Consider the following 72,089-nt stretch of genomic DNA (forward strand, 5'->3'; position numbering starts at 1 on the left):
GCACATAACTCTCCATATAGTCAGAAAGTTTTTCCTACCTCAAATCTCCCTTGCTGCAGATTAAGCCCATTACCTCTTGTCCTACCTCCAGTGGACACAGAGAACAACTGGGCACCACTCACTTTATGTATTTGAAAACAGTTAGCTGGTTCACCTCCCGCCTCCCCCCACTCCCAACTCTGTTCTCAAGACTAAACATGCCTAGTTTCTTTATACCTTTCCTTATAGATCAGATTTTTTACAACGCTTTACCATTTTTGTTGCTGTCCTCAGGACTCTCTCCACAGTGCCCAGAACTGGACACAATGCACCAACTCAGACCTACCCTGAGGCAAACAGAGCGGGACAATTTTCTCCCATGTTTGACATAGGACAAGTCCCGGAAGTCATGGATTCCATGACTTTCCAGAACTTCCAGGACTTTTGCAGAAGACAGTGTGGCTGGCCCACAGGTCCCCTGAACAGCTTGGGCTATCGCTGGGCTAGCTGCTGCTGGGACAATCTTGGGCCACTGTGGCTTCCCTTCCCCAGCGCCAGCAGGAGTTTGGATGTAAGAAGGATTTGGGATATGGGAGGGGATAAGGACTCTGGGCAGCACTTACCTCAGGAGGCTTCCAGAAGCAGCAGCATTCCTCTCCCTCAGCTCTTAGGCAGAGGCATGGCCAAGCAGCTCTGTGTGCTGCCTCTGCTTGCAGGCACCATCCCCACAGCTCCCACTGGCCGTGGTTTCCAATGGGATTTGGAAGCTGGTGCACATGGCAGAGGTAGCATGCAGAGCTGTCTGGTTGCACGGCCACTTAAGAGACGAGGATGGGGGACGCTGCCACTTTCTGAGAGGGGTGGAGCCAGGTAGGGAGCTTGCCTGCCCCACTAACTCCCCCCACAGCCCTAGTGGGGGTCCCAGATCACACACTGCCACTCTCACTGTCTGTAGCAATAGCAAGAGTCCAAGGCCACCCGACCTCAGCATCTATGGTGCCCCAGGCCACCCACCTGCACTCCTGCTGAGCACGTGGAGTAGTCAGCGACTGACAGGTCACAGGCCATGAATTTTGGTTTATTACCCAGGTCCTGTCCATGTCCTTTACTAAAAATACCTGTGGCTAAAACACAGACTTACTGATAAGCCTCAGATCTTTTCCAGCTCTGTTATTGCCTGTCCATTTATCCCCTATTTCGTAGTTGTGCATTTGATTTTCCTTCTTTCACATCTTGCTTTGCATTTGCCTTTGTTGAATTTCATGTTGTCGATTTCAGACCAATGCTCCAACCTGACAAAGCTGTTTTGAATGAATAAGGATGGAGCTGCACCTCCCAGCTGCTGCCACGAGAAGGGGCTCCTTCTGCAGCTGCCCAGCCACGGAGAGCACCCTTCCCCAGGCAGTTCCCAGCCAGTTGTGGCAGCAGCAAAGAGACCGCAAAGTTGTTGAAGAGCAATCATCTGTACAGTGAGCCCATTGAGAGAAGCCAAGGGCTATGTCCATGCATCTGCAGAATCTGTAGAGACATGCCAATGGACAGGGCATTCCAAATCCTTTTCCATGCCCATGTGCTGGGCAAAAGATATACAAGTACATTCAAATGGCAGAGAATATAAAAAGTCAGCTGCATCACCTCCATTTTGTCTTCAGTCTTGCTTCTCACATCTGGGGTAACTTCTTTTATCCTGTCCTGCAACGTGTTTGCAACCCATCTGAGTGTGGTGCCACCAGCAAATTTTATAAACACACTCAGTGTGTCATTATCTAAATCATTAATCTGAATATTGAATGCTATCAATCTCAGGATACCTCATGGATCCCAGAGAGTACATCTCCCCACTGTTTGTGCTCATTGGTTAACTGTCAGTCTTGAAAGAAGATATGCATTCTCTTAGGTTAGGTGTACTCTATAGCCTTTTTTCAGAAAAAGCTACACAAATTACGGTGCACAATTTGCGTAGCTTTTTCCAATTGCTTTTCCAGAAGAGGCTTTTCTGCCATTTGGCCTCATCTAGACAGGGCCAAATGGTGGAAAATCCTCCTCTTTCAGAGGAACCCTTATTCCTTGTAGAACAAGGTATTCAGGGATCCCCAAAAGGGCACATTTGTTCTTCCACAAAAAAAAGCGGAAGAGCAAATGCATTCCCTGGACACAGCAGAGTTTTTCCGGGATACTGAATGTGTCTGCTTTTCCTACAAAAATTTCAAAAAAAATGGATGCACACTTTCGCCATCCCTGTAAACCTCATTTTACAAGCCATAAAGGATGTGTAGAAAGAGCAGGTTTTTCCGAAATTTGGAGGGCCAAATTTCGGAAAAGCCTCTTTCGAAAGAAAATTTGAAAAATGTACTTACTGCAAATTGTGTATCTTTTTCCAATTTAACTGTGCAGTATAGACGCAACCCTAATTTCATCTAGGCCACATCCCCCCAGTTTGCTTATGAACACCTTGTGTGGGACTGTATCAAAAGACTTATTAAAAATCAAGATATAGCACACCTCCAGCTTCTGCCCAGCCACTAAGCCAGTGTCAAAGAAGGTAGGAAGTTTTATTTGCATGATTTGCTCTTCACAGATCCAGACTAGCTATTCCTTATAATCTTCTTATCCTCTAGGTACTTTGATACCTGAAAGATAATGGGAAATTATTAATTTCTAAGTTAAGCCAATTGGTTTATAGTTCCTCGAGTCCTTTGTTCTCCTTTTTAAAGAGAGATACTATGTTTGCCCTCTGCAGTCATCTGGGACCTCACCAATCTTCCTTGAGTTCTCAAAGTTAATAATTAACAGTTTTGAGATTTGTTTCAGCCAGTTCCTTAAGTACTCTAGAATGAATTTCAAGTAATCAGAGCCAAGTGATTACATGTAATATTCAGTATAAGTGGCACTTGATGTCATATTTTATTTGTTCATGTCTATAAGGATCTTTTAATGTACAGTAATGTATCTTTGACTTGGGTAGCGTTTTAAGATGAATTCAATGTTACTTCCCAGTGATTTTCTGTAGCGAAAGTGAGAGAAAGCCTAAATGCATCAGTCACAAGCCAAAGATCTAGCTAAAAATTATAACACATGGACCAAATTCATAAGAAATAGGCAGCTTCTCTACATTTCCTATGTTAATGGCTTGAATATTGAAAATTAGAAGGAAATGCACTCACATAATAATGTTACATATCAAAGGGCATGTCTACACTAGGAAATTATGTCAAAATAACTAAATTCAAAATAATAACTCCCAAAATAACAAAATCACAATAGCGTGTCCTCACTATGAAGGCTTCTTGAAATTACTTTGAGACAAGCTCTGTTATTATGGACATGCAACATCAATTTAGAGCCTCAGGAAACACTGGGAAGTAATTACTTCGAATTACTCTGGGCGGTAGTTATTTCAAAATAGCAGCAGTAGAGCATCCACACTAACATTATTTTGAAATAAGTATTTTGAAATTAGTACAGATTTCAAAATAAGCATCCCCCATTATTTCCAAATAACAGGCTGGGTAGTGTGGACGCTCTGCTTATTATTTAATGTAAGGTGGGTATTTTAAAATAGCTCCCTAGTGTAGACCAGGGCTAAGAGAGCAAAATAAAGCTCAGAACAGGTACAGTTGAGGTACAAACAGGTAATACTTTATGCAACTGAAGTAATGGTACATGCATAATTGTTTGAACCCTAATTCAACAAAGCACATAAGCAGATCCTTACATTTTATTGAAGTACAGAGGACTTAGCATATGCTTAAAGTTCAAGCACTTGTATATGCGATATGCTGAATAGGGGCCCTTAAGTATCCATTTGTGACCCTGATAGAACAAGTGTATTCATGTATTCTGTTTTGTATATTTTCTGTATTAACTATTTTGCATTTGCCATTAGCTTCTTCCTGCACACAAATATGCAAGATTAGGCCTTGTGTTACTGGATGGGTCTCCAATCTACCACACAAAAGCATAACATTAAATAGGATTCAAAATTGTCAGATGAGATTAATTAGACATTAAAACAAATTAGTTTGGGATATGGCAAGTTCTCCATCACACAGTGAAGACTGGCTATGTTTCAGAAAGGCATCCAATTTTGATCTAAAGACTCTTGTCACACCCATGATCATTTGTTCCAAAGTTAAATGGTCCTCACAATTGAAAATCTGACTTCTATGATAAAGAGGCTTGGCAAGGTTCAAATGAGCATCAACACTGATGTGCTTGTCCAAACCAGAATAAAGTTCCCCAGCTTCTAAACACCAGCTGCTTCTCACAACTGTCTTTGTTCCACAGCTGCCCACATGCTTGTGTCACTATTCCTAAGATGATATGCAAGATCATTTCCCATATCCATTTTCAAGTCCATCCTTAACACCCTTTCCTTTGGTAAAGCTTGCAAGAAATTAGGGTATGTCTACACTACCCCGCTAGTTCGAACTAGCGGGGTAATGTATGCATACCGAACATGCAAATGAAGCTTCACAGGGCTCGAACTAGGTAGTTCGGACTAGGATTCCTATTCCGAACTACCGGTACACCGGTAGTTCGGAATAGGAATCTAGTCCACGAGGAATAGGAACCTAGTCCACGAGGTGTACCGGTAGTTCAGAATAGGAACCTAGTCTGAACTACCTAGTTCGAGCCCCGTGTAGCCGCGCTACACGGGGTTCGAACCAGCGGGGATTTAAAAATGGCAGCTCCCCGCTTATGCAAATGAAGCCCGGGAAATTCAAATCCCGGGCTTCATTTGCATGTTCGGTATGCATACATTACCCCGCTAGTTCGAACTAGCGGGGTAGTGTAGACATACCCTTAGTTACTTCCGTCGTGAGGGCTACGTCTACACTGGCATGATTTTCCAGAAATGCTTTTAACGGAAAAGTTTTCCATTAAAAGCATTTTCGGAAAAGCACGTCTAGATTGGCAGGACGCTTTTCCGGAAAAGCACTTTTTCCGGAAAAGTGTCCATGGCCAATCTAGACGCGCTTTTCCACAAAAAAGCCCTGATCGTCATTTTCGCGATCGGGGCTTTTTTGCGGAAAACACTACTGTGCTGTCTACGCTGGCCCTTTTCTGGAACAGTTTTCCGGAAGAAGACTTTTGCCCGAACGGGAGCAGCATAGTTTTTCCGGAAAAGCAATGATGATTTTACATTAGATCGTCAGTGCTTTTGCGGAAATTCAAGCGGCCAGTGTAGACAGCTGGCAAGTTTTTCCGGAAAAGCGGCTGATTTTCCAGAATAACTTACCAGTGTAGACACAGCCATATATATGTTTTATATCCATTTTGCTCCCCAGTGCTCTGCTCTTGTACTTGCTAAGTAGATGTGTAATTTCACTGAGATGAACCTTTTACATGAAGACCATGCTAATGCTGGAAATAAAGTAGTATAGCTGTAGAAACCTTTCATTACATTTCAGTTGCGGTATGAAAATAAGTTATGTAGCTCTTGGTGTTTAATAGTTTGCTGATTGCACATCTTGCAGTTTGCAGCATTAGTACATTAGGTCAACAGTAATAAGTTTCCTCTCTAAATACAGGCAATACTATTGAATGTATATATTATTCCATCAAAAAAGCTCCATTGGGAGAGAATGAAAGCTGAACAGTTAGCACTAAGAAAGTCAAGGAAGGACATTGACATGGCCCCCACAAAGTGAACTCTGTCCCCTTTTGAAGGGCTGTTATGATTCAGTCTTTAGTTGCATTCAGAGGAGAAAGTAACTCAAATTTCTTACACTTACTCTTGTATTGCATCTCCCTCAGGGAGGGCATCAGGGCAGAGGGTTTGGACATGGGAGGTGCAGGAGTCAGGGCTGGGCTGTGTGAGGAGAGGCTCAGAGCAGGAAGTGGGTTATATGTGTAGGAGAAAAGGGTGCTATTTAGGGAGGGTAAGAGGGTTGGAACTCCCTGACCCCCGAGATACATACTGTTGCTTTCTGTTGCCTTTGGTTACTGTCAGGGAGCGAGAGAGACTCTCAGTGTGGGTCACTCACTCCCTGGAGGGGAGTGGGTCTCAGAGCAGAAGGTTGGGGCATGGGGGGTGCAGGAGTCAGGGTAGGGTGTGTGCGCTTTCCTCTTGCACATTTCTTTTCCTCCTGGCTGGGGAGGGGAGGGAGCCGAGGAGTGAGTGATGCACATTGTGCACTTCCCTCTTGCTCCCTCACAGCGACAAAGGAGAACAGCAAGCAGCATCTCAGTATGAATCTCTGTCTTCCCTAAACAGAGCCTGGGGGTGCTCAGATCTGGGGCAGGCTCAGACCGGTGGGGGAGTGCAGCCACAGCCAGCCCCTTTAAATTATCTGGCTGCCTGCTGCTCAGTGCAGCAGCCTGAAGGAAAGCCCCAAGAAACAGGCTGGGAACATGCCCTGCCTCCTGCTTCAGCTGAGTGCCCCAGCCTGCCGGCACCCAAGCGCACCAGCTGACTTTCATCTCTGGCTGCGTTATCATATTAATCCCATACTACTGTATAATCATACAATCTTCTCCATTACTGCAGCATTTTGCAACCAAGTTCCACTCTGGCATAAATAATGTATGGTAATCATCAGGCATCTCTTCATTGTGTTTGACTTTTTATGACACGTTCCTCTCTCTCAAGGCCTGTATTATAATCAATGTATTTAGCAGCCAAGGGACAGTGGACTAAAAAGAGAAATGATCTGCTCTAGCAAGTCAACTTGTAGAGTCCTGTATTTTCTTTTTATTTTTAAAAGTTGATTTCTATTCATTTTACCCACACCCTTGCCCCTTATTGTCAATGGAGATATAGGTTCGTCTGTCCAAAGAAATACCTCATGTTTGATCTGTGCAACAGTGGAAAAAACAGTTCATTAATAGCCACTGATTCTGTAAATCTTTACTCTTCTGATTAGTCCTAACCAAAGTGGGACTAATAATACAGTATGAGCAAGAGCCATTTACATGACAGAGTATAGTTTTGGGCTCAGAACTGACATTTTTTTCCAAGTTAGCAGATGCAAATCTAACAGCACAATCCCCCTGACTCTCATATTCAGATTCAAAATACAGTGAGTTTAAAGCTTACGTTTGCACTCAGATGATCCTGAGACAGCTCTCAGCAAGGTTAGTCCCCCCGAGGCAGAGTCAATTTACACCAATCTGTAAACTTCCACAAGCCATAAATGTCACCAAACGTTAGCATGGGTCTGGGTACCATGCTGCTTGTCCCTCAGCTCTGCTTCCTTTTTCCTGCATTTCTGGTACATAGATAGGAGTAGTGGCTTACGTCCCTCTATGCTGTTTTAGGAACACTGAAAAATCATTGTTAATCCATGAAGGATCAATCCAGGGTGAGTGAAAAAATATTAAAATCAGAGTATGCCTGCAGGGCAGTGCAAAGCAGCTACACCCATATCAGAATGTCTGTCCTCTCTTGTCATGACAATTACTATTAGAAATATTATTCACTTGTATTGGGGTAGAACTTAAGGACTCCAATCGAAGTCCTCATTGTGATAGGCACTGTACAAACATACAAGATGGTCCTGCCCCAAAGATCCCATAAATAATTAATATCCCCATAAATAATGTAGCTGGAGTCAACGTATCTTAAGCTGAGCTTGGTGTTACAGATTCTACAAAGCGAGGTTAACAGGGGAAATGCTCCTACTAACTTCCCTTACTCCTTGAGACACTGAAGAGTACCGGTGCCGACGGGGGCATTCTCAGTGTTTGATTTACTAGGTCTTTACTAGATCCACTAAATCAAACCCTGGAAGATCAATTGCAAGAGCGTCAATCCTCGGGAAAGTGGAGATGTGGCCCAATCAGATATGGCATGTAAATAAGCTAAAATATTACTTGAAACATAGCTGCTGATTCTGAAGCACCCACAGAAAAAATAGTGGATGCTAAACACCAACCAGTCTCCGCTATTTTGTGAGTCCTGTCAATCAGCTGTTGGCAGCTAGCAGGAGGTGGGGAGAGAGATACGAATGGGATGGGGAGAGATGGAGTGAAGGCAGGGCCGTGGAGGAAGAGGTGGAGTAGGGGCAGGAGCCTCAGGCGGAGATGGGTGGCACAACCACACAGATAAATGAAAGTCAGTGCCTGTCACTTGAAACATACTTAAGTTTTCAAAGCACCAATATAAGTCTAATTTGCCCCCAAATAGGTAAATCCAACAGCAATAGACTGCCATTAGTAGACTGCCTGGTCCCTCTGTTTATATGGCTTTAAGACAAGAGATAAAATAGGTCTACATAAATATCTGTAGTGCAAGGGATTTGGCTTAGTGGGTCATGGGAAATATGACTATATATTTTGTAGTGAATATTTCTTGGCTGGAAAAAAAGAAGCCAGTAACAGAACTAGAGGAGATTTGGAGAAAAGTCTCTTGTCTCTACCTCTTTATTCATGCTCTGCCGATAAGAGGAAAGGAAAGTAACAGAGAGAGATCAAAGTCAAGTACCAGGGCCAGCACCGTGGGAAACCCCAAATCCCTTTGGCTTGGAGTGGTAGCTAGGAAGAGCTGAGCCCTGCATGTGCCAAAGCCACTCACAGCGCTAGCATGAGAATCCTCACCACCACTCAGCTAAGCTCTGGAGTGGGAGGAGAGAAGCAATTTTCAGCTTGCTCACACCCTGAACCTGCAGGCTCCCATCTGGCAGAGGTTTAGCACCCTCTTCATCCACATCTCCACCACTGAGCAAGGGGCTGCTCCAGCCCCTAGGTATCCTTCCCTGCTGATCCACCTCTCTGGCCTGGCTTGCTGAAGTCTGAGCAGTCAGGTTCCTTGCCCCTTAATGCACAACTCATCCTTAGGGCATAACTCCTTCCTGCCTAGGCTATAAGAGGGAGACAGGAGATGGCTGGGTTATGTCAATGGCCAACAGCAGCCTAGAGGCATTAGCTGCTTTTTGACACTGTGTGGGAAGGAAGGAAGGAACAAATTGCTTTCAGCTGCACAGGAGTCAGAGGGGAGAAGAGCTTTGCAGACATGGGCTAGGTCATCCCTTCTTTGCATCTGAAAGCAGCTCCCCTCCCTCTCCCACACACAGTGCTCAAAGGCTGATGCTGGCCCCATTCTGTAGTGAACCCTGGCAGAAATCTGTGGAGAGGTGTCCCTAGTTCTGCATGCCCCACCTATGTGTTGCTGTGGAGAGTAGGATCTTTCCCAAGGGCTCAGCCAAACATGGAGGATGGAAAGCACCGGGTAGGTGGCTTGGGTCAGTCAGTTACCACCACATGTGTGAGAGATGTGTGAGAGTATGTGTGTAACCACTCTCCATGTTAACCCCAAAGCCTTAAAGAGAAAGTAAATAAAAACAATTCATCTACACAGTATTACTTTTTAACAGGGGTTCAGTCTACTTGATGTCAATTTGAACATTTGTATGATTGATTGCTGTTGAAGTCACTTGAATATGAGTAATTTTACCAGATGTCCTGTATTCAGTATAGGGAAATATGGTCACCCTACCCCTAAGGAACTCAGATATGGGAAAGCCAGCTGTGCTGTAAGCAATGCATAAATATGTTGAGATTAGGAGGTAAAGTAAGAGTCTAAAAAAAGGCTATTTTAGAAATCCTTTATAGAGAGTGGGTTTTGAGAAGGAATTTGGAGGAAGGTTGTCTGGTGAATGGGAAAAGGCAGGCTGTTCTAAGCTCAAAAGGTGACATGAAAGACAGAGCAGAACTTTGAGTGGGAGAATTCTATGAAGGGAGCAGATAGTAGGGAGGGTTGTGCCAATCAAAAGGGAGTGAGCGTAGGAGTACAAGTTAGGAAATGAGTGCAGAGAGATACGTGGAGTGTATAGGGCCCTGGAAATGAGGAGAAATCGTTTTAGGTAGAATAGTTGGAACACTTCTAGCAACTACTTTTAGCTTGTGAGTAGTCAGTCTAGCAAGCAGTAGGAGTCACTCAGTAGTGGGCATTTAAAACAAGTGAGACCACTAGACATTTTACTTAAAGGACCAGGCAGAGAGATTTAATAGGTCTTTCCTCACACTAATTTCTGTGACCTAGTGGGGATGGGGAGTTGGTTATTGTTCACTGAAGAAATCATAAAGGAATTGGGTACCCTACCACTTACATCAAGTTATGGTATTTTATCTTAGGCACCCAGAAAATTGGCATCCAAAATCAGTTAACACAGTGGCATCCCAGAGAACAGGATTAGGAGAACTGGACTCAGTGTCCCAGGGGAAGGCAGGCCAGTCTGACTCAGATTCATGAAATCCATATATGCAGTGCAGTAGTTTCTGAAGTGCTAGGAGCTGTACATGCAAGTGGTAAAAGGGAGAATTTACAAATTTGAGTCCCAACCCTCCAAAGATTTAAATTCATGTTTAATATTTACATACTCAGTAATCTCAAGTGCAATGGAGCAGCTCAGTGTATAAAGATAAGCACCTGTATCAGACACCACAGGGCTGTGGCGTTGGTTGACGACAAAATACAGAAGGATAAAAGCAGCAAAAGGGTGGCTCTGGGGGAGGAATTCAATTGAAGTAACAATCTGAGCATGTTTTTCACATAGCTGAGCACTGTGTAGCTTGCCACCTGCCTAGCTATTATCCATTACCACTGTTTGATGGGTGGGGTGTAGCACTGGTTTGGTTTAGCAAGCTATCACTAAGCCCTGGGCTGTGTCCACACTGCACCCCTTTTCCAGAAAAGGGATGCAGATGAGACAAGTCGGAATTGCAAATGAAGCAGGGGATTTAAATATCCCCCACTTCATTTGTATAAACATGGCTGCCGCTTTTTTCCAGCTCGGGGCTTTGCCAGAGAAAAGCGCCAGTCTAGATGGGATCTTTTGGAAAATAAAGCCTTTTCCGAAAGGTCCCTTATTCCTGAATTTAAGAGGAATAAGGGACCTTTCGGAAAAGGCTTTATTTTCCGAAAGATCCCGTCTAGACTGGAGCTTTCCTCCGGCAAAGCCACGATCCGGAAAAAAGCGGCAGCCATGTTTATACAAATGAAGCGGGGGATATTTAAATCCCCCGCTTCATTTGCAATTCCGACTTGTCTCATCTGCATCCCTTTTCCAGAAAAGGGATGCAGAGTAGACACAGCCCTGGTGTACACTACCGAGTTATTTCAAAATAACCTCTCTTATTTTGAAATAATGAGCAGAGCGTCCACACTACCAAGCCCGTTATTTTGACACTGCATGTACTCCTGCTTTCCTTGGGGAATAAGCTTATTTTGAAATAGTTATTTTGGAAGTTTTATTTCAAATGTAGTTATTTTGAAATAATTTCCTAACACAGACATGCCCTAAGAATGCAGCAAATTTTCTTCTGCTACTTGCAAACTGGGGGCTCTATAGCCAAGCATGAGGGTCTGAAAAGAGCCAACTTAAAGCAAAGTGGGGTGAGTTCTATGTACTTAGCTGTCTTAGGAAGCAATTGGCTTTCTCTCCCAGTCTTTGGATTCTTGCATGTTGTCATTCTGAACTCCAGGAAACAAAACATTTGCAACTGTCGGTTGCATAAAAGCCTCCGCCCAAGCTATTACTTGATTTTACACATGGATTTTCTGGAAATACACTAAACTGTAAGGTCCTGCCAACACATGACTTAGAGACTGACAAAAACTTCCTGCTGACTGCATTGCTGCGTGTGTGGTGGTGGTGGTGGTGGGGGAGGAGCGTAGTTATGGTCTAAGTCACTTCATTTGTAAATGATTCTCTGAAGCTTTGTAATTGTTTCAGCTGCATTGCCTTTTAAACTCTGCAACTTGTAATCTTTGTAAAACCTTGCAACTTTGTAACTCTTAGCAACTTTGCTTTATAAATTCAGAAAATTACTGTAAACTTGGTGATTGTTGAGCCTTGAAATTCTGTAATCTTTGTAACTCTCAGCCACTTTGCTTGTAACTTGCTCTAAACTGCACTCTCCCCGGATATGAATGTGTGTGTGTGTGTATGAGTGGAGACTATTGAGGGTTTGTGATTAGAAACTGCAAGGCTGAGCAGGTGGAGCCAGGTAATGAGTCATCAGACCAATCAAGGAGACATTGCTGCTCTGCTGGATCAAAGGAAGTGCTCCCTGGTGGGCATGCTCCCTGGTGAGGAATGTGGGTAAGTCACAGGGGTTGTACAGAGGCTATAAAAGGAGAGCGTATGTGGCAGAAACCCTCTTTTCTGAGGAGCTCCTCTTTTTGCAGCCAGTTTCTTTTCTGGCCAGCTCCCTAGCCATGATCAGCAGAGAGACCCTCCAGGTGTAACATGCCTTGGCTCCTTCTGCAACCCATATGCCTGTGTAAGTGTGTGGGTGCCCGAAGGCAGGGATGAATGAATGTGTGCGTGTTTGTGAGAGATAGCTGGTTCCCCTTTAGTTTAAATCTGTAGTGGCAGCCCTAGCCTCTTCAATTTAACCATACAGTGCATATAGTGGAGTGTTAATTCCTCAATGAATAAATCCATACTAGTGTAACCCTGGGTAGGCTCCAGTGGGAAGTTTTTGAGTAACACTGTCCTGCAGGCATATATATGTTTTATAGAACTCCTCCATGTGGATGATGTTAACATAACAAAAGGCATCACAGCAGAAGTGATCAAAGCATTGTTTCACCCAAAATAATTGTGAAAAACAAGCTGCAGGGCAAGTAGTAACCAAACTCTTTGGTACATTCCTAGTAGTAGCAGCAGTGTGGAGAGAAAATCAGCTGAATTAAGAACAAAATTTGGAGTTAGATTTTATACAGAGAGAAAGAAAAGAAACTTGCCTGTTTTTCCAATTCTTTTCCCCTTCAATCAAATCCATTTGTCTCTGCTCTAATGCTGTGTCATAGTTTTGACTGTTTAGTTCACATTCTAATCACATGTTTCTCTTTGGATCCTCAGTCCTTTCCTCCTGCCTTCCCCACCTTTTTCCCCCTCCTCTTTCATTCTCTCATCTCACTTAGGTCTGAACTTCTTGCTCAGAAGCCCATATGGTATTGCCTTGCTGTATCTCATATTATAGTTTGTCCCATAATAGTCACTTTAAGCCCAAATCGGAAACTTTCCCTCATACTGAGTAGTACTTGTTCAAATGAATAGTGAGAAAGTGATGCTCAGTCCCAGGCCAATCTACCATGGCCTTTAAAATGTTCTTTCATGCCAGGAATACACTAAGAATGTATCTAAACCCTCCCTAAAAACACGGGAGCACATGGAGTGAAGAATCTCTTCTCCCTTTGTACCCCAAGCAGAGGCCATACAAAATTGGAGAATACTTTGAGCTAGGGATGCAAGCTCAGAGTAACAAACAGGAATTTCTGATAAGTGGCTTCCAATTATTCATTGTAGAGCTGTCTGAATTCGGAGGCAGCTCTGCACACAGCCTGTCATTATGATGATACAACAGTGGAGCTTCACACAAGCTTCTTATTTACACTGTGTGTACTTTAGGTACAGTACTGCCTGGAGCTCTGGCTGGGATGAAATATCTTCTTCTCATCTCAAAATGCAGTTTGTCATCACACAATCATAGAAAATTATAGAATACTAGAACTGGAAGGGACCTTGAGAGGTCATCAAATCCAGTCCCCTGCCCTCATGGCAGGACCAAGCACCATCTAGATCATTCCTGATAGACATCTATCCAACCTGTTCTTAAATATTTCCAATGGTGGAGATTCCACAACATCCCTAGGCAATTTATTCCAGTGTTTAATGAAGCAATGGGCTTGAATTGCAGCAAGGGAGGTTTAGGTTGGACATTAGGAAAAACTTCCCAGACAGTTGGGAAATTTTTCCTAACGTCCAACTTAAATCTCCCTCGTTATAATTTAAGCCTATAGCTTCTTGTCCTATAATCAGGGGCCAAGGAGAACAATTTTTCTCCCTCCTTGTAACTCCTTTTAAATATTTGAAAACTCCTATCATGTCCCCCGTCAGTCTTCTCTTTTCTAAACTAAAGAACCCCAATTCTTTCAGTGTTTCCTCATAGCTCATGTCTTCTAGACCTTTAATCATTTTTGTTGCTCTTCTCTGGACCTTCTCAAATTTCTCCACATCTTTCTTGAAATGTGGCACCCAGTACTGGACACAATACTCCAGTTGAGGCCTAATCAGTACAGAGTAGAGTGGAAGAATGACTTTTCGTGTCTTGCTCACAACACTCCTGTTAATGCATCCCAGATTCTAGGACCCAGAATCATGTTTGCTTTCTTTGCAAACAGTGGCTTGCTGTTGACTCTTATTTAGCTTGTGGTCCACTATGACCCACTATCATCAACATCACCACCACAAAGAGCTTTCTCAGAAATCCATAATGCCTACACTGTGTATCATCTTAAAAACAAACAAAATACTCAAGGTTATGGTATCAGGGAGCAAGACTTTTGAGACCAAAATTGGGATCTCTTTGGCATCTAAATGCATAACTTCCATATGGGGCACAGTGTGACAATCTCAACCAATGGCTAAGAATGAAATTGACTTGAGATTGAGTATGGTATAGACTTCACACATTTTCCTGTGTAGAGGAAGCAGTTGCTGTCTTAAGGAATCCATGCCAGTGAACTCAAAGGCAGCTGTCTACACTGGCCACTTGAATTTGCGAAAGAACGCTGATGATCTAATGTATGATCGTCAGTGTTCTTCCACAAATACAATGACTCTCCCGTTCAGGAAAAAGCCCTCTTGCGCAAATGCTTTTGTGCAAGAAGGCCAGTGTAGACAACTGAGAACCGTTTTGTGCAAAAAAGCACCGATGGCGAAAATGGCGATCAGGGCTTTCTTTTGCGCAAAAGCGTCCGTGCCAATCTAGACGCTCTATTCCGCAAATGCTTTTAACAGAAAAACTTTTCCATTAAAAGCATTTGCAGAAAATCATGCCAGTCTAGACGTAGCCAAAGATTTTATAGAATCAAGAATGAAATTAAGTTTTAAATTGACTAGTGCAAACAAACTTTTTCTCTAAAACTTTCTAATGCAAGTTTCGTAAGTATTAATTTTTGGTCTACATGGAGAAAAAACTTCATAAAAGAGTCAACAATTAAAATCTTCTCAAGATCTAGTGCTAGAAAAGGAGAAAACTGTGATAGGATTCTACTGCCAGTTAACTTTCAACCAGAATTGGACATTTATTTTAGTTTTTGTCACCTGATACTAGACAGTGGCAGTTACAGAATGTTGTTATAAACTTGAGGAAGGAATTTGTATGGCCTCTCCCGTTGTTTAGTGCATAGATTAAAGGCAAGGGTTATTACTTTTTTCCCCCCGCATATGGAGGCATTTCTTGGGTAGTGTATTGAAAACTGTTACAACAACACGTTATCACTTTAAGAATAAACCTGGGTCTGCTTGCAAGTTAGGGAGTTCTATAGGGAACCATTCAATCAGGATCTTCTACAGTCAGACTGCAAAGAACCAGCAGTCTGGCTGAGTAGGATGAGTTGGACCTCATGTCTGGGGAGCAGCCTTCTTTGTCTCTTTGTTTGCATTTGTGTTTTTGTTTCCGTTTATGGGTTTCATTTGTTCGCATGTGTTCATGTTCTGGATTTTAAGAAATAAAGTAGTGTGTAGCAACCTTCCCAAAAGAATACTTTATGTTGGTATCTATCTTCCCTTAAGTGTATGCCACGAACATAACATTTAGGGTCTGAGCCAATACCTTTTGAGGTTAGTGAAAAGACACTACAGTTGTCATTCATCAAGAAAATCACCTGTAAGCTTGGAAGGAATGATAAATAATCACTGCAATATTTGCTTTGTGGAATGGCCACAGAATGTGTCTATTAGATGAGTTGTTCACATCTCCCTGAGCATGCCCAAACCTGACCATAGTTGAACTTTAATGAGGTATTTGAGCAGAACAGACCAAGGTGATCTAATTATAGTCTTTTGTGGGAGCAGCTTTTGTTCCCAATGGGACCTGGCCTATTTTCAGAACAGAGTGGCTGGAAGGAAAGGATTGGTTTACCTGTTTTCATTACTGAAAGCTAACCTGACTGAAGGTAACAGACTGTGCCCCTGTGTGCTTATTGAGAAGATCCATTTCCATTAAAAAGCCTCTTTGCCAGCCAAAGCTCAGCGTAAAAATCCAAATAGCTGGCATTCAAAGAATGTTTGATTGAAGTTCAAAGACAAGGAGAGAGGCTGCTGTCAGAGGCATGTGGGAAAAAAATTCATCCCATATTAAATTTGAAAGTTTTTTGTCCATTAGCTCTTTTCAGAATTTGACAAAAAAAGGGCTTTAAATAATTTATATTAACATAGCGCCTTTCATTTTCACAGTCTATCATGTGGCACCATGGAAATGCACCTGGTGCTCATACAAGGGGTATTGGCTATCCATGGGGCTCAAACTTCATTGCACTGTAACCCCCTATTGACAATAAACATTTCTACATGGCCCCAGGAGGGGGGACTGAGCTCACCTGAGCCCCACTGCCCTGGGAAGGGGTGGGGGTGCAAAGTCAAAGCCTATGGACTGAAACCTCAGATAGAGAGCCTAACACCTGAGCCTTGCCAGCCAGGATTTTTATAGTGCCCCTTCCTGTCCCACCACTCTGCTTCCAGAGTTCAGGTCATGGCCAGGTGGCTTGCAACATTCCCTTTGTGTCTGAGGGGACGCCATCTTCCTTGCTGCATATATATTTGCTTTTTCTACCATCTGTAGACAAAAGTACAAGCCTACCTGCAACGTAAGCCATGTGAGTATGTCTGTGCTCCTTAAAATTTGAAGTGCGACTCCAAGTAATATAGTTTTATCAAGGCTGATACTTAGAGACCCCCTAAACTCTCTCTTCCCAGCAGGCTGGTCGACATCCAAAGCCGTGATGTGTCTCACAGTAATACAAGTGCAGTGGGTAAGATCTGAAATATAGATTTTTGGGGAGGAACAATGTCTCTGATGCTTAGGTAATGAGCCAAAGAATCCTTTTGTAACAGCCTCCACTGGAGTCAGCAGATACTGAACTCTCTTCACCATGTAACATGCTTGTAACAATTTGAAACTGTGCCCCATGGTACATGCCCAGTGCAGGAAACAACGAGCAGTCTCCTTCAAGCACTCCTAAATATCATACCTCTAATTACACCTTCACTTGTAGGACCCAGGTCAAATCTCATCCACTTCTCTGTAGCAAAAACAGTTACCCTCCAATCATTGTGAGGTGCTGTGTGTGAAATGACTTTAGCAGTGCTAGACACCAGTCTCTACTGAGGAGCTTCCATACAAAATGATCATGAGTATCACAACCCCCAATTATAAGTGGCAAAACTTTTTGTCACCATCAGCAGAGAGGAATTGACCTGGTTACAGGTTAGCCGCATTTCTGTCCCCTTTCTGGTCTAATTATGTAATACTGTCAGGCAGAACTGAACTTGGGACCACTGGAACTTAGTGCGTGAGCTAAAAGCCAACTGGCTCTCAGCTAAGGCTAAACAGCAAACTCATTCATTCTCTCTGTAAGTGGTCTAAGTGCAGTAGGTAGGACAGTACACCACACCCAGAAGGTGTTACAATTACACCCTTCACCGGCGGTGGGATTCTCCAATTCTCTCACTCATAGGTACGCCTACAAAACGGTGCTATTTCGGGATAATATCCATTATTTACATTCAAAATAATGGGCTTCTTATTCCAGCTTCCTGTAAACCTCGTTGCATGAGGATTAAGGAAGACGCCAGAACAGCGATTTATTTCAAAATTTAGTGCTGTATAGATAGCACCAAATTTCAAAATAAGCTACACAATTTGTATAGCTCAGATTGTGTAGCTTATTTTGACTTAAGGGTGCAATGTAGACACACTCTGAGGCTACATCTACACTGGCATGATTTTGCGCAAATACTTTTAATGCAAGAGTTTTTGCATTAAAAGTATTTGTGCAAGAGGGCATCTATTTTGTTCCAGGACTCATCGTAAGAACGATGCGCTTTTGTGCAAAAGTGTGTCTACATTGGCGGGACGCTTTTGCGCAAAATCTTGCTACTGTAGACACAGCCTAAATGTTTAAGGATGGTAAGCGAGCCAGAGGAACCTTCTTCAGATACTCCCAGTTAACAAAGTGCTTGATAACAAAGCTTTCACTGTACCATTTTTTAAAATTTCTTGACATTTCCTCAAACCCACTACAGTTGTAGGTAGAAAATTCATACCTAATCTAAAATAATTAACCATTGCCAGGAACCACTGGACATCCTTTCATTGACTGAGGATGTAGCATCACTTCAATGGTTCAATGCCTTTGTCAGGAATAATATCTACATCAAAAATCATTTCTGTAATACCTAAAACACATTTCTACCTATCTCATTTCAAATTTGCAGCTCTAATTGCATCCAAAATTTCCCAAAGGCTACACTCATGCTCCCCTTTAATTGAGGTGTTGACACTCCTAAGATGTTTATATGGTTTTGTGGTATGCTCTTGGTGTTGAAGCTATGTTGATGGGGAGGTGTAAGAATCTGTATTTTCCCCAATGGGCACTAAATGTGCATAGCAAAGCTTTAATTTTAGCTGTCAAGAAACTGAGGAGGCATCCAATGTACTGAAATATTGGCAGTTTACTTTTTAAAGCCTTGCTGAAATCTTTCAGATCAAAGCATATGCAGAGTGGAAATTATTTATCCCACCAATGAGCAAGGTGCTCACCCATTCCATTGGCTCCTCAGTTTTTTTATATGATTTGCATTGCTTCCATCCTTGCAAACTCAGTCTTGAGGTGATCACTGAGTGGAAATAAAACCTTTCTACATGGATGGATAACTGGAGAGGTCTGCCTGTTCCTCTGGATTGTATGTTCACCCTGCAAGCAACCCAATAGGATTGTGATATTTCTGAATGAGTGTCTCATATTCAGTATGATCCTGGGGGGGAGGGGGGAGAGAATTTGTTTTACCAGACTGAGTTTTTCACAGGCAGACAGGCCTAAAAATGGTGTTACCTCCTTTGGTACTTCAGTGAATTGTAAAAACATCCTGCAGAGCCTTACATTTGATGCTAACAGTACCCCTCCCCTTCATTGGTATATTTGTTCCAGAATAACCAGTTACCTTCTTTGTTGGTCCCACTTTTGATCTTATTTCCAGCCTCTGACAAAAACAAAAGTAGCTGGTGTGGCCTGGTAATGCGATGCACCAGTAAGAGAGTGTCCCACTGGGGGCAGGACTCTGGGTGCTGATGACCACTATGGACAGGTAAAGTTTCTGTTCAGGTGCTGAGCATGGGTGGTCCACCCATCACCTTCTGCCCCTATCCCTTTCCTTCTAACTTCCTCCCACACAGGAGCCCAAACCCTCACTAAAACACACACGCGCACTTCTGGTCAGACAGTTAAAGGTGGAGGAGTGAGGCCCCAGCCCTGGTGGGCCCCAGCCACTCTGAGCTCCTGTGGGGTTCAGACATAGTGCACCCTCCAGGAATCCAGTGGCTGGGCAGTGCCGTCACTGAACCTTTGCCAGCCCTGGGGATCCAGGAGCAGGGCAGTGTGGTGGCTGCACTCCCAGCCTCAAGCTCTCCCCAACCCTCAGCTACTCATGCCACAACTCCACTGCCCTGGGCCTCCCACAATTCCAACCACCTGTCCTGACACTCCCACACGCTGCTCTGACTCCTGCCCTGAGCATCCCCCCCATTCCATCCCACACTAAAATTGTCAAAATAATGTTGAGCTGGGGGACTTCTTACTGATTCCTGTAACCTTCATTTTATGAGGTGTAAGGAAAGTCAGAGGAAAAGTGTTCTCAGATTTCCTGCTGTGCAGAGAGGACCAGAAGCCAGAATAAGCTATTTTGACTTCAGCTACGCAATTGACATAGCACAAGTTGTGTGGTTTATTTTGCCTTTAGCTCTGCTGTGTAGAGGTGCCTTAGTCTCTAAGGCTAAGTCTACACTATAAAGAAAAGTCAGAAAGGTACACAAATTGCGAATTGCAATTAGTGTATCTTTTCCCGCTTCTCTTTCGAAAGGGCTTTTCTGAAATTTGGCGCGTCTACATGGCGTCAAATTTTGGAAAAACCTTCTCTTTCAACACATCCCTTCTTCCACGTGAAATGAGGTTTACATGGATGGCAAAAGGAGGAGTCCACTTTTTCAGAAATGTTTCCAAAAAAGAGGATGTGTTCCTTAAATATGGTATAGCTTTTCTGGGATACTGGAGCTGCAATCTAGACGTAGCCTAAGGTGTAATAGGACTCGTTGTCTAAGCTCCTATGTGCACTATGAATGGCATAATTGTTTAATTCACTTTCAATTGATAGTATCCACTCACACATCAGCTTTGCTTGATCCTACCTTATCTACATAAAACTCCTAAATTAGATTGTGTTCAACTGCATGCACTTGATTTTTTCTGTATTTGGGATCTGCAGCATTTTGCAAAATTATTTTCCCATGTGTATGTCAGTTTGCCAAAGGCAAATGTCTGTTTTGGGCCAAGCTGTGAGCCGATCCACATCTTCCACATAATAGACTGTACTCAGTCTCTCCAGAAGCAGTGTTTTTCATAGTGGTTGGTTCCACTTTTTGATCTGACCTTTTCAAATGTCCTTTAGTACATGGACAATCCCTTCTGGTGAATTCAGCTCTTTGGCTTGTACTTTCACTGTTTCTGCTGCCCTGGAGAGATTTTTCTAGTTAAATCTCCTTTACAGAGCAGCAGTCTTTAATGCCACAAAAGATGTTGGCTCTGACTGGAGATTGTCAACTCACCAAAGTCACAAGGACTGTAATTCTGTGACATGTTGCTCTAGGTGGCATCAAGTTTTTATATGCCTATGAAAATGTGTCTCAAAGAACTCATTCTTTTCACCATGCAAAGTTCCCCAAATGTCAGTAATCTGTATTTTCCTTAACTTCATCTCTTCACCTTTTTCAAACTTAAAGTTCTTATGAATATCCAATGCTTCTGCCTCAACAACATGCAAAAAACTAAGGATTTCACTTTATCATTTTCTCTTCTGCCCCCATGGCTGCTCAATACTATTCAAATCTGTTAGAAAATTTTCCAGGTCTCTGCAATGTCACCTGACAATTGCAGAGTGGATGGAGGTTGCAGCATATCCATCTTTGTCTTTCTTTCCTTCCTCATAACACTCTGTGCCGGTGGGAAATAGTTCTCCCATTGGCACAATAAACCGTATGTCAGTGGGAGAAGCTCTCCTGCTGACAGTGCTGTGCACGCTGGCATATATAGATCAGTGTACTTTGGTTCACTCAGGCTACGTCTAGACTGCAGGCTTCTTTCAGAAGAAGCTTTTCTGGAAGAGATCTTCCGAAAAAACTTCTTCTGAAAGAGCATCCACACTGCCAAAGCACATCGAAAAAGCAATCTGCTTTTTCGAAAGATAGTGTCCATTCAGTGTGAATGCTATCTCGCATTTAAGCTGTGGTTACTATGGATGGAATAGCCACCAGGGCACTTGTACTTTTTCCTCTTTTCTCTTCCTTCAAAATAACTCCCTCTTCCCTGTCCACAAATGCCTTTTTCCACAAAAGCTATGTTAGAAAAAGCCTTCTTCCTCCTAGAGAGAGGTTTACAAATGTTGGAAAACCCCTCTATTCCTTCCATTTTCTTTTGAAAGAACATGATTAGTGTGGATATAAGTGACTTTTTTTAGAACATTGGCTGTTTTTCTGAAAAAAACTCTGTAGTGAAGACATATCCCCGAGGAGCAGCTTATTCACACCATTGGGTAACACACATTATACCAAAGAAAGATGTAATGTAGCCCTCGCCTTCCTGTGCAGGTCTAAGTATCTATAATTTGGAAGCTCTTAAAGTACGTTTATCAACAAGTGAAACAAAGCATTAAAATAAGTTTTGAAGACAAAGCCGCAATGCATATTTAGTCTCATCTAATCTTATGTTTTCACTGCAAGCCAAATTAAATGGCATTCTCTCTTCAGCAACAGAAAGAGATCCGTGTTCTATACTATTTTTAGGAGTCGGGGAAGTCTTGGCTCCCAGGCTGGTGCCATTTTATCTTCACAACTTGTCTCAGATTGTTCTCCCATTTTTGGTGAAGCAGTGTTCTCTGGAGTCCAACTCTCTGTGTATGCCCAACTCTCTGTGTATGCCTGAGCCTAATTACCAGAACTCTTAGCTAGATCCGACCTAGCAGTCAGCTGAAATATTGCTCAATGAACTGGTTAAACAAAGCCTTGCTGTGAAATCTTCCTTTCCCCCCTCCCTAAGCCATCTAATAAGAGAATTCTCTCCTGGGAAGGTTGCTCCACTGTTTGTCAGATCTCCCCATCCAGAATTAGCATTTGCTGAAATGGTCTTCTTCCTCTTCCATTCCAACATCCTACCTCTGAAATTCAATGTATAATGTTTTGAGGTGCAGGTCAAATCAATATACATGACCCTACTCTCCCCTGCATTTCAGTAAGAGTCTTGCTTGAATAATGATGGAATAAAAATGAGTGGGGACTTTAGGGCCTGGATTAATGACTATAAGAACTTCCATCCTGCTTTATCTACAGTGTCTCAGAATAAATCAGCTCTCTCAAAACAGCAATTTGGACATCATGATGGCAAACTAGATTAACTCCCTTTTCACTGGTTCTGGATGAGTATAAATCCATTGACTTCAGTAGAGTTACCCATTTACATCCATGCAAGAGGGAAGAGAATCAGTTTAATTAAAAATCATATTAAATCAGTTGAATCTTGTTTATTCTGGTAAATGTCTTATCTAAGAATATTCAAATTGGCAGTCTTCCAGTAAAAGAGGAAGTATATTAAGTGCCTTTTTAGTGTCATAGATTGTACAGGTTGGACCTCCAAAAACCATTGGCACTTGGGCTGGGATGGGGCTGGAGCCAGAGACATGGCAGCCCAAGGAGTGGAGGTGAGGCGGGGGACACGGCAGCCACCGCAGCTCTGGCAGCCCTGGGTAGCAGGGCCCAGGATGAAAATGCTGACGCAGTGGGTCTTTGCCCATGAAAGCTTATGCTCCAAAACATCTGTTAGTCTATAAGGTGCCACAGGACTCCTTGTCGCTTTCACATTGAAGTTATAGACACATAGCCAATATTTGTAACTTGAAATACAGTAGTGACACATGGATTTAAACAGGCTCCTCATCTTTAGTAAATCATAGCTTTTCCATTGACACCTTTTATGATATACTTTGTACCAGTTTTGTTGCAATTGTCTAACAGTGGCAATATTATGCATATAAATGGTTATATTTCAGTAACACCACATCATAAAAGCCAAGGTAAAAGGAATGCACCTTGTACTTGGGGTAGAAAGTAGTGACCTTTGTGATGCTCTTTATTTCCTGAGGGAATTCATGGCACCACAGAATGTATTTCCGGTACAGATGATTGTTAATTGCAGGATGGAGCTGATGGCCCTCACAACCTGCAAAAGGAGACAAACACACAAAACAGAGAATGAGAGAGAGTGCGCCTGAGCCCTTGGGAGGTGCCCACCCCACTCCCCGTCCCTCCCCCAAACACCTCAGAAGCCACCCCTATGAGGCTGCATCCCTAGCAGCAGGACTGTGTGAGAGTAGGATGACACAAACCCCTTGCCCCCCACACCCAGCCCTGCACCCCTCCAACCCCCTTTCCCTACGGTTCCCTTTCCAGGACTCACTCCTCCCCCTGCAGGGACTCCAGCCAGAGAGTGCCTTATTTCCATAAGGAGGGCCGCGATGGTGGACTTTCCCACCCTACCAGTAGCTATGTGGGGTGGTTACCTTCCAAAGGGCGATTGAGATCCACTTCTGCAGGAGGATGGTTGGGCTGCCGCGGAGTGTTGTGTCATTGAAGGGCAGGGTCAAGCCAGGCACAGAACTCCAAAAAGGTGGTCTTCCAAATATGGAAATTTTGGAGCCACTGCTGGTCATCCCACTACTCCATCACCAGTCAGTCCCACCAGTCAGAACTGGTGTCCAGCCTCCAAAACTGTCTCTCCACTGTGAGGTGCGGTTGCAAGGTTCTTGCTCCCACACACAGGGAGAGGGTCTCAAGGATGAGCTTGGTGTCGAGCTCGTGGAGGGCCATGAAGGCAGCCTGCACAAATTGCAGCATGGCCATGTGAAGCCATCACATGCCCAGGTACAGCTCCAGCATCATGTCAAAAGGAAAAATGCTGTGGAATCCAAAAGCTGGGCAACAAAAGCACACGCAGCTCAAATTTTGCTGTTCCTCGGATAGGTAGGCAAGCATGCAGCAGAAGCAGAGAAACGACTATCCAAGGGGGTCCATTTAAGCGTGTCTCTCAGCTAGGCTTCAACATCAGCACTTGGAAGCAACCACTAACCTAACTCCCTGCCTGAACTGGTTCCAGGTGGCATATATACAAGATAGCGTCCAATCAATGTGGACACTATCTTTCAAAAAGCAGATCACTTTTTCAATGTGCTTTTGTTGTATTGATGCTCTCTTTTGAAAAAAGTTATTCTGGAAGATCTCTTCCAAAAAAACTTCTTTTGAAAGAAGCTTGTAGCCTGCGTCTCATTTTCAAAGGCAACTTCTGCTCTGCAAAGCCTAAATACCTTTAAAAATCTGAACTAAAATCCTGCAAGGACTTAAGCTCAAGGACTATGCAGGTGGATATAGTTACTTATGTGCTCAAGTCTTGGAAAGAATGAGCCTCTGGCTCATGGCTAAATGTAAACTGGGTTATGATCCCATAAGGATTTGTATTTCCCTTTCCCCCCACTGTCAGTGAGACAGGTATTATGAGGGTCAGTTTGTAGGCCCAGTTCTAACTGTGAATCAGCTACAAAAAGTGAGTGACAGTTCATAAGAGAAATCCAGACAGCCTTGAAAACACCACTGGATCTGGCTGTAAATCCCAAACATATACATACCTCCCATTTATGTCTTATGCTTCCTCTTCATCGTCCTATTCCTATGCCTTCTGTAATACAATCTCAGCCTAGTTGGCCGAGACTTTTTTTTCTTTTTCTGGCATCAGTGCAATAAGTCTGTGATCAGATTAAGGCAGCTAAAAGCAATGCTCAAAACAGCCAAATGCTGGAACAAGTTGCCAGATTAGAGGGTGGCTAATAAGACAAATTGCCATCTCTGTGTTTCTCCAGGAGGTGAAAGTCAACATCAGGGATGGAAGCTATGTTTTTTTCTATTTCTGCTGTTCTTCTCTCTAGCCTGGTGTTTGTTAGTCTTTAAGGAAATTGAATCAGACTTTGACAATAATGCCAGTCTCTTTAAACCATTTCCCATGCCCCTCAAAAAAGGGACAGTTATTACCACCTTTAATGCTATATAATAGAATGTCAAAGTAAGGGTGTTTTCCTTTCAAAAATTCTTTCTAGCTACAGAAGGAAACAAGGGATGTTAAAATGAAAGTCTTTTTTGATATTTCACATTTCAAATGCTTTAGCTATTTTTCCTTCTCTCTCTAAGTTCATTAAAAAAAATTTAACCTTTTCTAAATGAGTGTTTGCCATCATAGGACTAAGTAGGCTGAAATCTCTGTCCACCAAACCCTGAATCTTGTATAATACTGTACAGTTTCAGGATCATGATAATTAGACTCTTTGGGTATGTCTACACTTGCAGCCTATTTCAGAATAGGGTTGCAAATGTAGGCATTCAGAATTGCAAATCAAGCCCGGGATTTAAATATCCCGTGCTTGATTTGCATCTTCCTCATTGCAGGAGGAATAACAGGTTGTTTGAAATAGGGCTTTATTTCGAACGGCGGTTTCACTGCCACGTGTAGACACGGGCAGTTATTCTGGGCTTGTAAATTTCAAAAATGGTGCCCGACCGGGAAGATGCAAATCAAGCACAGGATATTTAAATCCCGGGCTTGATTTGCAATTCTGAATGCCTATATTTGCAGCCCTATTCCAAAATAGGCTGCAAGTGCAGACAGACCTAAAGAGTCAAAGGTGTTACCAAAATTAACATATGCTCTTTAGGGTTAAAAAAAAGTGGGATTGTTAAGGGTATTTAGACATCTACAGAGATTTTAAAAAATGCATTGGTAACTGAGTCTTTAGGCACCTAAACACCTTTAAAAATATGGTCCTTGGTCACTTTTGAAAACATTACTCTCATGCTTGTAATTAGTTTCAGTGCACAAAAGGAGTTAGTGAGTTTCTCATTCTGGTTGAGCAAAATAACTGATAATTTATGCAACACAAATTCAAGTAATAGTAAAGCTGTGCACAGAGACCTACTCCAACACAGCCTATATTTTGAAGTTATATCAGTTTCCTTCTGATATATAACAGGGAAGATATAGATCCTAACAGAGTAACAGATTCTATAGCTTCGTGTCATTCATTGTAGTATCATATTTTTGTACATGATTTGTTATGATGTTGTGCATATATGTAGGTGACAAGCAGAAATAACATGTTCACTGAAGCACATTATTAAGTAATATTATTATTACTACTACTACTAGGTTTTGAGTAATGCTGGGAAAATCCTCCCCACAGAAACTGTAGCTTTTGGCAGGGCAAGATGCTGTGGTGCAAGAAAAACAATGTAGATAAATATTGGAAACTATTTCTGGTTGTGAAGCTTCCCTAATGTGAGAGGACTTGAATTTACCACTCAAACCATTTCTGGGAGGGATGGTTTCTGCTTGGTTTCCAGGATTCCACAACATGGTTACATGACATTATATTCTACAGTAATTTACCAATGTTTTCAATAGGACAATGCTGGATTCGTTGGCAACAAAGCTTCCATCCATCATGAGCAAATATAACTCCTGGGGGAATCCTGCACCAGTGCATAATGCAGAATTTGCACAGAGTTATTGTTCTCCACAGCAATTCATTTTTCTTCCTTCAGAATTGATGTGGCAGTGCTACTAGTTGCCATTAGGGGCTGATGGATCCTGCAGAGCCTGGCTCCCCAGCTTGCAAATTGAGGACATTGCTGGGGGAGGAGGAGAAGCTGGAGGATTCCCAGAAGCTGAAGATTCTCATGCCTCGAAAGAAGCATACAGAAAACTCCGTACAAGCTCTTAACCCAGCATCAGGACCTCCCTCTGGATCCCTGGGCTCTAAGGGAGAGGCTATATGAGTGTCTGGGCCAGGGGGACAAACGTAGCCCCCCAGCACTTCTCCAGTACCTCACCCCCACTCCACAATTGCACTCTTGTAGTTTCCTCTCCCCTTACCAACTTCCGTATGATAACCTTACGGAGGTAGGGTGAAAAAATAAGAATAAACTAAGAGGCCAGAGAAGTAGAGTTTTCCCCCATCCTCCCAAGATGTGCCCAGCTGCAGTGAGTGACATATCCAGACTTGTCTTTGAAAAGGCACCTTGAATTTCCAGAAGACAAATTTCTGCCACAATTTGTGAAAGAACAAGTCGGCCTGAAGGTACAATTAGCCCTCCATGAATTGAACACAAGTCATTGGATAAGAAATAGATATGCCGAATTCTTTCATTCTCCAAATATGATAATAGACTTGGGTCTCTCTGACTCTCAAGAGATAGCTGCTTCTTAATGGAGGATATCCAAGGGGGAGTAAGTTTCATATCCTTCCCCATGACCTTCCATTAAACTTCTGATTCTGTATTCCATAATTTCAGGCCTGTGATAAACTCCAGATCTCTCCACTTTAGATTGTTGGAACATATAGCACATAATACATGTTTACAGAAAGCATGGATCAGGAGTCTAAAACAGGACAGTGAATTTGATACAAGAAACTGCAGCGAGAGAAAAATCTTTAAATGCGAGAACTTGAAGATCAATTGTGACCCAAAGCACTTATCATTAATTAGGGAAATATTGATAGCAAAAGAGAAAAAAAGTGTGATCATATTAAGTGCAGATTAAAGATATTCATTTAAAAACCATATTAAACTGTGTCACATGAAAAGTGAGGGGAGCCAAAGATGACACTCAAGAGAAAGGGGAACAAGGCAGAGTGACAGGATTCAGAGGTAGGACTTCCTAGCGTGTGAAATAGGAGCCTACAATAAGATGGGATCATAAGCAGGGTTTGAAAAACCAATGGGAATAAAATCGAGTGAATTTAGTGGCACCTTAGAGCAGAGCTGCTAAAGGGCAAGACGTAACCCTGGAAGCAGCAGTGCCATGGGTTTGTTGCTCTTTTAGGAGAGGAGGAGGAAGAAAGAACAGAGGACAATGGATTCCTAGCTTGAGAACTAAGACATCTCAATGAGAGCATGACAGCAACGCGGCAGAGAGGGAATTTCATAACATGGCAGTAGTCAGACCTGGAGAAGCTTCCTTTGTGAGCCTACCTTGGCTCAGACATGAGACACAGTATCTGGAGACTCAATGTGATGGACAAAATGATTCTTGTAGGACACTTACCATACTGCAGGAATCATTTCTCTAGCACATGCAACCCTTTTGACAAGTCTCAGCACCATGAGAGTCTCATATGTAAGTAATTTGTAACTCTGTAGGTGAGAAAACAAACTGGTATGGAACAAAGATAACTTTAGAACTAAAATACGGTATCATCCCTGCTTTTTAGGGGGATACAAGATGTACAGTGAAGAGGAGACCTGTAGTATTATAGTTCTGCTAGCATGGCTCCCCCATCTCCAAAACTACTTCTGCAGCAGCACACAGAACTGGATACCCCTACACCTTTTGCAAGCTCCCAGAATTATCCAGCCCTAGCCTGACAGCACTTCTGTCTCATTACTTTGTGTTCCCCAATCTTTCTGCACCTGCTGTCTCGTCCTATACTTGGATGATAAGTTTTGGGGACAGAGACTATCTTTGTTAACACAATGAGGTCTTGGCCTGGAACTGGGATACCTAGATGCTACTACAATGCCATTAATAACATAGTTCCACTGCATCTTTCCTTCTCTACAAATGAATATTCTACTGTAAAGCCAAAAGTAGTGTTCAACTCCTCCTTTCCACTGGGGATGGAGATTAGAATGAAGGATATTATACCTGACAGTCATTCTGTGGCCCGTCCACATCTATGACAACAGCAAGACTGCCAGTCTCTGTACAGAGCTTATCAAATTCTGCTATGCTGTGACACACCTTAACATTGTCAGGCCTGCCTACAAGGGGTGGTGGGACAAAGGGAGCAGTTGCCCCAGGGCCCAGCAATTCTAAAGGGCCCAGGGGTCCCAGCCAGCACTGCTGCTACTGCCATAACGGGGCCCTTTGAATTGCCACTGGCGTGCCATGCAGCATGCTCTGGGTGGCTCTGAGGGTTGGCACTCTGAGTGGTATTGAGGTCAGCTGCTGCCAGCCCCACTCTTTCATCCCAAGGCCCCAACCCATCTGGAAGTGCAGAGCTGACTCCCCCCCACACACCTTGTCCAGGGGTCCTTCATTCAGCTATGTGCATTATTGTATTGTATAAGGACGTGTCTACTCTAGGAAATTATTTTGAAATAACTGAATTCGACTTAACTCCTAATTTTACAAAAATTGAAATAGTGTGTCCCCACTATGGGGAAGCCTTGAAATGACTTTTAAGCAGGTTCCATTAATGTGGATGCACTATTTCGACTTAGAGCCCCAGAATGCACTGGGGAGTGCTTTCAAATTACTCTGGGGAGTAGTTATTTGAAATAGGAGCATCGGTGCTTCCGCACTACCGTTATTTTGAAATTACTATTTTGAAATTAGCATTATTCCCTGAGGAAAGCAGGAGTACAGATTTCAAAATAAGCGGTCCATTATTTCAAAAGAAAGGGCTTGGTAGTGAGGATATTTCACTTATAAATTCGACTTAAGGGGGTTATTTCGAAATAAAGCCCTAGTGTAGACCAGGGCTATGTGAGCATGGTTCGATTATACTGTACTTCCACTTACGCAAGTAAGGAAACATCTTCATTCTTCCTTCGCCTATGAAGAAATCATCTAACAAATTTTCAGAGATGGGATAACATTCTCTGGTAAAACACAGAAGAATTTTACCACTGATTAAGTTAGCGCTAGGTTAGAAGTTGTTATTTCAGTGTGAAAGAGCATTAAGTGTGTGCCAAAAACAAGGTGCTTGTCATTATGTGTGCATTTTTCTGCAAACTCCCCCACATAACCCTGAGCTAGGGAATGACATTTAATTCCCAGCAGTCTTTATTGACACAGTGTGGAGTTTTTGCTGCCTCTGATGGTTTTTAAACTTAGCCAAAGGTTGTCAGCCACCAAGACATTTTTTCTTAAAGAGATAAAACCTTTAGCCAAGTCTTATATCTTAGTATTGCTCTTGCAAGAATTCTTGCTAATAACATTGGATCACTGTACAAATCTTGTAAAGGGAACAATGAAGTGAAAAGATTGTAAACATGGTCAGAAAATTTTCAAATTTGGCTGAATGTATGTTTGTAGGCAACTTCTCTCTATTTGTTCAGAATCTATTATGATGAAGGATGATAATATTCTAGGTGTTACACAAATCTACTTACACATGGAAATATAGAGGCTGCAGGTAATTTCTTGTTATTTTACAAGGTAGTTTCCACAAGTTGCAAATCTGAAAGGCAGCCAGTAGGGAACATATGAAGAACAAAAGAGTCTGACTGCCAGTGTTATGACATAGTACAGGGCAGTCTCTAAAATGTAAGGGGGAGCAAATGCAAGTCTTGCTGAATAACTAGAAGGATACAGCTGTAAGATCCTCTCCTAACCATTTCAGCAGGGGAAATAACTTGGTAAATCTTTTCTCTTCACATATTTGGAAGCTACCTCATATTTCTTAGAGGTGGTTGGAACATTCAGCAGAACATTCCCCTGTCAGAAGATGCCAGTTTGTCAAAATAAAAATGGGAATGTATTGATTTCAACATAAACTGGCCTGGATTATTTAAGTGTTTCCACCAAAATATTGTGGCATTTCACGTCTTTAAAAAAAACAATTTAAGGTTTTGACTTCTCTCCAAAACCTCCAAAGTGTTTGTGGAAATGGAATTCAGTTTCCCAGTCAATTGTTTCTCTAGATTTATAGAAATTTTACTTCTTAATGGTACTATAGTTCAACAGTTTAGAAGAAAGTGGCCCCCTCTCCTATTACTTCAGAATTCTGGCCACAATTTGCAGGATCTGAATATTAAGTTTTTGTGACCCAGTAGGAATTTAGGCAGATTATTTCCAGACCATACAGTCAATTGAAGGAGTAATACACATTGCAAGCTGGCGGGGGTAACAGGACAGAACTCAGCAGTAAGTCAGAGAGAAAGATCATGTTCAGTGAGAGAGGAATGTAACTTTGATTCTTTGTAGTTTTTACATGTGACCCCCTTTCCTTCTCCCTCTCCATCCAGTTTCTGCTCTCATGATGTTTTATTGATTTACTACATATTAGACATATGTACAGTGCATTAAAAGAACTGTGGCACTTCCGCTGCTGGCCCAGGTCCTCTGACTTGTGGTAGCCCGGCTCAGGCTGGAATTGCAGTGCAGACATTTAGGCTGGAACCTGGTTTGAGAACCTAGAAGTGTGGGAGGTCTCAGAGCCTGAACTTCAGCTTAAGCCTAAACAACTATACAGTAATTTTATAGCTTCACAACCTCAAGTCAGCTGATTCAGTCTCTAAATCTCAATGTAATGGGTTTTTTTTATTACAATGTAGACATATATTGCACTGTAAAAACAATGCGTAACTGCATTGACTAACAGAATTACCCTAGATTCACAATGATATGAGATGAAAGTCAGGTCCTTAAAGTAGGATTTATACTTGACATGGGTATTTCATGCTTTTGTGATCTCAGAATTGCTGCAAAGTGCTTTCTAGTAGAATGCTAAAAGGCTAATCCAGTCCCCGAAGCTAATGCACAATGCAGGAATTTGATTGTTATTGGAGGTGAGCAGAGGGGAATCTGCCTACTCACAGCTCATTTGTCATCACTGGCTGCATCATGGTGAGCGGATTAAGTCTGAGATGATGCTTTTAAAAGCTATTAGTAAGCTGAAAATTAATGTGACCAGAGGTATTTCTAAGTGTTCCTTATAGTGAAACTATAACTGCTTTCTAACACTGACATATTGCAGCATTTGCTAGTCCCAGGAAATCCCGTCAGACCTGGGGATTTGGCAGTGTTCACTAGACGGTGAATGCAAAAAAGTTATGGACTCTGTCATGCTTGTTCTACAAGAGTCATATTGCTATTGTTGTGCTATAAATGGCAACATTAAGCTATGCTTCTAGAAGAACATAGAGGGCATGTCTACACTGGGGAGTTATTTTAAAATAACTCCCCTTATTTTGAAATAAGGCGAGCGTCCACACTACCAAGCCTGTTATTTCTAAATAATGGGCTTGTTGTTTTGACATTAACTCCTGCTTGTGAAGAAAAATAAGCTTATTTCAAAATAGTTATTTTGGGAGTTATTTTGAAATAACTTAACTCGACTCTCCACAGACTACAACTGTGGTACCTTCTCTATACCTATGTCTACACTACCAGGTTATTATGAAATAAGTTAATTGTCAATTAGATCCTTAGTTTTGGATTTCATTACTGATTCTAGTTATGTAACATTAAGGCTGCAAAAGCACAGCTTTACACTTAAAATTAGAACACCCTCACTTATGGTTACATTGATATATGGCTCCAGTTAGTCTTTGCAATTCACTCGTCAGGGAAGTGAAGGTGATGGAGAAGTTAATTCCTACCATTATGGTTTCAGCTATTGTGTCTGGAGATGTTTTTCTGCAAGGCTGGGTGGTCAAGATTTTTCTGCAAAGTCAAAAGTACCATCCCCTTACCCCACAGTACCCCCCCACTGTACCTAGATGTGCCAAAAATGAGAGAAAATCCAGAAGCTGAAAGTTGTTTGGGTTTCAGTTTTTGAAAACTCAAATGAGTTTAAGTCCTCCCCCCCCCCCCACACACACACCCACCCACCCCTCAAAGATAGTTAATGAAAACATTCAAAGTAAATTAAATATGCTGGTCTATGGAAAAGTAAATATGTTTTCTACTTAGCCCTGGTTATGACTGTATATCACCACTCCAGAAAAGGACATACTATTGTAAAATAATAGCATAGAATTATCTCTGGGCATGTCTACACAGCAGGGCTAAAGCCAAAATAAATGACAAAACTTGAGCTACATCAATTGTGTAGCTTAAGTCAAAAGAGCTTATTTCGGCTTTTGGCGCTGTCTACATGGCAGGAAATCTGAAGAAGAGCACTCTTCCTCTGACTTCCCTTACTCCTTGTACAATGAGGGTTAAAGGAGTTGGAATACAAAGTCCTCCAGCTCGACATTATTTCAACATTATGTCAAAGTAACTGCTTGTAGTGTAGATGCAGACGATGTTACTGTGTAGACATACCCATAATGTCACGGAGAGTAGAAACACTTCAATTAGTTCCTACAAAATATCACCTTGAGAGTTTTCTGTCTGACACTTCCCCAGTGTTGAAGGTTTTTTCCCCCCTGGGGAACTGAAGCAAGATAGGACAATTCATGTACAGAGTGAGTCCCAGATATGGTTACAGTTAGTTACTTATTCAGTTTCCAGGTTCTTATTGAAAGCCTGGAATTTTAAAATTTAACGGATCAAATTATACTGTCATCTCATTTGTAACACAATTTATACAAGATTACACAATTCAATCTAGTTTCATGGATATTACCGGTTTTAGTGATATTCTCTGTTCTTAAAATCACTACAAACAGTAACAAGTACCTTCAGAGGGGTAGCCAAGTTAGTCTGTAACAGGAAAAACTTAAACAACAAATAGCCTAGTAGCACCTTAAAGACTAACAAAACAAGATGGTATCAAGAAGTGGGTTGTGCCCACGAAAGCTCATGATACCATCTACATGTTTTGTTAGTCTTTTAGTAACAAGTAGTACTTCAGGAAACTTTTTTTTAAATTACACACTTGAAATATTTGGTTTTCTCTCTGTATTCATAGGCATAATATGGGTAACTATGACTTGTGAAACCCCTTTCTTTCAGTTTTGTGACTTCTGCATATTTATTATACCAAATGTAAGGTTACAGTATTGTTGTAGTTCTTGTTTCATCTTCTGTTAAAAGCCATCAGTAAGCTATCAAGATGTTTGCCTTGGGAAATGTGAAGGAAGAAGTACCGTGGAAAGGAATCTAGGGGTCACAAGCTAAGTATAAGTTAACAGTGTGATCTTGTTTGCTTTTTTGTAATATTCTGGGATGTTGCAAGCAAGGCATGAGAAGTAGTTCTTCAGCTCTACTCTGCTCAGATTGGGCCTCTACTGAAGTATTGTGTCCAATACGGGTGCCACATTTCAGGAAAGATGTTAAACTGGAGAAGGTCCAGAGAAGAGCAAACAAGCATGATTAGAGGTCTAGAAAACATGACCTATGAGGGAAGAATGAAAGAATTGGGTTTGTTTAGTCTAGAAAGGAGAAGATGAAGAGGGGACATGATAACAGCTTCCAAGTACAAAAAAAAAAAAAAAAAAAAAGGTTGTTACAAAGAGGAAGGAGAAACCTCTTATGATAGGACAAGAAACAATGGGCTTAGATTGCAGCAAGGGAAGTTTAGATTGGATATTGAGAGAAACTTCCTAATTGCCAGGGTGTTTAAGCACTGACAAATTGTATAGGGAGACTGTTTAATCTCCATCTTTGGAGATATTTAAGAGCAGGTTAGACAAGCACCTGAAACGGATAGTCTAGATGGTAATTGGTCCAGCCATGAATTCAGGGGACTAGACTTGATGACCCCTCTTGAGATTTCTTCCAGTTCTATGATTTTATTAATATTTATATTGTGGTTCTCTCATAGCAGGATACAAACAGTCCTTCTACAGAGCACTTACGATGCCCCCTGGGTGCAATGCCACAGTTATGTCAACTTATAACAGCTGAGGAGCTGGCTAACTACTTTTGGGGGAAATGGTGGTATATTTCAGTAATATCGCTGCATACTCTCATATCCAGAATCTGAAATAGGATTTAGTTCTCATGTGAGTTTAGTTGAATCGATGTATCTAGGAACTCCAGTTATTTCCAGGCAGTCCCAAAGGATCAACATTGTTTACCAGATGATCCTGCTTCCTTGTGTAGAGAGGGAGGGAGGGGAAGAGTAGAAGCAGGCATGGTGATGTCACAGTCCCTCATTAATACTCTTAAAAATCCTTGCTGTGGCATGGTGCGAGGCAGTTCCCATAGTGTATGTGAGCTGCTGACCATCCTGGATTACTAATTTTAAATTTCTCAATTCACCAGCAGGGAAGCTGTAAATATCAGTGATGACTGCTTAACACCTTGCTCAGTGTTGGTCACCTCTAGTCTATGGTTGTTTCCCCGACTCACATGTTTCAATAACAAGCATATAGCAAAATCTCAACTTAATTTACAACATACACGTTCCAAGAGGTGAATGAGGTTCATCAAATCGAGACATTTCAAATTATACCTCACAAGGCACACTTAGTCCAAAACATATAATTATACAACAGTGAATACAGGGGGTAATAGGCTACAGTATGTCACAAATACATACATTCATAATTGTACATTTTAGTAGCCCCAAAGAAAAAGGGCTAAGAGTGAACGTTGTCAGCACAAACGCCAATATGACCCTGATTCACCAAAATCAACCATCTAATTCCACCATCATTATTTTTCACTGACCACATTCAATGTAAGACTCTCCACTTTCAAAATAATCCAATCCTGAACTAGTTTGATTGTAATTGAAGCATTTTCTTATCTTTAGTGATGGATTACATTGGTTCCATTGTAAAATAAGCAACGCACCAGGGAAGCTATGTTATTTATTTCCTTAAGTGTTTCCAAACTCAATGTTCGAGTATTTTTCCTTCCAATATCAGTTGAGAACTGCTATGATTGACTTGGGATCAGATTTTGGACCAAAACTGGTCCCATCCTCCCCTCCCCCTTTAGCAAAATTTCCAATTTCCTCCCCTTACTTCCTGTTTGACTTCAATCTATATAGTAAAATAACCTCAGGACTATTTCACCAGGAATTTGACCCTTATGTTTTAAAATGTTTTGTGAGATCAGTGATCTTTTTGGCTAAAACAAGAGTCAAACAGAATTGCAAGATTTTTCTCTCTCCTTCTTGAATGTACCTACTGGTACGTTGTCTACAAATTCAGATCACATATATAATCCATAGGGCATGGAGTGTGCACACACATAAATCGGGAGCAAACCAATGAAGTCTCATAATTTCAAATCAGATCTTTTGTCCTAAATTTAAGCCACATGAATTTGGCTATAGCTCTTCTAGGTCATATTCCCTCAAACACTGCAGGATATAGATGCAAACCACTCCTAAGTATGAATGATGTGCTCCCACCTCCCAAGGACATCAGAGTCATCGTATTCCAGAGCTGTGGGGTGGAAAAGTGCTTAGGAAGCGTGATGGATTAAAACCATTAGTGAGTTGGAAATATTGAACCATATGAAAAATATTTCAAATGAAGTGGACCCATCAAGGAATAGACTAGTGCACTACCTTGTTAACATCTCTTCCCTGCTCTGACACCAGAGAACCTTGCCTGTGTCCCTATTCCTTGTTCCCATTCCCTCCCTTTAGCAAAATAGGATTCCGATTTCCTCCCCCTACTTCCTGTTTGACTTCAGTCTATGTAGTAAAATTTGAGATCTACTTCATTATACCTTAACCTGCCATTTTACTGAAATTTAACTAACCAGTCCTAACATATTACAATGTGTCTCAGAAGGATAGCTATGTTAGTCTGTAACTCTAAAGACCATGACCTGTCAAGGGTAAAACCCACTTCATCAGAATAGCTGGAGTGGAAATATCAGAATCCAAGGTATATATAACAGCAAAAACAGTTACCTGTCAATTGTAGGATCCGTGTTAAGGAAACTAATTGTATAAACCAGAAGTGTCCCCTTCGTCAGTTTTGATATGAAAATGCAAATGTCAAAGGCAGGGGAAATTGCCTTTGTAGTGCCAGTTAATATCTTTATTCAAGCCCAGGGTAACAGTGTCAAATTTGTAAATGAATTCCTTTTCAGCAATCTCCATCTGTAATTGGGTAGTAAAACTCCTTTGTAGAAGAATGACTACTTTTAAATCCATTATTGAATGTCCAGGTAGGCTAACATGTTCCCCTATAGATTTGTGTGTGTTACCATTCCTGATGTCTGATTTCTGTCCAGTTTGACCAATATCCATGGCAAAGGGGCATTGCTGGCACTTGATGGAAGATATCACATTAGAGCAGGCATGTCAAACTCAAAGCCCACTGAGGGCCACACAAACAATAACTGATAGCTTTCAGGGCCACCTAGGGTTCCCAGATGGTTTGACCAAAAAAAAAAAAAATTTGTTGTTGAGCAAAAAACCCCCCAGCATTTTAGGTGCCAGGCAGAAGGGACCAATTCCGGACACCTGGCAACCCTAGGACCACCAAAGAAAATGTACTTTGTTAGAAAGTCAGAGTTATTTATTTTACAGATTATGTTTTAGGTTTATTTTATAATATTACAATAATTTGATGTGTAAAATTGTTATGTGCTCATATTAAATAATTTTACATGATTTTTAAATTAAATATAAATTTAAGGTACCTTTAAATTTTGAATATGATACATAACTTGTTTTGTTGAAATAAAAACAAGTATAGACCATGGTTAATCAAATAGAACAGGCTTCTGTGAAAATTTCAGATACTTCGTAAGTTTGAGATTTTGCATAAAGATAATTATTCATGCAATTATAAAAAATTGACATTTATTGATATAAAATTAATATATATTTTGTGCTTTTATTTGGGAATAAATAAATAACCACCAAAATATAAACAAAATATCCCCTCCCACTCCCCCACAGCCAGCCCCCCCCCCCAACCTTATGCCTCCCTCCTCCCCCAGAGCCAGATCCCTCAACCTAATACCTGGGTCCTGAAGTCGATATTGCTGCCTAAGGTGCTGGGGTGGCATGAGCATAGTGGCCAGCTGTGAGTGCCTGCTGGAGTGCCCAGCACAGAGTACCCAGCCAGCCATGAGCACATGCACAGAACAGCCCGGCTGGCCATGAGCAGTTGCTATGTTGCAGAGTGGCACAGCCAGCCATGAGCAGACTCTCGGCCGCATGCGCCGAGCGGCCAGCAGGCCGCACTTCATTCTTTTATCAAAATGTTCTGGCAGGCTGCAAAAAATTTTGATTGGGCCACATGCAGCCCTCCAAATGCCAGTTTGACATGCCTGCATTAGAGGATGTGCAGTTGTATGAGCCCTTCATGTTGTAGCTTATGTGGTTAGGTATTATGATGGTGTCATTTGCATAGATATAAAGACAAAGTTGGCGGCAGAGTTTGTTACAGGGCTAGGTTCCTGGGTGAGAATCTGAGGAGTGGTATGTGGCTGCTGGTAAGTATTTGCTTCAGGTTGTGGGGTAGTCTATAGGTGAGTATTGACCTTTCTTTCAAGTTCAGTGAGATTGAGTGATTATTTTCCAGGATAGTTTAAAATTGTCAATGATGCACTGGAGGGGTTTAAGCTGGGCAGGGAGGGGATGTAGGTGATGACCAGTGTTATTCTGTTATTTTCCTTGTTTGGCCTGGTATTTGATTTGTGTGTACTTGTCTAGCTCTGTCAATCTGTTTCCTCACTTTCCCACGCTAATTATCTAATTCTAATCAGTTGTATCCTACTTCCGTCATCATTTTACACCCAGCAAAATTATATAGTAGACAGAAACAATCATAGAACCAGACAGCGATCATACAGACAATCAATAAGGAAGTGGGACCATTATGATAAAACAATAAAGAAATGAGGACTTCACAACTCCAACCAATAATAAGGGGGTCCTTACCAGACAGAAAGCTATGAACCTACATTTTCTTTAAACATTCTTGGATCTTTTTTCTGCAGCTTTTAGATTGGATCCCCCTCTTAACAGTCTCTTAACACCTTCTTTCAGTATGACTGGAGAGGATGTGAGCATAGGTTTACCAATTTATGGCTGCCCCTGCTGCTTAGCCAAAAGGCCTGGCTTAAGAAAAAGGCCTCAGACTATCATAATGGGAGAAGGCCCATATACAGATGGATTGTGATTTTGATTCTTAGCTACTAGAGAGGTATTATAAACAAAGTGATAAAAAATACTTAAATTCTTAAAGTATAGGCCTTTCACAACAGGCCTAAATAGCTGTATCCTAACACTGTACAGAAACTTATACAACAGATCCTGAATCTAGTTTGTATGTATAATAAAGGCCAGAATCCCCAAAGAGTAAGCAAATTTATGTTGGTGCTTTGGTGCAGCTGAATCAACACCACTGCTGATTCATCTGTATTTATTATGGCAACAGCACCTTGAAGCACAAGTCATGGACCAGGACTCCCATTGTCCTAGGCACTGTAGAAATAGAGGAGATTGTTTGTAGATAATACTAGCAGCATTTGCTTAACTCAGAGGAAATGGGAAAAGAGTCATTGTGAAAAAAATCCATTGCCATTCAACAAACCAAATGAATTCCAATTCCTCCCCTCCTCTCCTTTCCCAGCAAAATGAAGCTGCTGTTTCTACATTGTAAAATATAGCTTCTGAAATGCACCTTGTAAAAATGTATTTGTCAGTGGCACTTTGAATCTCCCACTTCTTGTAACAGTGACACTTCCAAACTAATTGGATTGATTAAACAGGTGACATTTTAAAAAAATATTGATATATCCTTTTATTAATCACATATTTCAATGAAATACATCATGAAGAATTGGACCTTTAAAGAACATGAACAAGTCATAAACTCTTCAGACGGAGATACAGATGTACAAAGAAAATGTTGTTCTAATTTGCGATAAACATGAAAAATGAGTTTCATGATTGAGTGGTTCTGTTGTCCAGGGGAAAATAATTCTTTTTCTTTTATACCTCACCCCTATAAAGATTTCCGCAAAACAGAAAGACTACATCGGCTAAGTGAGATTCATCCCTGTGCAGTGGGCCAGGTGATATTTACTTGTGACTTCAGCCCTATATTGAGATCTCCAGTGTGACTTCAGTGTGCACAGATTCTGATCAGAGTTTAAGCATAATGAGCCAAAAGTGACCTAGACACATTGACTGGACCAAATGAAATCTGAGGGGGTTCAACAAGGACAAGTGCAGAGTCCTGCACTCGGGACTGAAGAATACCAAGCACTGTTACAGGCTGGGGACTGAATGACAAAGCAGCAGGTTCAGCAGAAAAAGACCTGGAGATTACAATTTATGAGAAGATGGATATGAGTCATCAGTGTGCCCTTGTAGCCAAGAAGGCTAATGACATAGTAGGGTGCATTAGGAGGAGCATTGCCAGCAGATCTAGAGAAGTGATTATTCCCCTTTATTCGGCATTGGTGAGGCCACATCTGGAGTACTGCATCCAGTTCTGGGGCCCCAGTTACCTAAAAGATGTGGGTGCATTGGAGAAACTCCAGCGGAGGGCAACCAAAATGATTAGGGGGCACATGACATATGTGGAGAGGTTGAGGGATTTGGGCTTATTTAGTCTGCAGAAGAGAAAAGAGTGAGGGGGGGATGTGATAGCAAGAGCTTCCAAAGAGGATAGAGAGCAGTGTTCCCTCTATGCTTGGGGGAGGGAAGGAGGAGGCACAGCACAGCTGCACAGGTGTTTAATCAGCCCTGCCCATTCAGAAGCTCAGGGCTCCAGGCATGGAGCTAACTAACTGGGCGGGGCTGATTAATCACCTGTGAAGCTGTGCTGCCAAGCAGTTTAGAAGGAACACTGATGGCTAGAAGTTGTTCTCAGTAGTGACAGATGACAGAATGAATAGCAATGGTCTCAAGCTGCAGGGGGGGGAGGTCTAGGTTGGATATTAGGAAAAGCTTTTTTTAGAGGTAAAACACTGGAATGGGTTACCTTAGTGGTTTTAAAGTCTCATCTTGACAAAGTCCTGGCTGGGATGATTTAGTTGGGGTCGGTCCGGCTTTTAGCAGGAGGTTGGACTCAGCCTCCTGAAGTCTCTTCTAAACCTATCATTCTATGATTCCATTAAAAGAGCACAACCTTCAACTTTTATTCCATTATAGATATGTTACCACAACCTCTGAAAGAAAGCAGTTGCCAAATTGTTTCAACGATTCTATGCTTACTCCCTTTTTTAATTCATAACAGGGAGGAGTTTCACAGTTTTATCTAGTACATCTTCCTTATGTAACTTTTAACATTTTCCCCCTCAGACAAGGCGGCACCAATAACCACCTTCCCTGTGTATGTGGAGCATGCATTGTAAAGTTTTAGCATGGCATTTATGTTTACATTTTGACAGTAATATAGACCCTACACATTACATTAAAACAGATGCACATTCCCAAGACAAAAGTGGGGTGCTGGGTTTTTTTGTTGTTGTTTTTAATTAATATTCCTGGTATAGTATTTCAGAAATTATTACTATGCAAAGGCATTTGTTGTCCTGGTATTTGTAGGTCTAATCCTGGAATTATAGCACTTCATTTATCCCTCTAATTACCATAGGTAAAAGCATTTAGCATATTTCTTAAATTGTTTTCATCTGCAGGATCATTAATATTGTTGAAACTATTATGATTTGACAACAGTATATGTTTTGTATGCTTTCAGCTAGCTCTCTGTGTATTCAGATAAACAGCCTCTACTGATGTATTGTATTTCTTAAGCTTCTTGTAACAAAGGTTTCAGCATTCGCTGAAAAAACATGGAAAAGTCAAAGATTACAGAGGACTGGAAAAAGATAAATATAATTCCCATCTATCAAAAGGGAAATAAGGACAACCCAGGGAACTACAGAGCAGTCAGCTTAACTTTAATACCCAGAAAGATGATGGAACAAATAAGCAATCCATTTGGAAATACCTAGAAGATAAGGTGATAAGTAAGAACATGAGGCCAAACCCATTGGATAGTTTCTTTAACAGGGTAACGAGCCTTGTGGATAGTCTGGAAGGGGGAGATGTGCTATATTTTTACTTTAGTGAGGCTTTTGATACTGGCAAAGATAATGCCAAAAATCAGGTGAACTATTTTACCATTTCAAATATGTTGGGGACAATCTATTGACCATTTGTTACTCTAGCTAGACCCTACCATCCACAGAAACAAGTGGATGACTGGGAAAAGCAGGAAGCAGTAAAGAAAATCAAAGTGATAGTGAAAAAGTCGCATATGCAAAAACCTGTTAGTAGCCATATTCTGAAGTTGTACCGGCTTTTCTTTTAAGCCAGACAGTTCAGCTAGCATGCAAGTAGGGAAAAACTTGGAGCATGGAGTGGAAGCAGAGCTATTTTTGGCTTTCCTTTCCTACATTCTTCATTGCAATTATAAAATGAAGTATAAACTTTGCGAGAGGGGCAATATAAGGCCTTAGTGCAGGTACATTTTAACTGAAGCCTCAAAGTAAGGATTGTGGAACTCCATTGACAAGTTATGCATGGGCCTTGCAGTGGCCCGCTCTATTGGGTTAATTTTATAAGTATCAGTTTTCAGATGACTGTTCACTCCTATTCTATTTGTATAACTCTGGGGATTCATGAACATTTACTTTGAGTGATTTACATGAGCAAATACTCTGTAACTATCCAAATACTTGCAAATAATAAAATGACTCAAAATATGCAAAGCTAACTATTTGCTTTCTGATCATTTTATACAAATTATATTTAAGCAGCATTTCCTTGATCTAGCATTTTACCTTCTCAAATACTATGAGCATAAGTAATCATTCCTGACAACACTCCTTTGACTCGCATAAGAAAATTAAGTACTATTCCCGATTTTGCGAAGTGCAGGGGAAAATTATATCTTTGCAAAAGGTAAATTGCAGTGCTGCAACTCCTGCTTGTTTAGTTTGAAATTCAGCAAGCTGGCATAAAATAGCTTTGCAAAATTTGTGTACAACTGAAAAGGGGAAAGAGTGTGAAGTACTAAGACCATACACCAACATCATGGAGAAAATATAGGAAATAGAAAAATAAAGTTGTGGTAAATAAACGATAGCAGTTCTACCTTTGGGCTCAATTCTCTGCTCCCTTACAACTTGAACAGTCCCTTCCATTTGAACACGTGTGCAAAATGCTACAATCCCGATAGGTGTTTCACATTCATTTTGAAACTGGTACAGAGATGACTACAAAATGTAAAGTAATGGAGACTCACACCCATTGTATTAAATGACTAAATACATGCGATGAAACCATATTCCCATAGAATGAATATTCAATGGAAACAGATGCCTCTTATAGTCAAGGCCCATAGTCCAAGAACAGTATCCTCTGGTTTTAACAGAACTGCTGACCCAAAACAGGAATGGGCTAGAGGGGGAAGGTCCAATTACAGTTGATAGGGAAGAAACTGTAAAGGAGACATTTGTCCTAGTGTCATATATCTGACCAACAGCTCCAAAATTAAACTCATTCAGGGGCAAGATGACAGAGCAAGGGGAATATTTTCCCTACAATAATAATCTGAGGAGTGAGAAAGGAGACACTGCAATGATGAAATGGGAATACCCCATCAGTAAGATGTAGGAGTCCTTTCCCACAGTCACTCCTCACCAGCAAATAGGGTGGAAGATTAATCCAAATTCAATGGGTGGATTTGGTTTTGTTCCCTGAAAACAGTGTTCTGAGTTTCTCCCCATTCTAGAGCCAGTAACAGATTGGAAAATAAGTAGCAGCACCATGCAGAAGGCAAGAGAGAATTAGTTTGCACAAGAGCCTCAACCCTCTCTGCGTATCTGTGCTATTTCCAGATGCGGTATGAATATTGGTTTTGTCCCGTCTCTTGAATATTTCCCACCCATGTAGGTTCCCACCTAAAAGGTTCTTTACCCCTTTTAGGACTGCACATGCTGCAAGACTAAGTATCCATGCTGATCCTGCACCACTGATCTCAGGGAAAGTTTTACTAATTACAGTGAGAGGAGGATTCGAGGTTAAACATCATCTCAAAGTACTTGCTTAGCTTTAAGCACAAAAATAGTCCCATGCCATGCTGAACCAGGGCACAATTCTTTAATGGCCAGATTATAGCCCCACAGTAAGATTCCTATTAATATATATAGCCCTTTGGTGTGTGCAAATACTAGAAGATCACGCAAGCCCCAAGAGAATAAAACTTCAAATAGACATGGCATCTGCCTATCACTTTGGATTATAATGGAGTCAGCTCATTCATTTTCCTTTTTTAGATAAAGGTTTGTAAATTATTTTAAATATGACAGACCATTAACTCTATATTGTTAGGCATGTTTTCCTCATGCCCTTATTCAAAAAAGTAAAACATTTAAATAATTATTCTTTAAATTATTTAAATTAACTATTTTGTAATGGGTTTTCAAAGGATTTATGCAAATAGAGGAAGCTGAAAGGACTAACATATTATGCTAATTCAGATGCATGACCTTTTGCAAAGTTTTTTTTTTAAATCACATTTTCTACCCTTCAGAGTCATGCATTTGCATGTATAAAAGACTATTTTTTAAACTTGAATTTTAAACCAGAAAATGCTCTTTGCTCTGGCAATACAATGAGAACTGGCTTTGACAACTTAGGTTGGACCCTAAGGAACAGTTCCTCAATCCCTTGGCAAAACAGAGGCCTAGAATCAGCTGTTGCAGGTTATTCCTGACAAACACAAATAAGGCAGGGACATGTGTGTGTCAGGAAGGAAGGAGGGAATGTAATGGTTCTTTAAACAAAGTTGGTTGGGTTTATTTTTCACTCAAATCCTATACATCCATGCACCTTGTACCTCATATTATATTAAAGTTTCTTTTATTTGAAGACCTCTAAATTCAAGTCTTTAAATAGAGATAGAGCCCAATCTGGCCCCAAATTCTCCTTGATTCCTTACCTTGCTTTCTAAGTTCAGGCCTGTTCTTTGGTATTCTGGGCCTCCCTGTTTCTGGCTCTGTTCTATCCTTCCTGAGTTCTTGTTAGGTTCTATGCTCTGAGATTCCCCCCCGGCCCTACTTCAGCAATACTTCTCCTGAAGCTGGTTCACCCAAGCTATGGGCTTGGCATGATTTATATAGACTCCCAGTCCCAGCTGCCTCTGCTTTGATTAGTGATTATTTAGAGTCAGCTGGGCCACACCCTAATTCTAATTTCTTGGAGGTAGTCCACTACCTGCTTCTCAGAGAACTTTGGGAAGGGGGTTGTTTTCTTCCCATTTGGTGACAGTTCACTATGTCACACATGCTAACATGATTAATGTTATGCAAGTAAGAAGTCCTTTGGAGGGGGCATAGCTGATAAATGCTCACAGCATACTGTGTCAACAGTCAAATCTCCTACAGTCTGCTCTAGTTTCCATTAAAATAAATGGAAAGACTCCCACTGATTTACATATGACAAGAAGGATCTTTATTTTTTTAGGAATTTATGGTTGTTTCTGCTTTTCTACATGAAATCATATTCTTCTATTTGTGACACTGAAATAATTCTCTCTGCTGCTCATTGGGAGTATCACAAACAGAACTTAAGAACAAGCTATCAGTGGAAACGAATGCTTTAAAAGCCCCCAAAGATCCTATTTATTTCAATTGTTTCAGATAAGAGCAAGGAAATAGAAATTCCATTTCAACATTACTGAAAGAGCATTTCAGTTTTTCTGAATCAAACTTTCACATTTCACTGGAAGTTTCAATAAATGTTAGTTGCTTGTTCTGATTCAGAACAACAACAAAATAAAATGCTGGAATTTCCCATGGAATGGAAATTCCAGTTCCCAACCAGCTTTATTTGTTAATTTTAAAATGATATAAACCAAACAAAAAAGTTACTACAAAGGTAACCATGGGAGCCATGTAGAAGAGACTGTTTTTTGGAAAGCCATAATGACCAAGTAGAAGAGCATTTTTATCTTAGTACTAGAAGTTTACTTACACATGGCCTTCCTTTTGCACTTCACTTCATTGGGAACTGCATTGGGCTACAATATTTACCCGCCGTTCCTTGGGTCCTTAACACAATTCATTTTTGTTTTGTCTTTTAAATAAAATGAACATGTTCATGCATCATTTTAAATCATTGTTCTGGGGTAAGTTCTGTATGCAGGCTGCCCTGGGAGAGAGGACAACCCCAACCCTCTCTCACTGGAACAGCGTGGGAGCTCCAGGTGAGAAGTGTCTCTCCACGGCCACTGCAACTCCAAAGGGAGGAGCTGGCAGAGGAGGGTGCATGTACTCAGGCTGGAACAGGTCCAGGTTCATCTGCCCCCTCCACTTCCCAGCCAGAGTGGGGAATGCCATCAACCATGCATTTTTCCCTCGCTCCCTGACAGAGGGGAACAGCCAGCAATGTCTCCATACAAATGAGATGGGGAGTTTCAGCCCCCTCTCCCTCTCTAAAGGGCACCTGGGGCGGGGGGGGGGGGGGGAAAGCTTGGGGCTGGGGCAGTCCTAGATTGGGGAAGGTGCACTCCAGCCAAACCCTTTCATCTGCTTGGTAATTCTGTCTCTTTTCTGTGTGATTCTATGACAAGCAATCCCATTCCAGCACAGCCCATCTTCCTGACACAGCCAAACTCTGACCTTGATTTAGGTTATGATAAGTTATGCACAGAGGTCCTAGCTCTTACCGTGTAGGAGGAGTGAACAAATGGACTAGCAGACAAACAGATAGACACACATTTCAAAAACTTATAGTAAAAAGAATATTGATAGATAAAAGATATAGATATAGATAGATATAGATGATATATACAATATGTGAAGGGAGAAAAAATGGTAACCCAGATCCGTAGCTACTGAAGAGTGAAGAATGAAGTCAATGGAACTATGACAATTTCCACAGTGAGACTATGGTCTAATGTTTACAAATATTTATCAGCCACAAAGTGCTTTTCAGCAATTTTTCTTCTAGAAATTCTACCATTTTCTTTCCATTTCCCCAATTGATTTTGCTAACAAGCCTTTTTTTGGTATTTTCTCATCTAATTTACAGAAAAACTCAAGCAGTGTTACATTCTTGCCTTTCACTGAAAATGAGCCATTCTGCTTCTGGGTAATGGTCTGGCTCTGCCTGCCATAGTCAAAAATGTATGGTCACTTGTTCAACATAGGGCAGTTCAAAGAGGGAGGCCACTCATCCAGTTCTATAACAGACAATCCTCTTTTAGGCCGGTTTGTCCCCTATCAAGTACCTGGGCAAAACAAATATGGCTTTCCCAGTATCAGACGGGGATACTTTTCGAAGTGTCATTCCACGTCCCACCAGGATGAACTAATGTATAGCAGGTGTTCAAGGTCAGACCAATAGTGGGAGGGCTGTGTACTCTTTAAAATTACATCCCCTGCCCTGGATGGCCCGCTACATTCCACATCCTAATGACATAAAAAAAAAAACCCAAGGGTACTTAAGAACAATTTGCAACTTCTCTAGAAGCTTCATGTTGCATGGAGACTCTGTTTCTTTCCCTTTTTTTCCTTCTTTCCTCCCCACCTTCCATCCCCTATTTATTTTGAAATTGGACTTTTAATAACTCCATTTATCTAAAGAAGTGGGTTGTGCCCACAAAAGCTCATGATACCATCTATGTGTTTTGTTAGTCTTTAAGATACTGCAAGACTATTTGTTGTTTTTTAAGATTTTCCAGTTACAGACTAACTCGGCTACCCCTCTGCCCCCTACCCTGTGTGGCATGCTTGTGCACTCAATGTGCATGCAACATCACACTGACAGGTACAACCCCAGATCGATCCTGTAAGCACCAGAACATTTGATATTCTGGGCACACAGAACAACTGCATTTTAGTGGCCTGGGGTATAAGGTTGGTGTCAGCCTTTAGACAGTAAATTATTTAAACAAACAAATTTAAAGGCAAGCACATAGGCACACTACTTTAGGGTTAAGCCCTGACCTAGCTTGGGTCTGGGTCTGCCAGTTTCACCCCCACACTGCCCCTAAGAAGAAGCAAGCCAGCCTATTTAACTGGCCTGCGGACTCCCAAATATTCAATATCTCTTTCTACCCTTTCTAGGCCTGTGGATAAATAAGTCTAAGGACATGTCTACACTAAGAAACTATTTTGAAGAAACTAAAATCAATGTAATAACTTCCAAAATAACAAAATCAAAATAGCATGTCCTCACTAAGGGGAATCTTCAAATTAAGGCAGGCTCCCTTAATTTGGACATGCTACCTTGACTTACAGTCCCAGGAAGCACTAGGGAGTAATCCATTTGAATTACTCTGGGGAGTAGTTATTTACAAATAGTGGGATGGGAGTGTCCACACGATTGCTATTTTGAAATAACTATTTTGGAACTAGGGTTATTCCTCGAGGAAAGCAGGAGTACAGATTTTGAATTAAGCGGCCCCTTCTTTCAAAATAATAGGCTTGGTAGTGTGGATGCGCCACTTATTAATTCAAACTAAGGGGGAATTATTTCAAAATAAAGCCCTAGTGTAGACCTGGGCTTATTGGGGTGTGCAGAAGGTAGTCTTCAGGGACTGGAGAAGGCCTGATAGACTTTGCCACAGTAGGAGATTGAATTGATCCTCCTACAAAGAGGAGAGCACTAAACTAATTAAATGTGCCAGACAGTTCACAGTTGAAATTTGTGCTTCATCTTTGCAGGAAAAACACGTCTTTTGTATATTAAAATCTATTAACATTGTACATGTGTAGGTGGATGGTTGAATTAATTCTTCAGATGTCTCAGTGCTAGCTTATGTGCGAGGTTTCTTGGGCTGTCTCCACCAGGAATGAAAGTAACTTAAATTTCTTACAGGAGCTGTCATATCCAAACCATATCTCCTCAGGGCAGGCAGTAGGGGAGCTGCAATATGGCAGGAGGGATGAGAAGGAGCACAGGGCAGATGACTGGTGTGTATGTGTAAGGGTACAGGAGTTAGGGCTGGGGTGTATGCGGAGGGCTCAGGGCAAAGTATCAGGGTGTGTGTGGAGGGGTGTATGAGTCAGGGAAGAAGGCTGAGTGTGGAAGGAGTTCAGGGCAAGGGGCTTGGGTTGGGGGGGGCCTCAGGCAAGGGGTTTGCAGGAGTGGCAGGGGGGTGGAAGTGTGGGGGCAGTCTGTAGGAGAGCCCTGAGACCTGGCTAGGAGCACACCACACCTCCTCTTCCAGCTGAGTGCCCCAGCAGGCCAGCTCCTTCTTGCCAGAGTGACACACTGGAGCACACCAGTTTATATTCACCTCTGGTCTGAATAATGTATAGAGTAACCAGAAAGAGTTAGATAACACGGTCCTCTTCCCAATGACTTTGCTCAACTCCTTTCTAAAAGATCAGAGGGAAGTTTTTAGACACATAAATAACAAGGAATGAATCTGATTTGTGCAAGCCGTGTAATTAGCTGTTTGTCTGAGAATTTATCAGGACTGGGCATTTCTATTCCTTCTGTTTCAAAATTCAAGAACAATGAGAGGCAAAAAATGTAAAGCAAAAGGAAATGTTTTTTCTATACAATGTTTCTTCCATACAGTGTAATATAATTGAGAATATAATTGAAGTTTCAAAAACTGATTGGACACTAGGCTATGTCTACACAGCAACATTATTTTGGAATAACTGATGTTATTTTGAAATAACATAATCTAGGTCTACACAACAAGCCACTAATTTGAAATAATGGCGAGCTGGAGGACTTCTTACTCTGACTCCTGTAACCTTCATTTCATGAGGTGTAAGGAAAGTCGAAGGAAGAGTGTTCTCCTTTGGACTTCCTGCTGTGGAGAAAACGCCGAAAGCCGAATTAAGCTATCTCGACTTCAGCTACACCACTGATGTAGCTGAAATTACATATCTTAATTGACCTTTTTGCCCTGATGTGTAGATATGCCCTTAGTTCAATAATAGAAACATCCAAAGTTACAGTATTGAGGATTTTAGGTAGCTGGGAAACCTCTATTAGAAAATGGGAAGAAACAAATACTTATGTGTAGGTTATTCCATAACTTCTAGTGCATGGGCTTGGTTTTTTTTGTTTGTTTGTTTTCTTTTTTAACCTTTCTTGGAGATACTTGGCACTGGCCACTGGCAGAAACTGGATAATATAGAAGGTGGGTCTTATCTGGTATGATAATTATTGTGTTATTGTGTTTTTATTGTGTTATTTGAGGAAAATATTTTCAATTGGATGCTGTTTATCAGTGGATTTCTGTTACTTAAGGATAATTTATACTTAAATACTATAATTTACTGAAGGGATCTGATTCTGTTTAGTTAAACCACTCTACAGAAGGAGAAACTCCGTTCCTTTCACTGGAGTCACTTCTGATTTTCACCAATGTAATTGAGATCATGGATAACTGTTTCTTGATTTCCTTTGACATATAGAGCATTGAGATGTCCACATGACAGGAGATGATAAATGCTGTGAACAATGCAGGGGATGCACTAGAAATTCAACACTTGTACTGCTCAGTAATACAAAACTTGTACTGTATTACAGTTCTTATTGCTTGTACTGCTCAGTAATACAACACATAATGTTTATTAATGTTCTTATTGATGGATATTGCACATGGATTACCGGCCATCATCCATTAATGATCTCAATGAAATTATTATTTATTGATGTATTCCCCGCTTTTGACCAGCTTCAAAGCACTTTAAAGAATTACAGATTATATGCACACGGGTGTGATTTCATCTCATCCATGCCACGACTTCAGAGCTTGATTGATTATTGCAATTATAAAATTATTCGCTGGGGTGCAACATATACTTGACACAAATAACAAGTTCTTTATTCTGGCAGCTACTTAGAGTTAATTACAGAGGAATTAAGAAGGAAGAACACACAGCAACTTTAGGAGCTTTGGATTATACAGTCAAATATTTAAATCATAGAAAATAAATATATAAGAATATGATAAGTAAAGTAGTAATTTCCTGCTTACAGTCTTACCCTGTGCATACTAACAACCTTTTAGAGACCATTAACAACAAAAATGGATGAAAAAGTCAGTGGAGATCACAACAAGAGGAAGGCTCTGAGCCATGCTTCTTATATAGTTGTCCAATGTCATCATGCCTGTATCCCAGCAATAGGCTGGAAAAAAACACATTTTATACACCTTTTCCAATTCTACTGAAGCATGTCTGGGATCATAACGTGATATGGTTTCAACCCCTGCCTATATTCCAATTAACCATAGTCAAACTTCCAACCACAGACACAAGCCATTTCCCTCAGTTATTCGTTTGTATTAATGAGGTTATCTCTATGGTTACCATATTGCAAAAGTCCCCGAAATACCCCCTATCACAAGATTTCATACACAATTATGCAGTGTACCTATTCTTGTTGGCCACATGTTTGTATCACAGCAGGAAAGGGCATAATTATCTGACCAATGGTTAAGCTTTTAAGGCCCTTTTGGCTAACAAGTCTGCTTTGATTAACTTCTAATAAGCAAGCTCACCATCCTGAGCCTTATACTTCACAAACCTTGGTCTTTCTGTAATAACAAAGCCCAATACCCCTTTTTTATGTGTGTTCTCCTCCTGCTGCTACACTTCAATAACTTCCATTATCATTTCTATAAGGATGCTCAGCAGACAGGCTATATATTATGCTGATCTATAGCTCTTCCAAGATCAGGTCAGGGTCAATAATCAACAACCTTTGGAGTGAAATCACTTTAAAGTAGCTTAGGGAAAGGAAGTGAAGAAGAACGACACCTCCAATTAAAACAACAACAACAACATTTTAGGTGATCCAAAAATAATTATTTAAATTAGATTTCATCCCAGGCACTAGGGTACATGCCGCTTAAATGACATTGTATCTTGAATGGTCAGAATTAATAGGACTTCAGTTTTACCATGGGTTCCAAATAGAAGATGACATCTTCTCAGCAGCATGATATTCCCCCCCCACCATCTTGGGGCAGTGGGTAACTGAATTACTTGCACCACTGCCTATAGCTCCATGTGGCTGCACCTCTACAGAGGTCCATGGATTTCAACTGGGTGACAAGAGGATACCATGTTGTGCCCAAGCAGAACTCCTGCAGCATCAGAGCCTTAGAAAAACTAATCTGCAAAATCCACCACAGCCTTGATAAAACAGTGAAGGGCTCAGCCAAATGGAAAAGGTGACAATACTGAAAAAGCTTATTTGGGGCTCATCACAAATTTGCTGTTGAATCCTATTTCAAAAGAGATCTGGCTTTTCAACACAAACATGTTCAAAGACAAATTTTTCATTAGAATGCTCAAAAATCAAAAATAGAAAAAAATGTGGGATTTGAGTTCTTCAGCAAAATGACAATTTCCACTGATAATTGTAATAAAAATCAAATTTATTTTGTTTTCATCTACATTTTCCACAGAAAAGAATCTCATTTTCCAACCAGCTCTAACCTTTCAGAAAGTTTAGATCTGAAGGGATATGTGGGTTCATGGTCCTTGGTTTAGAATATGTTCTCTTCTCTAGTATGAAATCACTGGGAAGATGGGGTGGGCTTTCTTGAACTTAACGGAAAGCACTTTGTGGAGAGTTCAGTAGACGTAATTTAGGTGTGGCTATATAAGTGGTGAAGGAAGTTAAAAGGAAAAGAGCACAAAAGGAATGGGCTGAAAGGGAAAAGTCAGAACAAAAGGCAGCACCCTGTAGCAAAACAAATTGCATTTTCTTAATGGATGTTTCCCCAGGAAATCTGTTAAGTGGCAAAAAAAAAAAAAATCAAATGTGATGCTAAGTGGTTTTTAGTGAGATGCCTTTCACCCATTGGACACTATACAAATGACAAATAAAATCCTAATAGCACATGCAAAATCTTCACGAAGTTATGTCTACTGGGAAAAGAATTCTTTAATTCAGTGATACATGTATAATGTAATTAAATGGCTAATTGATTAAAAGAAGTGCAAATCACGTACATTTCTAAATGGCAATAGTGACTTTTTTGTGACTGTTTTGTTTTAATAATTAAATTAGGTACTCCCTTGATAACAGCTGTTCCAAAATGGCATGCTGATCTTTGCTCTGATGAAGACTGTGGTGAATACAAAAGATGAGGGATAGAGAATATAACATTTGTGTAAAAGAACTGGATTAACATCACCGAAGAACACATTCTGGAAAACCAGCTTGGATCTTATTTTGTATTGTATCATCTGAAAACCAGACCTACAGCACTGATTTAGTGAGCTACTAATATTTCTACACTGTCAAAACACTCTACTGCACCAAAAGAGGTTCCCATTATCATCTTTTTGCTACAGTAGTGCTACCTTACTGTCCTATCCTACTCCCACTAAAGTCTTTGGGTATGTCTACATGAGCCACCCTAGTTCAAACTAGGGTGGCTAATGTAGTCATTCGAACTTGCAAATGAAGCCCGGGATTTAAATGCCCCGTAGTTCGAACTCCCTGCAATGAGGAGTAATGGTAGTCCGAATTAGGGGCTTTAGTTTGAACTACATAGCTCATGCCGCGTGTAGTCACGGGCAGGGAGTTCGAACTATCGGGCATTTAAAAATGGCGGCACCCAGGAACATGAAAATAAAGCCCGGGATATTTTAACCCCGGGCTTCATTTGCAAGTTCGAATGACTACATTAGCCACCCTACTTTGAACTAGAGTGGCTCGTGTAGACATACCCTTTGGGAGTTTTGCCATTTAAATTAGTAAGAGCATGCTTAGCTATCAGAGCTGATTGTTGATATTTTTAGAGAGTTCCTGCAGTATGGGGGTGGACATGTGGTTTATAACTGTCATTTCTACTGCAGGGCAAATTGAGATTATTTGTTAATACAATCAACACTAAGATGTAATGACAATCCACAGTGATATAGTCAAATTGTCCTACAATTTGCTCAATTTACACCATGGTCCGGTAGGCAATTGTGTTGGCATATGCCAAACTGTTATATAGCCATTATTAGTGAGGCTGCTACTCTGTCACAAGCAGCTGAGGGAGTTTAAAATATATTTTTATACCTCTAGTTATGGAAACAAATTAAAATCAAGTATGGCAATCAAAGCAAAGGTATGAACAACTATCCTTTGTTGCATATACTCAATATTTGCCTAAAAGAAAGGGGAAATACGGTACAGCAAAATCCATAACTACTATATCTCATTGTATAGTGATGGTATGAATTTAGTATCATAACATTAATCTTCCCTTTTTGAACAACTTTGCCACTCTCGTAGCCTAGCCTCTCTTGATCAGAGAAGTCAACTTATTATCCGTCACCCCAATATTCATTGTTGATATCATGAGACCACATTTACATTTAAGTTGTGATTAGCACACTTGAGGTCTTTATAAGATGTATTCTTGAATAAAAAATAGATGAGTATTTTAGCTGAATATTTCTTCTCATGTGATTAGCAGTGAAATACTTCACAATGTTCAAATTCACATTGTCATCATTTGACTTCTGAGTAGATACCCAATTAAGTTGAATGGGGCATTTCTCACCTCTCAGAATTATTGCTTTAGTTTTTCTGCACATGTCAAGTTGATCTCTATGGGCACAAAACTGGACCTTTACGGAGGACATTGACATCAGTGGGTCTCTGCATGGACACACCTCCACAAACAGGTTGCAGAATTAGAGCTATAGATGAGTGGTTTCTGAAAAAAAAATTGTTCCAGATATTTTGCTTAGGTGTGGCAGTAGCACCCACGCTGCTATGTCTGAGATAAATTGTGCAGTCTAGGAGCTGCAGAAAATATACTCCCATTTGAGAGTGTTTTGGGGGTGGGTTTTGTTGAAATCACAAAGCCTCTTACCCTCTTGCCTATCCTCACTTGATTGCCTATGGATGATTTATCAATGAATAAGTAACCTCAACAAAACAAAGCTGATCAAAAAAGTGTCCCATTAATTTGTATATCTCCTCTTCTCTGAGTTCAACAATCATTCTTTCTTAAGATGGCTATTGTCTCCTTCAGTAATAATTTAAATGTTCTATTTATGGTATAAGAAATAATTTACAGTTGCCTTTTGAGCTGTGTACTTAACCTACTATATATTCTATGTTTATTGAAATTTCACACCTTTTTCCAGTTTCTTTCTCCTATAGGGACATAATCTAGCAGAGTAATTGCTTTTTTATTTAAAACATCACATGGTTATTTAGGCCACCTGAAGTTCTTATTCTTCTTTCATGTACACTAAAAATGTATAATATATTACTTACAGTTATATACTTGCACTTACTCACAAGGGAAGCATAATTCACTTGCATATTTTTGGCATGTACCCAGTATAAAAATCTTTGGATAGACACCATTTTCTCCAATTACTTTGTTATATATGTTGTATTCAAGCCCATGACACCATATTTTGCACACTCTTGTGGATATCAACCCACTGTGTCAGAGCTTGGAATGGCAAAACCAATTTTGAAAAAGAGGATCCTGGCATAGCCACTTCCCACCTCTAGAGTTAAATTTGAATCAAATAGTTTAAAGATTCTGTATTTCAGATACAAGATGTGAAAAAAATGCATATCCCCAGTAATGGAACCAGTACATTTTGCAGTACATTTTGCCTCATGAAAGGCAGACAGGATAGTGTGACTCTTGGTCACAACATAGGGTTCTATAAGGTTAGACTATAATGCAATCATTGTACCCAGGAATGTTTTTTAAACATCTTCATCTTGCTTTAAGATTGCAACCATTTCAGTGAGATGTTGATGTCGCTAGCATGACCCATGCCTTTGACACTTTTTTAGATAGCTGCATTGTGTTGTGCCTTCCATTAATCCAGAAACATCAGCTGATGCCATATGCGGCAGCACTTCCTAGTGGAAGACTATGACAGCAGCACTCTATGACCTGTACTGTCTGCCATTAGCTTATAGACTGAATATAAATACTGAGTTTTGATCTATAAGCCATAAATGACTTGGGACCTTCCATATGAGTAAATGCGACTCTCTCCATGCTCTATTACGACAGTTTTGATCAGTAGAGGCACTCCATTAATATTTACCTTGATCCAGCAAGGAGGCAGTTGATACTACATTGGCAACTTTGGTCCAAGCTGGTCGTTTGGTCCAAAATACCCCAAATAAACTGTGTAGACACCAAAAGCTGAGTTAAGCTATTCCGATTTAAGTTATGCAACTGATGTAGCTGAAGTTGTGTATCTTAATTCAATTTTAGCTCTGCTATGTAGACATACTCTAAGAAAGGAAAATGACAAAGCAGGACTCTATGGAACTCCAGAAGTGACAACTATTGGAGAGGATGAGCATCTGCTCATCATAACTTTCTGGAATCTTCCCTGAGGAAATGAATAAGGCCACCATCTTCCTGCAAATCTGAGTACTGCTTTTGGGTTCCTTTGGCAAGATATCACCACCGCATAAGCAACAGGAGAAAAGCTCCTAGCCATAATTATAGCAACATGGAAGCCTGACCTCTGTTTATTACCCTGAGACAATTATTACCTTACAGACAAGGCCATTGGCTGTGGCATAACCAGACCTGGTATCAGCTTGAAAGGGATTTGAAATACGGAGGCACCGAGATGTTATAAATAAGGACTAGCCTGACATCACCCCAAAAACATGCCAAGTGATTTTAGTTTTTTAAGCAAGGATTGGACCACAGAAGCACTGATATCTTTCTCAAGAGAATGGAGCCATACACTCCTTACTAGCTTTCAACGTGCCACAGTTCCCAAGATGCTATGATTCAATAGTAACACTCTCCAGCCTTCCCTTTCATTTTCTACTCAGCCAAGTGGCAACTGATGTCTGCCAAAAGGATTCTACATTTTACTTCTACAACAACATTTGTGTAAGCTTTTCAAGGCGGAGGCAAATCCTGATAGAATTTGTGCGGCATCTATTCAAAAGGTGTTTGTGATGAGATGTTCAGACCCTTCAGGAACCAAAAAGGGGCATTCAGAGCCATGTGAACCCCAAAACCCAACTTCCCTCAGAATGGAAAAAACCATAGGCCAGAAGGGCAGGACCTATAGTAGAGTTCCCAAGAGCTCAAGGATATGAGATGGGGCAACAGCACTTACTTGCCAAAGAGCATATATGCTGTCTACCCCAAAGGTGCTGTTAGAAGAACACTCTCCCTTCCGTGAGTAACAACCACCAATGAATGCACTTCAGGAGATGTAGGGGCATTTATAAAGGGACAATTATTGTGTATTGACCTTCCAAATTAAAATTACTGGGTATCTCTCCTCCCTTCCCTCCCCCCCAAAAAACAAACAAAAAACAAAAAAACAGAGAGAGAGATTTGGTTTAGGTTTCCTTTTGTATTTCTGGTTTATAACTAACCATAGTGCCACTGGGATATACTGCAATAGAAGTAATGACAACATTGAAGTGACCGGTGACATTACACTGCTGCATCTCTATTATTATTAACATGATAATAGCTATCTACTGTATAACCATATACCAGAAGCATTCATTCAACAGGTGATGAAAACAGCAGAATGGAGGAAGACTTTACTGATCCTCTTAATTTAAATTATATCCTCCCTGTTCCAGGTTCAACAGAAACTTTGGGCTCAACATCAGACAAGAAACTTAATCTGCAGTGGAAAAAATTATTAAGATTGTTTATTTTACTCTTGAGTAATTTCTAAGAGTAGTTGCATGTGTAGCTAAAAAATCTTCAGCTTTTTTGTTGCTTACATATGGAAGATATTGATTTCCCATTTGAAAGTCCCTTTATATTTTCTTTTGCTTTGTCAATCACAAGTTCAGGAAGTCAAGACTTATAAATCATAGTATTCCTGGAAATGACTTTCAGCCCTGTGAATGCTGATTCATTGGCAGCTAAGTACATTTCCAGTAGTACCAGTGTATCTTCCAGAGCCAGGATTTCCAGGAATGACTTTAGTACTGTGTATTCTTGATGAATAAAACTGTGCCAGGTATGTTGAAGTAGAAGATATTTCTTTACCTACTTAAATTGCATTTATCACACCAAAGAATTCAGTGGATGGAAACATGCACAGTGCATATACTAGTCCTAAGGAGATAGCTATACTTCTGAAGTGGTGTATTTTGTCTTCATATCAGACTACGATAGAAATTAGCACATTCGTGTTGTATCTCGGGGGTACAAATTATACCTCCCTGTACCAGGGTTCCCCATTATGACCAGGGAGACGTCACTCCAAGTGAGGGCAGGAAGTGCGGATGTTGCCATGCCTTTCTCAGGATTTCCATCACAACAGGGCAGCTGAGAGTTATAGTCAAGACACACAATGGGAGTCTAGGGATCCACTAGATCAGTATATTACCAAGCTAGTGTCACCCTGTTCTTTTTACCTCTGCTAGTCCTCCATGAGCCCCATTACAGAGAAAAGGTTGTGGGCATTTGTTATAGCTGTATTTTCACTACAGTGGTTTTCTGTTACTGAGAGCTACTTCCATAGGCTATGTTGCTAAATGCTGGATTGGCTCCTCGGCTAGATTTAGCCCATAGTTTGCATTTCTCACAATTGATTGTGCTTTTCTCCTCTGATTATGCCATTTGATTTATTGCTGCATTTTAAACTGTTCTGAAAGGGGGGGGGGGTTGGAATGGGTGAATGAAGTCTCAGCTTTCAGATATAATAAACAGTACATTCATAGAATAATGAAGGAAGTACAAATAATAAGCTTTCTCTGCTGGAATGCAACCTGTAATTTTATGCACCATGGTAGTGACAAAGAGAGAAACCAAGGAAGCTGAGCTGTTCACAGTGAGATATGTTTTAAGATCCAATTGTATTTGCAGCAAAGTACATATAGTACGTGTATGTGGTTAAAGGCTACATAACCTGTCTTCCTTCCAAAATTATTTCAGCACTCTAACTAGAGACACTTGCACTGTCAGTGTATGATTAATGTTTCCTTCACTTGAGTAATAGGTTTGATTCCAAGTGATTATTCACTTCAGCAATTTGCTTTATTGAGCCTGCATAACAGTTACTGAGTTAGGGCCAGATTCTGAACGGCCTTTGTGAGTTAGGGCAGGGGAAAATGTAAGTAGCCTCCTCCCCCAACCAGAGAAACGTTAGACAATTCCAGTCCCTGTGCTCAGGAGAGTACAAACACTGCACTCTCCTGACTGACTATGAGACACACTGTGCCAAAAAGGAGTCAGGAGAGGGGGGCTATGCCCAGGCTTCAGGGAGAATCCTCCCCTCCGTCTGTAATCTATGGTGGCTAGAAGCTCCCATGATGGCAGTAGTCATCTGGCAGGCTGGCCTGGTGGAACCATGAAGTGATGTATCTTCCAGTCCTGCTCTCAAATGACCCCTCAGTGAGACAGTGCAGAGAAGTCCTACAGAGCTGCACTCCACTGTGTTCTTGAGATGCAGCCCCTGCATGAGCTTCCCCTAGTCTGCTCCCCATGTGAATCACTTCTCTTTAAATCAGGTTTCATATATGTGGCTAAAGGGCACACTTTGCCCCTTACTAAAGACTGTAAGTGTCATGCATGAACTAAGGCACAGAACCACATAAACATAAAACTAATTCAGACTTCGTGCTAAGCACAGAATCTTGCATTAAATGTAGTGGAATGGTTACAGTAATCCAGCTATTCTCAAGCCTTAGGACAAATGCAATGGAATATGACATGCTTGATTGATTTCTATTTTAATTACTTAAAAACACAGGCTAATTCTATTTTAATTACTTAAAACACATGGCAGCATTTGTCTGAGTTTCTTCATACTTTTTTTTCAAAGATTACCCTAGCCAAAAGGCATTTAATTAAAATAATAATAAAAAAACTTAAAAAACAACAAATAATGTAGTAGCACCTTAAAAACTAACAAAATTTGTAGTTAGACTAACTCAGCTACCCCTCTGAAGCAATTAAAATAATATCACTACTTACCAAGCAATTAAATGCCAAAAGGGTGGATTAGCTCTGGGGGGAGCTGAGTATGAAAGTACTTGTGAATAAATCAGCCCATGGACTCACTTTTGTGGTATGGCAAAATGTTATGCACAGGAGCATTTCCTCACATCCCGATAGTCTTGGGAATGCACACGGGTGGTAGGAATCAAACAACATTTAAATAATTATTCATGGGCTGTAAGGGAACCATTTTTCAAAAAAGGCTATGTCACTGGTGTTTATATAAGCTGAGCACTTTCGTCATTAATGCATTAATCTTCACCACACCCCACAAGAGGATGGAGAACCAAGGTATATGGACTCTAAGGCCTGTTCTATACAAGGAAGGTTTCTCCAATACAGTTTATCAGTGTAGATAATTGGCATGGCCCCGTATTGTGGATGCACTTATACTAATATAAAATTGCTTATACCGCTATAGCTTAGGCTAGTTTCCCCAGTGGGTATATGCACAGTTATAGTGGTATAACTGCATTTACAGTAGGATTTTTACCAACATAAATATGGAAGCTTGTGGTGGAACAGGGAATTAAACATAAGACTCATGAGTCCTAGGCTAGCAACCTACCTACTAGGATATCCTTCCACTCCTAAGGAGAAAGCAAACAAAAAAGCCTCCAAATCAACAGTGCCAGAGAGGAGGTGGCTGGTGTGGACCTGCTAAAACTGTAGCATCAGCCGATTCTGCAGCAACCTGACAGATATGCCAAATATGCAACTGGTATCCCAGCTTGTGCCCAGACTGCAGCTGGGGAGGGAGAAGGAATAGAAATTGTCCCCATACAGTCAGTTGCTGTATATGCCCCTTAAGAAGTTAACATCAGAGATGAATAACCATGTTGCAGCTTGATGAGCCACAAGAGCTGAATTCTACTTTTGATGCCAACATCTCCTGAGTGACAGCACTCAACCACTTGATGGCTGCTCTGACTGCAAGACAGCAGGGCCTTAAGTTTAGAGATGGATGCTGGAGGAGGGCTTCTGGCTGCAACTAGGATATGCCCATCCATCATTGAAACAGCAAAATGCAAAATTCAAGGACAGAGTATGTTTGACCAATGAACTTGTCATGTACTTACTCATGGACTAGATCCCATTTCAGTGCTAGCACCTGATATGTCATCAGCTGGCGTTGTGCGATGTGAACCATATGGGCACTTGGGAGATATCGGGTCTCCACTGAACTGACGGAATGCTGCACTTTTCCCAGCTTGGTTTTGATTTTGGTTCAGTGCAAATGCAGGGGTGGAGGAGGCTTGAAAGTGCTCTGTCTCCATTGACACGAGTGGAGTTTTGGCACTAACAGCAGCCATGCCTGCACTGAAGTACAGTAGACTTCCAATAATCCAGACCTATGGGACCTAGGTGGTGCCGGATTATCAGATATGCTGGACTATTAGGAGGTACTATAAGGTGGTTATATATATACTGTATACATTATATACTATATATAAAGTGTTCTTAACCCTTTTTATTATACATATGGTATACAGTATACTGTAATATTTTCGGGTTTTTAAGCCTTTTTTACCCTTTTTGCTCAGTTCAGCTGCTGCCGCTGTTACCTTGTGACTCATTTTTTGCTGAAACTCACTCACTAGGCTCTTGCCATTTTGATGCCGGACTATCAGGAGTGCCGGACTATTGGATGCCGGACTATTGGAGTTTTACTGTATTGGTTTTTTTCAAATGTCACCCTCCATGAACTAGAGGAGGGCTCTCCCTTGTCAATCTCATCTCCATTCTGGATGCCTTTAACTGCATTTTAAGAAGCCCATCAAGAATTCTGTTTTGTTTTTCTAAATATATCAAACAGTAAACAATCAAGAGAGCCATCAACAGATTTCCAAAGGTACAAAGGGGAATTAACTTCCCAACTCTCTTTGACTTTCAGTGGGAGTTACATGCTTACCTACTTTTTGAGCCTATGAAAATCTATCCCTTAAATAATACAACTCACACACATATGTAAAGCCTTTCTTCATAATAGTATTATTTGAGTAGCTGTTCTTCTACTTTAACACCTATAACTGTAGTTGAGCGTTTGATAATATCATCCCCAGTCATCTGAAATCAAACAAACATCTTTTCATAAGGTAAAGGAATCTTTTTTAATGTGGTTAATGGCTACCTGAATTTATGGCTGCAAGATTTCTGAGTGCACCTTTGAGGGGAATGGTTTTATATAAGCATTAAAGAAATAAGGTTGAAGGAATCCTTTTTTCTTACTACATTTATCCATTTATCTAGCTGAGAGATTCTATATTCATCTCTTCTTGTGCCTTCAAAGTAGAACTGACAAAGAGGCAAGAGATAGAAAGTTGTGCTACCCAGAAAGTCTTCAGTTTCTCCCCTTTGGGCTGGTAAAGTCTGGTTTCTCTGGTTTCCCCCATTAGAATCCCTGTCCAAGCAGAGAGAGGGAAGGGGGGGGGGGGGAGAAAACATGGCAACAGCTGCGCTGTGCACACAATGACAGGAAAGGATTAGAATACATACTGTCTAATAGTCAACTCTTAATACAACCAACCAGACTAATTGTACCTCTCAGTTGGATTCTTAGGACTTTAAAGAGCCCTCCCCTTTGCAAGGATCTTCCTTAGAATTCTGTGTAGGTGGCAGAATGAGGAAACCCACAGATTGCCATGCCTCAACAGGTTGTGCAAGATGACCACCCATGGGGGAGTTTGTGAGAACTTGTTCCACATGATAGATAGGATGTTCCTGCACAGAATGTGAGGGAAACTCAGAATAGGGAAGAAGTGAAGGCCTCAAAAAAGGACTTGACAGGACAAAAGGGAAAAATAGTCTTTTTCTAAATGATCTCTGGTTAATCCATGAAGGTCAAATAGGAATACTTTCATCAGTATGATATACATGAAGTAAACAGATTACATCTTTCTAGCATTTCCATCCTTTGAACCCTACATGGTGCCTTGTTACTCGTTCATTATCACTAAGCGTTCAGGTACACATTAGCTTCCTAAGATATTTGGCAATTAAAAATCAGCAAAGATTTTTGCTTATGATGTGCCAATTGATTTAATTTGAAATGAAAAGTTTGTGACTATGCATTTTTCTCTGAAGATGTCATCTAGAAAATTAATTTCTTGATGATCAGCTACTTTCAGCCACAGAACTGCCTCAATATGTTTGTTGGGATAAAACAGAACCCCCAGTGACATTTTAAAAGCGAATCCCAGCAAATTGCAAATTAGAATAAACACAGCAGGAGCTAAGCTTCTTAAAGCTACTTCAATTTTCAACATTGATTCCAAACCCAAAAACATTTTTCTAATGGTCATTTATTTTAATTTCACATTCAAAGACATAAACACACTACATATGCAATCACTCATAGTTCCCTATTTCAAATATATGAACTACAGTACAAGTAAAAATAAAATTATTTGTGAAACTGTCCCTCCTATTATTGTTATTGTTATTCTCAGTCAGTTTGTTTAGTAAAAGTCTCTGGACAGAGCCTGCTCCCCTTAAAACAATAAATATGCAGTTAAAAACAACTAAAAATCAAACTCTAGGAAACTAAATAAAATGTCAACTGATGACCACTCTAGCAGAGTATTCAAACAGACCAACAAATTTAAAGTTGTGTTATTTAAAGCTATCGTAATACATTCCTTTGCACATAGATAGCAGTTAATTTTATTTAGATCTATTAGATGAGATTTCAAAAAGGCTGAGTTTGCCTACTTGTGATTTCAATGGGAACAGAGTTAAACCAGTGTTGTACACATCTGACAATGCCATCCATCATGTCTATCACAAGGTCCGTGAGAGGGGGATAAGGGAGAGAGGAATGTTTTAAAAGTCACTAACATTGAATCATATGGGAAAAAGAAAAGTAAAGAGATCCCCCATCAATGGCTTCTTGATCCCTAAAACAAAACTGTGATCCCTCTATCTCATCTATTCTATCCCAGAACTTGAAAACATATCTACTACATTGCATCCTCCAGATTGACTCCTCAAGCAATTTCCCTGAGAAAAGCCAGTGGGAAGTTGCCTTTTGTTGCTTATTTTATTGCTTGGCAGTGTTATAGGAACCACATGCCTCATTCTGCTTTCATATAAACCAGGAGTAACTCTGCTGAAATCAATGGAATTACAAAAGTGCAAAATTGGTGTGCAATCATAATTAGACTCTTTACATTTGAATTGTATGGTATTTTCATATTTCCTTTCAAAACCATACCTTTAAAATATTGCAAGAGTAGGTTGTTGGTTGTGGGTTTTTTGGGGGGGGGGGTTCCCTTTAAAAGTAATTTATTTGGGAATTACATTGTGTGCAAAAAATAAAATAACTACGTTCCAGGTTTGCACCATTAGATGCAACTAGAACTGACTAGTGGGCTGATACCAACCAGAGTTGAGTTATGCTGTCTGGGAATGTCAGCTGTACAACCTTAAGTACCTGATTTTCTTTCAGCTTTTCAGTTATTGGCCTCTTAAAGAAAACCTTACACCTGGGCCCCGTACCATATTGAGGAGAATAAATGGACCCAATGATGAGAGATGACAACATCAAAGAGGTAATGCCATTGAGCAATGCTATCGGGACTAATATCTTCCCTGTGAGTTTGTACATCAATGCTGGAAATGTAGGAGATAAAAGAAATTGGGAACATCTTCTATAGCAACCTAGCTTGTTTTAATTATAGAAATCAGTGGCCAATTCAGCAAATATTGTAGCATCATATGGAAAGGATTTTACTATACAACAATTTGTCCCACCTTTACTCTGCCTACTCACCAATTGATCTTCCAGGAATGTCCATAGAGCCTACTCCCCCATTGCACTGCATTGCTGGATACAGATAGCCCACACAGGGGAGTGAAGGGGGCATGTCACACTCCAGTACTGCACAGCACGGCTCACAATTATTCCCCCCCAAAAATAGCAGGGAAGAAACACTATTTACAAGTCACTAAGGAACTGTTTGAATTGAATTTTGTGTTGTATACAGAGTAGTTTGTTCATATTGAAATGCTAAACTTACCGTAGCAAATAACTAATTTAAAATCACTGAGTGTTACTTTTGAGTAGTGGTGTGCTTTTCTTTTAGTGTATAAATATTATTAACTCATGATTTACTCCTACTTTACCACTAGGCTAGACTAATCACTGCTAGAAAATGTGCTGTAAGGAATAATTCTAAATGAACAGTATCTCGAGCCAGCTTCCTGAAGATTTTTTTCCATCTGTAACTTATCTCATTGTAACTCCATCTTTCTAAAGCTTAAAGAAATTCACAATAATTGAGGTGAAAAAAGGCACAGATAGGAACGGGATAAATTCTGCATTATGTGCTCATTTAAAAACAGTGAAAACATAGGCTCCTCTGAGATGTTGATGAGAAGGCTTTGTGAATCCAATAACAGGCACACTTTAATTCAGCACTATCACTTAAAAATTGTTTTGATTATTATATGGTGTCCATTATACAATATTATCTTTATTGTAGAGAGCTGACCAGAAAATATCAACAAAAACAAAACTTCAACAAACAAAATAGAAAGCAAATTTTTCTGAATTTTTGGGGGATATGTTTCCCTTTTCTCAACCAGTTCTCTAATGATAAAATACACATGATTTTTTTTTCAGAACAGTTAATGAATCCGAATTCAGAAGAAAATGGAGCCTGATTTGTATAAAAATACAAAGTTAAATGGATCATAGTGGACATTTCAACAAACTGTAAGCTATCTGCAGTTCCCTATCTTGTTTTTGTTAATTATTCTTTATCCCTTCCATATTATGTCCCTTTCTAGTTTCTCTGTGAATGTAAATTTGCATAGTCACAGCAGTTTAGTGGGAAATGTTATTGCCTGTTTTAAAGTTTGAGTAAGAAAGGGTCATGCGACATAGAAAGCTATAAGAGAGTGTAGTGCCTGGTGATGAATGCTATCCATCTGCAAGACAGCCCTGTGTGCATGTTCATTCCTGCTGAGACAGTGTGTTAAGATTGAAAAATAAAGCAGCTTACCTGTACCAGTTCCTGAGACTTCTGGTATTCTGTGATCACAGTTCTTGTCCTGAGATCCTGGTGGCATACTTTGGTTCTGTGATTCTTGTTCTGTTTCCTGTGTGCCAACCAAACTGGTGATGTGTTTATCCTATTAATTTGTCTCACCCTTACCTGGTGTTGTGTGCTTTGGGGATCTGGACATAAAGTGTATTGCTTTAACACTCATGTAGTTTTTGTCTGTAAACTTGGTATAGTTATTGGGGTGTCTAAATAAACTGTTATTTTTTTCATCTACTCCTGCCTTCTTGGTGCTTGATCAATAAATCATTAACCAATGATTGATGCAGAGGCGGTTGGGCTTGCAGTGAAGGGGTGGAGATTGATTTGCGTTCACATCTCACTTAATTAAGTTAACAAAACCTGGCTGACATGTTTGAGTTTGTAACAAAATTAGAAAGTTTTCTTGTGACTTGGTGTCTGCAAATATTTTTAATAGCTCCATTGTTTAGTCTACTGTAGAAAAGAATAAACAAATGAATCTCCATGAAGCAGTCAAAAGTTTGGCTAATGCCCAGCCACTTAATGAACACAGTTGAGCCAGTGCCCACTTCAAACATCCACAGAGCTTAGGCCTTATCTTTTGCTCTTCCTGAAAGAGACTGGCATTCCAGCAGGTGCCATACATTGTCAATGTCCAGAACTGTTCTTAACATGCATAGATCAGCTAATTCATTGCCTTAGGATGATCCAAAAAATCCATTGAAGTCAGTAGAGGTGTGTCAGGGCTGTTCCCCACTCTGGTACTCTGAGTGCAGAAGGTGGGGTCCTGCAAGAGAGCTTTAAAACCTTGCCTCTACAGGCACTGGTTACCACAACTTCGCAGAATCACAGATTTCCTGGCATTGAGAAATAAACAAGCACACAAACAAGCTGCCACCATCAAGTGATTTAATCCCTAAAACCAGGGGTGAACACTTGAACCTATCCCCAGGGGTAGCCCAAGCTCTCTTGCCTCAAAAGAGTTTAGAAAAATAAAAGAGAAAACAAGCTGCAGTCTCTGTAGCTGACCTTTCAGTCTGAGGCATGCAGATACACACAAACAGATAGATCTTCCAGGGCACGAAAATCAAATCATCACCTTAAAGAAGTGATCTTTTATTACAAAACAAAAGATCAACTTGATAAAGCATACTTGATTTCTACATGTTACAGAGCAACTAAGGAAACAAATTAAAACACAGAGAAAAGTCTCTGGGCACAATGTGAAATGGTAAATGGGGAGAGGAGGCATAGATTCACAAAGCCATTCAAAATAAGGAAAAATATCCCTATGCTGACTAGATCCACTTTTCCTTTACTTACTTCCAATCTTTTCTATATTCAGTCCACTTCCATGCCCCCAAATTCCTTGGAGGCATGGTAGTCCTGCCTGGGTTTTAATCATTCTGTCTCTCAACTCCTGGTTTTTCTCTCCCACACAAAGAAAGCAGGCAAGGAATCTATATCCAATTCAAATTTCAACCCTCTATCTTGACTGGTTCTCCCAGCCCCCTGGCCAACACCTTTGCTAGCTACCTGAGTTTAATCCCTTAGTCACTGGTGCTGGTCAGTACTCCTTTTGTCTATTACAGGATGTGTCTACACTGCACCGGTAGCTTGAAATAAGCTACGCAATTTGAGCTATGTCAATTATGTAGCTTATTTCAAGTCAACTTCCAAATAACCTGCTATTCCAAAATGTCCCTTACTCCTCATGGAATGAGGTTTACAGGGATGTTGGAATAGTGAACCTGTTGCATTTCAAAATAACGGGCTTGTTGTTAAGACGCAGTATAGCTATTTCGGGATACTGACAGTATCCTGAAATAGTATTGCAGTGTAGATGTGGCCTAGCAGTCTTAGCTTTCATTTCAATGGACTTTAGATCAGGTCCTAACATGGCAAGGTATGCCTTAATCTGCAAACATTTGCACACACATACCTACCTTTAACACAACAACAGAAACACACACAGATACATAACATTAATAAAATATTACAGGCAACTCCCACATCCTTCAGGAGTTGCACAAGGAAGATTGCAATTATTCCATTGCACAGGAGATTGGTGCTTTCTTTTTCTACTACATTAAAATCAAAGATCTCTTTACATTGCCTAGCACGTGTTTAAAGATAGATGGAGGCACATTAATCTCTAGTGCAACAGCTGCATTGTAAGTGGAATCACATCAGGAATGAATTTGGCCTGGTACAACACTACTTACTTTGCTAGAATTGCACTAAGATAAATTGTACCCACTGAAACAGTTTTAGTCCAAATGCTTCACAGCTATTCCCTGCTGGAGGAAAGAAATAATGCTGTCATCTTTCAAAAGCTGCCTTCTTTTGCTACTAAACTAGCTTAGCTTTTCTGTAACGATTTGCCAATTACTAATTGAATGAGAAAATTCACAGGCAGCTCTACTGCTGACCTCTGCAAAATTTTCCTTCCTCCCTCCTGAGCCATAACCTTTACTACAGGCTGCCCTTTGTCCTTATTTGAACTTCCCTGTGCTATCATGGGAGTTTTGTATACAGAGTGAGGATACTATATGGCCCAATACAATTAATGTTCACAGTTTCACCTGGCTGCATTTTGGATCCCACTATGTCACCCACTTTCTACTTCCCTTTTTCAAAGATTGGGGGAGGAGGAATAGGAAGAACTGGATAAAAATGTTCATAGAAAGAAAGAAAGAAAGAAAGAAAGAAAGAAAGAAAGAAAGAAAGAAAGAAAGACATATTTATGCAGCTGTTTTTAATTGAGCAACTGCAATTCCTCCCCTGTATGGTCTCCTCTTGTGGTAACAGGTATTGACCATCCCATGGATAACATAGACATAAGATATGGTGTAAAAAGGCAAAGCTATGACACTCTTCCAAAAACTGCCCCAAAATATAATATATTGCCTTATAGCAGAATTCCTATTTTGTTAAATAAATGGGGATTGAAGAGATCATAAAATAAAAAAGTTCATAAAATTGATATATTAGATATGGGGATATGTTGGTATATTAATCATTCAGTGATACAGTAGTGTATGTAGTCAGTGGTAACAAATGTAAACAGTGTGTAAATGTAAACATTTTTCTTTGAAAGAACTTCAACTCTTCTTTGTCATCAAATTACTCTCTTTTCAAATGTTTATAGCCTCATGAAGATTGTCTGACAGACTGAAGTCACATTGTTGGTAGGAAGAGTACTTTGGTGGCAGAAAAATGGTCCAGATACGCAGTCCTGCATAAGATTGATGTTCATAAAGTTGGGTTTGACTGCACTCTTTATTTAGGGCCCCTCTGACACTCTTTCAGTAGTGACTCCTACATCACGGAGGGCTATGGTCTCCCAAGAAGCACCACATATCATTTGACCAACAATCAGCATCATCTTCAATTCCACTGTCTGTCCCGTGTAACTACCATTGAGATATGTTTATGAGAGATTGTAGTTTGGATATGTGCCCTCATAGGGGACAGTATTGTTTGTCTGGGAATCTGGAGATGTGCCGTGGAGGTGGGAATTGGGAACACCTCTTGGCTGTGTGCAGCAGCTCACTACAGGAAATCTCAAGTTTGTTATATTGAAGTTTTATTCTTGACTAATTCACAGGCTTATTATTTAACAAACCCCAAGATAGTCAGAAGTTCTGAATACAAAAGCAACCGCCATAATTTTGAAGTGAATACCTGTGTTTGCAACTGAAAGCAGAGACAGAGAGGCACCCGGTACAGGGGCATTTGCATGTATTTGGTGAGCACAGTAATAGCTGGACTAGGTTAGCGTGGAGGGGGAGCAACAAAAAGGGACGTGTTGCAACCTCCTTTCACTCTGCAATTGTCAGACAATGTTTCAGAGAACTGGAAAAAAATCAAACAGAGATCTGAAGTGTGCTTAGCAGCCATAGCAGCAAAGGAGAAATATGATAAAGTGAAGTCATCTGCCTTTTGCATGCTGCTGGGGAGGATGCATTGGATATTTATAACAACTTTATAACATCTGAAGAAGATGAAAACATGAAGTTAAATAAAATACTGACTAAATTTGAGCAATTTTGTATGCCATAAAAGGAATAAACCTTTGAGAAACTAAAACTGATGACACCAGCAAGCAATATATCACAGAATTAAGGAAACCGAGTAAAACCTGTGACTTCAGTAAGTTGGCAGAATCGCTGGTCAGAGACAGAATCATTTATGGCATTAAGGACAATGTGTTAAGAAAAAGGCTGCTCTATGAAGGAGATTTAACTGTAGGAGAGCTCTCCAATTATGCAGTGCAGCAGAAACTGTGAATGTACAAGCTAATAAGCTGAATTCACCAGGAGTTATCCATGCACTGTGTACAAAAGAATATAGCCAGAATAGGTCAAATCAAAAAGTGGACCCCTCGCTATGAAAACCACTGCCAGGGTGAGGGGAGGGGGAGATTGGGTACAGACAATTAGGTGAAAGGTACGGATCACAGCCTGGTCTCAAACAATATGTTGCCTTTAGGGAAAATAACCATTTTACAAAATGCTGCAGATCACAAGTACAGATAAGTCAAGTGGCTTCAGCGAAAGACAATAGTCTATAGTTACCATATTTGAACTTTCAAAAAAGAGGACACTCCTGAGAGGGAGTGTATCTGTATCAGTATCTACCAGCTCAGGTATTAATGTGCTATACGCATTGTATAATCTATATAGCACATTAATACAACGTGAGTTGGTAGATACCGATACAGATACACTCCCTCTCAGGAGCGTCCTCTTTTTTGAAAGTTCAAATATGGTAAACCTACTAGTCTGATGAGAGGGATACTGTAAATTACTGGTCTCCAACCTTTTTACACCCAAGATCACTTTTAAAATGACAGAACAAGCCAAGATCTACCACCCCATCCATCCCCAAAGACCCCACCCCTTCCTTGAAACCCTGCCCCTTCCTTGAAGCCCCACCCGCCCTCTCTATTCTCCTCCTCTCCATCACTTGCTATCCCCAACCCTTATACTGCTGCTTTTTTTCCCCAATTCTTCTGTAGGAAGAGGTGTTTCCAACATTTGGCCTGTCTAGACTGGACCAAATGTCAGGAAAAACCCCTTCTTTTGGAAGCCCACTTACTCCTCGTGGAAAGAGGAATATAGGGGTGACCAAAAGATCATGTTTGCTCTTCCACTAAAAAAAGCGGAAGAACAAACACATCCCTGGATGCAGCAGAGTTTTTCTGGGTTAGCTCTGGAATCCTGATAAACTCCTGCAGTCTAGCTGTACCCTCGCTTGGTTGAGACAGTATGTGTAGGGTCTCGGGTGGGAATGAGGGATTTGGGTGTGGGAAGGGGTGAGAGGTGTAAGCTCAGGGAGGAAATCTGGATGCAGGAAGAGGTGGAGAAGGGGACGCTGGCTCGGGGAGAGGGCTCCAGGCCGGGCAGTGTTGGGGTCAGATGGAGGGTTGGGGTACTAAGCAGGCCACAGGCTTGCGGATGTGAGGGTGCAGGAATTTGGGTTGGTGTATGTGAGGGGCTCAGGGCAGGGGGTTCCAGTGTATGATAGAGTCTGGAGGAAAGGAGAGTGCAGGAGTGTTACGATGCTGTGGCCAGATGGGGGCTTGGTCCCAATTGGGGGTTTGTTGGCCAGGCTTCATTTTTAAATAAAATACTATGTCAAATACAAGAAGTTTCTGCATTGTCTTTATTTATGAGAAGGGCAGGGAACCTGTTTTGAGTCAGGGGTCACTGACCCACAGAAAAGCCAGTTGGGGCCACACAAGTGAGATGCAAACAAATAACTCATCCAAAACCCCCCAAGCCTCACTAATGTGGCCCCAACTGTGCTGGTGGGAGCAGGGGACATGGTACTGGAGAAGGGTGCTAGTGGGTGCTGGGGCAAGGGACAGGGTGCCAGTGGGGACAGGGTTCTGTGGCAGGGGACAGGGTGCCAGCAGGGCAGGGGAACAGGGTTCTGCCGCAGGGGACAGGTTGCCAGTGTGGACAGAGTCCCCTGCACCTGCCTCCTCCCAGGACTCCCTTCCATCTCCCCGCCACAGAGGAAAGAAGCTCTGTCACATGCCTTCTGCGAGGCCAGCGCGCACCTCCCATGGAGCAGGGAAGCCCCTGTCACGTGCCCCCTCTGGGTCCAACTCCCCCCTCCCGTGGAGCAAGGAAGCCCGTGAATGTACCCCATCTAGGACCACCCCTCCTCCCCATGGAGGAAGGAAGCCCCATTGCATGCTTCCTCCAGGGCCGGCGTGAGCCTCCCGCAGAGCTGGGAAGCCCCTGTGCATGCCCACTCTGGGCCCGACTCCCCCCCTCCCGCAGAGAAGAGAAGTCCCAACTCGCACCTCTGGGGACTCCCCCGGTAAGCTCCCAGCATGCCACAGACCTGGAGCAAGGAAGCAGCCAGCGCATTTCCAGAAGCCCCGGAAGTGACATGCAGCTCAGGACTTCTGTCCACCCACTGGGAAGCCGCCACTAC

At 41.0% G+C, this 72,089-nt stretch overlaps 1 long non-coding RNA gene across 1 annotated transcript; it reads right to left on the reverse strand.

Moving 5' to 3' along the window:
* Positions 1–2,478: 2,478 nt before the first annotated feature.
* On the reverse strand, positions 2,479–44,761 carry LOC142829482 (uncharacterized). The gene is made up of 3 exons (XR_012903908.2): positions 44,638–44,761; positions 23,127–23,257; positions 2,479–2,609 (listed from the first exon to the last, which is right to left on the reverse strand). It is a non-coding gene; the product is annotated as an uncharacterized LOC142829482 (long non-coding RNA).
* Positions 44,762–72,089: the final 27,328 nt, after the last annotated feature.

Source organism: Pelodiscus sinensis, chromosome 4 (genome assembly GCF_052426305.1).
Source record: "Pelodiscus sinensis isolate ZL-2025 chromosome 4, ASM5242630v1, whole genome shotgun sequence".
NCBI lineage: Eukaryota > Metazoa > Chordata > Testudines > Trionychidae > Pelodiscus > Pelodiscus sinensis.